This window comes from Jaculus jaculus, chromosome X, assembly GCF_020740685.1.
Source record: "Jaculus jaculus isolate mJacJac1 chromosome X, mJacJac1.mat.Y.cur, whole genome shotgun sequence".
Lineage (NCBI taxonomy): Eukaryota > Metazoa > Chordata > Mammalia > Rodentia > Dipodidae > Jaculus > Jaculus jaculus.
Window position 1 is genome coordinate 97,168,497 of NC_059125.1, and position 72,089 is coordinate 97,240,585.

The following is a 72,089-nucleotide window of genomic DNA, read 5'->3' on the forward strand; positions in this document are numbered from 1 at the left end:
GTTCCTATAGTAAGGAGGGGGCTAAGGAGAAGCCAAGTAACTAAGGGTTAGAGAACCAGGTGGTGAGGTCCTCAGGCTTGTAGCAGTCAAGCAGCTTAACAACATTTGATTTTTTAACAAAAAAATCCAATATTCTTTTCCAAGACCATACATGCCCTCCCATGTTCAGCAGTAATGAAGTCTAAGGTTAGATGGTTTTGAAGTACCACACCCGCGAGAAAGTTCAATTGTCTCTGGAGAGATTCGAGGCTATTGGCCACCAGGGGAACTCAGACAGCATCACACTGAGGCCCACCTGCAAAGCAATGAAAATTTCTTTTGGTTGGCACTGGCGGTTGGCACAGGTGGAGTTTGTAGCCAGATTTTTTTTTTGTAGAGATACACCTGTGAAGCAATCAAGACTGGGGAACAATAAGTGGGACAGGAAATATTTATGCATGGGGTGGTTACTCCTTTTGCATCAAAGGAGAGTGGGTGTCTTGATAAAACTGGTCCTAATTATGGAAATATTGAGTAGGCATTCAGCTCTGGTCAGCTTAGAGCTGCACAGGCAGAGAGACATAACTTGACCAGCATCAAAGAGGTCAAGCCCTGTCCTTTGCAGAGACAGGGATGTGGTACACACATGGAAAAAACGGTTCTTTGGACCTGGGCAAGAGATAAAATTTTTCTTGTCCATTTTACCTTCAGTGGTCCAGTCACCCTAGTTCTATCCCCCTTTATTTCTCCCTCTCATGAGAAGACACTCTAACTGGCGAAGACATCAGATCGCTTACTGTTTCCTGCTGAATAGGACACAAAGTTGTGGCTTGTGGCAGTTAGTGAGTCTCTCCCAGAGAGGGGAACTATTCCAATGAACCCCAGAGTACAGAACAATGGTCTTGGAAGAGAACATTGGGAAGAAAGAATAAAATTAAGGAGTTAATAAGAAGTGAGCACACAGAAAACTGGTCCTTTTTTGGTCAAGGGAATCCAGGTAGACAGGCTTGGATTGTCTCAGGACCATCTGAGCATGAGCTGGCTGAGATTTTTCTTCCAGAACTGTTAATCAAATGGCATAGCAGTATTCAACATGGCTTGTAAAACAGATGAGATATTAGCAGAGTTATCAGAAACATATGCCCAACATTTAACCTTGATAATAGAGAGCCACTTAGTGTCATTAAAGGCTGTAAAAATATATTTTTAGTCTCATAACTTATTTATATATCCTAGATTTGAAAATAACCCTCTTGACATCTATAGTTGTTTCTCTTTATTATAGAATTAGAACTATGGGGAAAAGAGGTCTTGAGGTCTTGTTTGTTTTCCCTCTTGGAAAGCTCTTGTATTACTTAATAGGCCATTTATATACTTAAGGTATTGTTTATCTTTGGTTATACATTTCATTCTGAGTGTTTAAGACCATGCAGATAGCCAAAATTTAATTAAGGACTAATTTTGAAGGTTACTAATAGCTTTCCAAAGAGACTTTAGGGACCCAGGAGTAGCCCTATATCTTACTGGTGTTTTTTGTCTGTTAGGATGAGTCAGGGCCATGCTGGCCAAGTAGTTTTCCCTTCTTTGGGAAGTCAGGAGGACTGATTTCTCCTCAATTGCGACTGTCCTGTTTCAGACTGTACACCAATTTTGCTTGGGTCTCCATATCTTCCCTGCTCAGGAAGACAGGTGACTTACCAGGGGGCCAGTGTAGAAGAGTTCCATCATCTCCAATGGCCTCATGACCTGGGAGCACAGGCCAAAATGTTGGTGCTTTTTCCTCCTATGATTCCAACTGGCTTTGGCTTCTACATAGGTGATTAACACACTTAGAAAGGAAGTTACACCAGCCTGAATGTATGTATATATAGAGCACATTTGATTACTGAAATAGATTTAGTTAAAGAATGGCACAAGAGCTTCTGAAATCATTTTATCCATTCTTTTAAAATTTTGTTGTCCCATGGCAGCATAAACCATATATATGAGGCATAGAAAGTATGCACATCTTACACTTTAAATATCTAAGTACAGGCAGAACCTGTTACCAGTCTTGAAAACAATACCAATTAATTTACAAACTAATTAATTTAACCCAGAAATTGTCACAAAAGGGCAAGTGAGACAGTAAAGTCTTAGCACCTGTGTTTGAAAACATCTATGACTAGTTCAAATACCTGTGTGGGTACCAACCCAGAGAACATTGAAATTATTTTTCTCAGATGAAGACCATTGTTTGAGCATGAGGTTGTACCCTAAAGTGGGAAATACATTTTAAGAGTTAATTTTGTTATAAACACTGGACTTAAAATGCCAGACAGTTACATACAATAGAGCAGAACCTGCTCATTTTTGAGCCAAAACAGCCAGCTAAATTTTAATATAACCCTTGACTTAAATTTGATAAAGCTTAAGCAAGCTATCCCCACATATTTTAGCCTGGAAATTAGTTTTTTGTTCCTTAAGAGTTTTAAAACTGGGCTGGAGAGATGGCTTAGCGGTTAAGCGCTTGCCTGTGAAGCCTAAGGACCCCGGTTCGAGGCTCGGTTCCCCAGGTCCCACGTTAGCCAAATGCACAAGGGGGCGCACGCATCTGGAGTTCGTTTGCAGAGGCTGGAAGCCCTGGCACGCCCATTCTCTCTCTCTCTCCCTCTATCTGTCTTTCTCTCTGTGTCTGTCGCTCTCAAGTAAATAAAAAAAAAAAAAAAGAGTTTTAAAACTGTTGAAAAATCTCTAACTTTGTGTCTGGTGTTTATGTTTAACCTGAAAAATCTTTTCTACACATGGCCATCTTTTTAATTAATTATTTATTTTTTGGTTTTTCAAGTTAGGGTCTCACTCTGGTCCAGGCTGACCTGGAATTAACTATGTAGTCTCAGGGTAGCCTTGAACTCTCTGTGATCCTGCTACCTCTGCCTCCTGAGTGCTGGTATTAAAGGTGTACATCACTATGCCTGGCTCACATGCACGTCTTTATCCACATACTTTAACATTTTGATCTAAGTACCACACAAAAAGCATTTTTTAGCATAAAGCCACAGAACAAGCCTTGGTTTTTATTATTTAAAAAAAAGTTTCATGGTTATTTAGCTTTCTGGCTCTGTGCTTGTGCCTTCAACACCTTCACAACGATTTTCTGCTCCACAATAAGGAAAGCTCACTTGATCCTGTCACGGACACATTTAGCACACATGGAACCACCATAGGCCTGGCTGACATTTTTTTTTTTTTTTTGGACAATCTCGTAAGGACTTTAGGTCTCACAGCACGAACCTCTCAAAGTCGGCCTGAGCACATGCCACATGCTGACTTTGGTGCTTTCCTGACCTTCTTGGTGTTCAGGTAAATAATTATATTACCAGCGGTTCAGGACAGCCTAGTTTTGTTAGAGGCTGTGTTGTAGGAAAGCCTGTGATGGTATGTCAAACGTCAGACCATTCTGAGTGCCTCTGAACACCAGCCCCAAAAGAGGAAAAGGAAGGGGTGCACTAGTTCTCAAAAAGCATTTTTAATGAGCATTCTATATCTAATATTGAAAATTTCCTTCTCCGTTCCTTCAATCAACTCATGTCGCTCCATAATTAACCATCTTTCTTATAAGACTTTTAAGATAAACTACACCAAGTTGATTAATCCACGTATTCACTGATAGGTGAGTAGAGTAGGTTAATGACAATTTTATGTCAATAACTAACACACTTGGAAATGATTTTATTAGGAAAAACTAAGGCAAATTTTGTTTCTGTCTTGAGGTAGGCTGGCCTAGAAGTCAGTTCAGTTGTCTCTCCTTTTAGGTAACAGGACATTACAATCTTTTTTATTTTAAAATACCAGACAAATTATAAGTCACCATCTCCTAGAGAATTCTGTTTTTTTAATAATCCTCTAAGTTGAAGTTGACCTAGAACATAAACTCAGTAATTATATTTATGATATCATGTAACAAAGTAGGGAATGGTTTACATAAAGCTTTAGTTCATCATAGGCTTTAATTAAATGTGACTTTTTTTTTTTCTTTCTTGCCTCTTCTTTTTTTTTTTTTTTTTTTTTTGGTTTTTCGAGGTAGGGTCTCACTCTGGTCCAGGCTTACCTGGAATTAACTATGTAGTCTCAGGGTGGCCTCGAACTCACGGTGATCCTCCTACATCTGCCTCCCGAGTGCTGAGATTAAAGGTGTGCACCACCACGCCCAGCTTCTTGCCTCTTCTTGATGCCGGTGCTGTGGTCACTTGGCGGGATCACATGCACCTTTAGATAAGCCCCACCCTGCTTCTGGGCACTCACCTGGGGTCCAGTATAGTACACATGGAAGTAATGACGGAGATGACCGCTGGCCTGCCAGCCCAAGTCCTCTGGCTACCTGAAGAGGAAAGAATGGAGGGGGTCCCTGAGGGCTGCTGGGAAAAGAGGGGGCCTCCAGGACCAACTGCCAGGAGGCTGCTGGAGAAGAAGGTGGAGACATAGCACTTGCACAGGCTGAGGCACCATTGTGTGGGCACACGTGAGCCTGCTGCCTGATCCAAGCCACTTTGGAGCGCTTGTAAAGCCGACTTGCAGTTTTACCACTTCCCTAGTGGAGAAACTTGAAAGGAGATGAAAATGGAAGCGGGGGGGATTTCCTTCATGAACTTTTTGTTTCCTACTCAGATAAGCTATGCAGATCCATGTTCCTGGACCACATGGATGCTCAGAAATCATCTAGGGGGTAACCTGGAGGACTTCTTCCCAAAAGGAGCTGGTCTCCCTCTGGGAGAGCTTAATTCTCTTAACATTCAGGAGAGCTCTTAATCCATGAATCTGTGATTTCTTTTGGTGGGAGACAATATTATTAATGATAGAAGAAGAGTGGACCAGCTACCTTCCCTATAGGCTTTTAAGAGGTCAATGTGTTACTGGCCTTTTCTGTTGGGGAGAAATAGATAGAAGGATTTTTCCAACATCTAATGGGCTGTTGGGGTCTAAGCAGAGGACAGCTGGCCTTCAGTCAATACTGAAGAGTGGCCTCGGCCAAGAGACGTCAGTTGCCAGTTTGTTGTGTCTAGTCCCCTGCAATGGGACAAACTGAAAATAAAGGAGGAAAAAGAGAAACCTGCCAGCCCTCAAAACATGGAGGCAAGGCCACATGGGCCAATGTCTCCCAGTCCCTCTGGGAGAGCACTCACCTATCCTGTCCCATATCATAGGGCCCCTGTTCAGACATCAGCTATGGGTTCCTGGCTCCTTGCTCCAGGGCCAGCTGTGGTCTCCCCGAAGTCACCCAGGCAACCGGGGTGGTGAGCACATAAAAGCAAAGACTTTCGGGAGATAGTTTTGGTGAATAGATCTCAGTTTATTGTCAGGGAAATGGATTTATAAGCATCTGAGGGCAGGAAGAGGGTCATAAGGGGATTCAATGTACAAGGTTGCTTGATGATGCTTAATTAGTATATGGAGACATTCATTTCAGCACGTAGGCAATGGTGGGGGGTGTTCAGGCGATCTAGGGTCTCAGGGGGATGGGCTGTGTGAAGGTTCTGGCTGATAAGGAGTGTCCTAGGGAACTGGCCAAAGGTCACAGGGCTATGGGCAAAGCCTAAGTTCAGGTGTGTTGGGCTTGGAGAGGGAGTGGCCTCCTATAGTCTGGGGGTCCTTAGCCATGCCTGACAGCTCAGGCCCCTCTCCTGAAGGCTCCAGCCTGTGCCTATCAGTGCCCAACACACACCCAGCATTTTACATAGGTTCTGGGGATCTGAACTCAGGTCCCATGCTTGTATAGCAAGCACGTTACCAACTGAACCATCTCATAGCCCCATTTTTTTTTATTAACAACTTCCATGATTATAAACAATATCCCATGGTAATGCCCTCCCTTCCCCACCACTTTCCCCTTTGAAACTTCATTCTCCATCATATCTCCTCCTCCTCTCAATCAGTCTCTTATTTTGATGTCATGATCATTTCCTCCTATTATGATGGTCTTGTGTAGGTAGTGTCAGGTACTGTGAGGTCATAGATATCCAGGCCATTTTGTGTCTGGAGGAGCATGTTGTAAGGAGTCCTACCCTTCCTTTGGCTCTTACATTCTTTCTGCCACCTCTTCTGCAATGGACCCTGAGTCTTGGAAAGTGTGATAGAGATATTGCAGTGCTGAGCACTCCTGTCACTTCTTCCCAGCACCACAATGCCTTCTGAGTCATCCCAAGCTCACTGCCATCTGAAAAGAGAAGGTTATCTACCGAAAGTGACAGTAGTATTAATATATAAGTATGGACATCTAGAGAAGTGCTTACTGGACAGTTTGGTGAGCATAGTATATACATTTAGCAAGACAGCAGCAGACATTACACCCCTAGGGCTCATAACTGCCCTTTAAATTTACAGTATCAGGGATGTATCCCTTCCCATGGATTGGGCCTCTAGTCCAATTAGAGGGCAGTTGGTTTCCACCATGACAGATGTGCCACTATTACACCCATTGGCTCATTTGGCCTGGCTGACAAAATATAAGGCTTGCAGTGTCCACTGCAAATAAATAAATAAAAATAAAATATTTTAAAAAAGGAAAAGAAATGTGATTGTGACAGCTAACTTGATCAGATGAGACCTCATATAAAAGACATATCTCTTTGGTATGTATGTCTGTGAGGGCATTCCCAGGAAGGATTATTTAGGGAGTATGCAGCTCTTCAAGTGGTTGGAGCAAAGAGCCTTTTTCTTAGCTGCCCATGTGTGCATCTACCCTGTTGCTGCTATCTTTTATGGACATTGGCACTCAACTACATCAGCTTCCAACATAGAATAAAGACAAGCAGCTCTTTAAGAATCTGGCCTTCAGTGCCAGATTGTAATTGCTAAGGCATCCAGCTTGTTGGACTGAGAAGCTACTGGATTATCTGACTCTGTAACCAGTGTTCAGCTATTGTAGGACTGTCTACTGCATATACTAGAGGGTAATCTAAATAATCCCCATTATAATACATATTCACCCCATTAGTTCTGTTCCTCTAGAGAACCCTGATTAATAAGGAATATATATAAGTTATATATAATATATGTCATGTGCATATTATATAATACACATTAAATAAAGTATATAATAACATTTAATAATTATATAATAAATATGATATAAGATATGAGATTATATAATATGTATATATAAAATGTATGAGATGGGAATATAATATATATGTGTATTCCTATTTCATGTGTAGAATACATATACTATATAGATACACATATATAATATACACTATACACATTATATGTGTGTGTGTATCTATACATCATATACTGTTTTCACAGTAAACAAAAGGGTGAGTATTTGGAAGGAGAAAGGGGACAAGCAGTATGAGGAAGGATCTGAATCTTTTCACTGGCCTTTCGAGGAGATGCAGTTCTCTGAACTACCAGAAAAGTCAATAATAGGTAAGTATCTAAAACTTGTATGATTACTACCTATCCAGAAGCTTTTTAAAATTTTTTTTGAGATAGGGTCATACTCTAGCCCAGGCTGACCTGGAATTCACTATATAGTCTCAAGGTGGCCTTGAACTCAAGGCAATTCTCCTACCTCTGCCTCCTGAGTGCTCGGATTAAAGGTGTGTGCCACCACGCCCAGTTCCAGAGGCTTTTTCATAAAGAACAAGTACATGCCATTCTCTCCTTATGTAGGAGTCAATAAAAAAGGGCCTTTCAATCACCAGGACCCAAAAAAAGACCCTCAGGAAAAGCTGCTTGCTTGTTCTAGAAAATTTAGAAATAATATAAACTCTGCCTAGCATGTAAATGAATGCAATAGTCCCTTTGGCCATTGTCCACTCTTGGAGCCTTGTGAGTATATGCCTCTTTACCTTGTAATAAACCCCACCTGTCTACTATACTACACTCTGAATCTCATCTAAGTTATTTTATACTTTTCAATGTATCATTTACTTATTTATGAAAGAGACAGAGAGAAAAAGACAGACAGAAAGAGAATGAGTATGGGTAGGCCAGGGACTCCTAACACTGCAAACAAACTCTAGATGCTTGTGCCACTTTATGCATCTGGCTTTACATGGGTACTGGGGAATGGAACCCAGGCCATCAGGTTTTGCAAGCAAGCATCTTTAACTGCTGAGCCATCTCTCCAACTCTTATTTGATTTTCATTCAAAAAAAAGTACAGAAGAAGATCCTAATGACAAGAGAAAACAATAAGCAAGAGAAAACAAAAATTACACATCAACATGTAGATTACTCTTTTATTAATACAGATGCAATTTTATCAAAAAAATATCACTAGCAAACTGAAACTAGCAACATAAAAAGTATACTCAATTATCAAGTGGTATATGTTACAGCAACACAAATTTGTTTACATGCACAAAAATCAATGGAAGACACCATATCAATGTAATAAAGTACTCAAAACACTCAATTATCTCAATAATATATGAAAATATCACAAAATCTTACAGTGTTATATTGGAGATTATACAAGACTGGTTGACTGGTTAGAATTTTATAACTGAGAAGAGTTGAAATGTTACCCATCCAGATCTAAGTTATCTTGGAACTGCAGGTCAGCCTGGGTTAAAGTGAGACCCTACCTCAGGAAAAAAATGGGTTGGAAAGATGGCTTAGTGGATAAGGAATTTGCCTGCAAAGCCAAAGGATCCTAGTTCAATTCTCAAGGACCCACATAAGCCAGATGCATAAGGGGGTGCATGCATCTGGAATTCGTTTGCAGTGGCTGGATGTCCCGGTGCATCCATTCTCTCTCAAATAAATAAAAATAAATATATTGAATTATCTTTGGCTATCTCTAGACCTTTTAGTAGTCATTTATTGCCCATTTTTGTGTCTGAACTAACATTATTGTTATCATATGAGAAGGCCTTTTGGGATTCATTAACTTAAGAGACCACAAGCTTCCACTAACCCAAAAGCTAAGAATGTCATCAGATATACACATACTTGATATTTCCACCAATATGGCTTTAAATGACTTGATTTATGACTTTCTTTGTTCTGTTGTATAAGTACAATAACTGTAAAACTTCATCACATTGCTACATTTGAACATGTTATTTGGGACAACCTGAATTTATGCACTCAGGCCATGGTTTACTTGTATTTAACTCAACAATAAACACTCTCATTCCCTTTGAGGTGAGAGCCATGTTGTGTACTGACACTTACATGATAACAAAACTAGGTACGCAAAGAAATCTCCTCTATTTCATTAATGACATCTATAAAAACAATCAACTTACATCATACTCAATAGTAAAAGATTAAAAGCTGTCCTCTTAAAAACAGGTAAGAGATAGTCATGTCCTGTCTCAGAGTTTCTACTCAACACTGTTCTGGAGGTTCTACATAGAGCAAGTAGGCAATAAGTAAATATTTCTATTTTCAGATAACATAATATTGCATGTATAAAATTCTATATGTAATTAAATTCATTTAAAAACAATGAGAATTGAAAGAGATACTTGGAATGTGCTTTTGCTAAAATGTACTGGCTCACACCTATCATCTTAATCTCCTACACTGAAGATATATAACATCAGATCAATTGATACAGCTAAGAATACCCAGCTAATTAGAAAATCCAAGCATTAACTTAATCCAAGATGCAAACATATATACATTATAACACAAGAAACACCAAAAGTCAAGACAATATAAATCCACCAAAAAGTATTAATGCATCAAACATGACCTCTAGTGAAAACGAGTTGGAGGAAATGCCTGAGAAAGATTTCAAAAGAATGATTGTAAATATGTTCAAAGAAGTCAAAGAACAAATCAAAGGAATCAAAGAGGAAATCAAAGGAATCAAAGAAGACGCAGGAGACCAATTTCATGAAATAAAGAAGGCAATACAAGACATAAATAAGGAAATAGAAATAATAAAGAAAAACCGGTCAGAATTACTAGCAATGAAGAACACAGTTAATGAAGTAAAAAACTATGTAGAAAATCTCACCAGTGAATGGATGAAGGAGAGGACAGAATATCTAAGCTAGAAGACCAGGTGTCAGATCTAATACAGTCCAATAAAGAGAAAGACAAACTAAGAGGAAAGTATAAATAGGAATTTCAAGATATTCGGGACACTATGAAAAGATCAAACCTAAGAATTCAAGGCATAGTAGAAGGAGAAGAATCTCACTCCAAAGGCATAGTAGGCATCCACAATAAAATCATAGAAGAAAAGATCCCCCAAATTGGGAAAGAGGTGCCAATGCAGATACAGGAAACCTTTAGAACAGCAGCCAGACAAAACCTGGAAAGAACCTCTCCTCGTCATATTATAATCAAACTACCAATCACACAATCCAAAGAAAAAATGTTGAAAGCAGTTAGAGAGAAAAATCAAGTTACCTACAAAGGCAAGCCCATTAGGATTACAGCAGATTACTCAACACAAACTTTTAAAGCCAGAAGGGCTTGAAGTGATGTATTCCAAATTCTGAAAGATAACAACTGTCAACCAAGGTTATTTTATCCTGCAAAGCTATCTATCCAAATAGACGGAGAAATAAGGACATTCCATGACAAAAGCAGACTAAAGGAGTATTTGAAGACAAAACCAGCTCTACAGAAAATGCTCGAAAGAATCCTCCATGCTGAAGAGAAGGAAAAGCACACATATAAGGAACCTGGAAAAAACAAGCAATACGTGTTCAACCATGTTTATTTCTGTTCAATTTATAATAGCTGAGAAATGGAACCAGACTAGATGTCCCTCAACTGATGAGTGGATAATGAAGATATGGCACATTTACACAATGGATTTCTACTCAGCGGTAAAGAAAAATGAAGTTATGAAATTAGAAAAATGGATGGATCTGGAAAGGATTATACTAAGTGAGGTAACCCAGGCCTAGAAAGCCAAGTGACACATGTTCTCCCTCATATGTGGATCCTAGCTACAGATGATTGGGCTTCTGTGTGAGAAGGAAAAAAACTCAGTAGCAGAGGCCAGTAAGTTAAAAAGGAGATATAAAGGGAAGAGAAAGGAAGGGAGGAGGGTACTTAATAGGTTGGTATTGTATATATGTTAGTACAATGTTTGAGATGGGGAGGGGATATGATGGAGAATGTAATTTCAAAATGGAAAGTGGTGGGAAGGGAGGGTATTATCATGGGATATTATTTATAATTATGGAAAATGTTAATTAAAATTGAGAAATAAATAAAAATAAATTTTAAAAAAATGCACTGGCTCCTTGTTTGGGGCCACATGGTAATAAAAAGGTCCCACATTAGCCAGATGCACAAGGGGGCACACGCGTCTGGAGTTCGTTTGCAGAGGCTGGAAGCCCTGGCACGCCCATTCTCTCTCCCCCTCTATCTGTCTTTCTCTCTGTGTCTGTCGCTCTCAAATAAATAAATAAATTTAAAAAAAAATCTGACATCTCTGCTTTCATCTTATGTCTCTCTGTCTTTCCTTTGGTTGAAATAGTGCAGAGATCAGTCATTTATAAGCTTTTCCTCTTTAATCACCTAGGGTACTTACACAACCTCCAAAGATAAATTCCCACAAATTAGCACAATTTTCTTTGAGAGTAAGACTGCAATCTGTGGAAGAACTAATTACCTCCCAAGAACCACCTTATCGCTGAATGCAATAAGGATTTCTTTGGACCACCTTGCAGATGAAAGCTGAGGCAATGATGCATAAGATCACACTTTGACCAGGACTACTTAGTTATGCATATTTCTTATACTTAGCTTAAATCTAAAGCTCCTGTCAGTATCCTGAAGATAGAGCCACTGGACCCCTTTACTTTTTCCTCTTCCCAACATGACCACATTATATAACTATCATTCATATTCTCTCCCTCTCTCTCTCTCTCTCTCTCTCTCTCTCTCTCTCTCTCTTTAAAATTATTTTATTTATTTGGGAAAGAGAGTGAGAAGAGAAAGAGCTAGAGAATGAGCTTTCCAGGGTTTCCAGCCACTTCAAACAAATTACAGACACATGTACTACCTTGGGCATCTGGCTTACATGGATTCTGGGGAATCGAACCTGGGTCCTTTGGCTTTGAAGGCAAATGCCTTAACAGCTAAACCATCCCTCTAGCCCTCTCTCTCCTTTTTACCATTGCTTGTCTCTTTAATTCGCATATTAAAGGCATGTAACCAAGCCTAGCTTGTTGGACTACCAGAGTCCAGGCTTTTTTTTTTTTTTCTAAAACATCTTGCTTGAGAACCACAGCATGGTGTTGGAATAAAGTGATTTCTTCTAGGTACTAGAGGATCATCATTTTTCACGGAGCAGAGGTTTCTGTGCTGACCCTACACAATGCTTGGCCCAGTGATCATGAAAACTAAATAAGCAAAACAATATGGTGAAAGCTAGTTCTGTGTTAATGGTAAGAGTAATGTTAACACTGCCTAGTAGAAGAGAGGAGTCACTGGACACTCTTCTGGAATCCCAGACATCGCTGTCTCCTGCCCTCCATCTGCAAGTGGTCTTGGTCCCAGTGGAGTATATAGGCAGGTAAAAGATAAACCAAAAACTGTAATGAAGTAATGAAACTCTTGTAAAGTCATCAGTCATGTATGACAAGATGGGACTTTTCTGTTTTTTCAGCCGCCAATGATCCTGTAAGTAACCATTCACTCATACTCCTAGATGCCCAGTAAACTTACTGGTTCACCAAACTGGACCTAGGTGAAATGATTAATTTGGTTTGTCCTCAGTATCTTATCTATGATGAATAGATGTTTGCTCACATTTCCCCAGAAGAAATAATGAACCATATGGTGAAAATAGTTACTATCATAACAAAACATTGCACATTTCAAAAATTTTTTATATATGAAATACATTCCCATTTTGTTCCTTTCTTTTCTTTTTTTATTTTTTTTAATTTATTTAAGTTATTTTTGAGAGAGAGAATGGGTGCACCAGGGTCTTCAGCTGCTGCAAACATACTCCAGAAACATGCGCCACCTTGTGCATGTCCCTAGGAATTGAACTGGGTCCTTTAGCTTTGCAGGCAAGCACCTTAACCACTAAGCCATCCCTCCAGCTTTTTTTTTTTTTTAAGTAGGGTCTCATTCTACCCCAGACTGTCCTCGAGCTCATAGCGATCCTCCTAACTCTGCTTCCAAAGTGCTGGGATTAAAGGCATGCACCACCTTGCCTAGCATTTTTCTTTTTAAAAAAATATTTTATTTATTTTCAGGCAGAGAGAGAGAGAGAGAGGCAGAGAGAGACAAAAAGAATGAGTTGCCACTACAAATGAACACTAGATGTTTGTGCTACTTTGTGCATCTGGCTTTATATGGGCACTGGGGAACTCAGGTTGTAAGACTTTTCAGGCAAGCATCTTAACTGCTGATCCATCTCTCTAATGCTTAAAATTTCTAAGAGAGTGAATTTTAGGTGTTCTCACCATAAGAAGTGATAAGCAATTGATGTGACAAATAAAGCAGCTTGACAATAATTACACAGTCATAAATGATATCACTTTTTACACCACAAATGGTTGTAAATTTCCCATTTTATAATAAAGACAATATTTTTAAACTATGAGAATATACAAGTACAACAATGTTGTAGAATATGTTAAATATGCAAAAATAGTTATGCTTCTTTCACTAGAAATTAACAATCTGAAAATGAGCATAAGAAAGTCAGTCCATTTATAATCATATCAGAAAGGAAAATATACATTGGAGTAATTTGAAAAGAGAAAAGTTAAACGTGTTAACTGAAAACTATAAAATAGTGTTGAAATATGTTAAGGAAGACCTAAATAAATGGAAATAAATTATATGTTCATAGATGATGAGGTTATTAGCTCTTGGGTTGGGTAAAACTAGTGGTCTACTAAGTTAATACATTACAAAGATATTTACTTGCTCATTGCAAAGATGTAATATTAGACAGAGATGGGCACCGAATGCCTATGAAAGTAATTTAACTTAAAGATATACAAAATTCTATGCAGCTATTCTTAGCAGCTTCATTAATAACAGCCATCAAATAGGGAAAATATTCATTAACTGGGAACAAAAATAATATTGTTATTTGGCAGAAAAGGAAGTAATACTTATTTCTGGAAGTACAAAGATGAATTTTGAAAATATTATGCTTAGTGAAAGTAAGCAACTACAAAAGAACACATATTGTTCAATTCATGATAAAGGCTATATCAGCAAGTCCTTAGAGATGAAAGTAGATTAATAGTTACATGCAGCTAGGAGAAGGGCAGAAATGGAAAATGAATATTAATCAGTGTGGGTTTTTCCTATAGAGATAATGAAAATATTCTAAAATTAGGTAATGTTGAAGTTGCTCAACTGTATTGTAAAGGAAAAGTTTCTTCCATCCTGTCAGGGTTTGTTGAAATAAACTGACCAATACATACAAATTTTATTGATGTGTAAAGTGTGGAAAACTACAGCACAGGAAAAAAAAAAAACATAGGAATGTGATTACTTTCTAGCTCAAACTTATTTAGAAATGTATATATTCTTTATTCTGTGAGGGGGTGTCAGAAGATCAGTAAATGGTTTCCACATGAACTGAGTTGGTTTGGAGAACATACAATGGCCTGAAACAAGTTTTTTGCCCAATTGTTGCAGATAATTATTTGTGAATGATTCTTGTTGGGATCAATATAGAGGATGATGTTTTGTGACAAAATTTTATTCAGATATGTTGACAGACTTCAAGCTCTTTTCCTGTGACATAAATTTATTTGACCAAACTCAGAGTCACCAGATGTAAATGTGTTCTTTCTCGGAGGTTTAGTCTTTAAGCAGGCAAGGACATATCAGACTGAGCCTCTTCTAGTACCTGCTTGCTTCTTTCTAACTTCACACAAGCTTTCTAACTTCACACAACTTCAGCACACAAGGTTCCCTATTTTAGGGAGATAATCCCTGGACTCCTTCACTATTAATATATCAATATCATATAATTATGCAATTTACATGGGTGAATTATATGACATGAATTATAGCTCATCAATGCTGCCAAGCAGAAATAATTGCATACAATAAAAATAACAATGTGTTATATGGTTCAGAATGTATGTAGAAGTCAAACGTACAATATTAATAGAAAAATGTTGAGAAAAGTAATACACTGCTATAGGTTCTTCTTATCCATGAAATACAAGGCCAGGTATAAGGTATATTTGGCACAACATTTCCATGTCATGCCTGATACATTGTCCAGGATATCAATGTTTTTCACTCATCTGTTTTTGACCTGCATGGTTGATAAGCTGCTAATATGCTTTAATAAATTAATGAATTCTGAGTTATTCTAGCAAAGTATGTAGCTTGAGGAGGTCAGCACAACTACAGAAAGAACCAAGAAAAGTGATCTAAAAATTGCAAATAAGAAATTAATACAGAAAAATCTATGAACATATTCTCATTTTCCATTCTGTGCTTTTTCACCTTAAGATCAGGAACAAGAAAAGAGTGGATGACCGCTTTACTTCTCTTTAACATGGTACTAGAGACTGTTACCAACCAGCTAACTGGGGTTCTTCTGCTCTACCAAGATAGATGCTGTGATTAGAGGAGAAGCTATTGTAGTGCCAGTCCCCTGAGAGCTCAAGCCTTGAGGCTGGATTGGCATACCCTAAGGCTTATAGCTCCAAGCCCTAAGAGCTAGTGCTCATTACTCGAGATTTATAGCTTTAGGCACTGAGATTGAAGGATTGGTTCTTTGGGCTTTAATAACAGCACATGTGCTTGGGAACTATTGTGAACCTCAGCTTCCAGAAGCAGTGAGTGGCAAGAATGAGTAGCATCTGCTAGTGACACAGCTCCTAGGCAGTCTTGAATACTGGGACCATTAGCTTCGACAGAGAATAATGTCAGGATTCTTGGTTCTTAAGGCTTAGTAACACTTCGGGACTCTTCCCATAACCAGGGTCCACACTTTCTCATCTTCAGCTCTTCATAGACATTTTTATATCTGCCTCCTCTACTGGTCATTCATTAAAAATCTTCACTCACCTTTTAAAATTTTTTTAGGGGAGGAAGGATCTGCTTTGCTCACAGTTTCAGAGGTTTCCTTGGTTCTATTGAGTCTGGGTCCACCATGAGGCAGGATGTGATGGCAAAAGCAGCAGGTAGCAAAAACTACTCACTGTATGGCAGCCAGAAGTCAGGGAGAATGCCTTGCTCTGGGCTTAATTTCCTTTTCCCCTTTTATTCCATCTGAGGTTCCCACCTATATTACCAACCTTTTAAATGCCATTGCAGCAGCTGCTACCGCTGCAGCCACTGCAACATTCACCACTGCCACTGCTTCACTGCTGCTTCCACATTCTCATTTTCATGTCACCTGTTCAGCCTGGTCTGCTAATGACAACCATCAAAAGTACACAAAAAACAATCACTAGAGGAAAGTCTTTAGTTGAGTCTAATTCTCTAACACTAGGAGGTAGCCTGGGATGTTGTCTACAGGCTGACCTGTGAACCTACAGACTGTTTATACAAACATAAAAAGGAGAGGGGGTACCCAGTACAAGAGTGTTTGCACTAATCATGACCTTCATACAAGGACTGTGTTTATACTAATTACAGACATTTTCCTTTGCCAACAAGATGGTGTTCCACCTTTAACTAAAATAAAAATGGTAGCTAGAATCCAGTGAGATTTATGATGGCAAAAGATCTTATGCAAGCTACTTGAAACAGTTGTGGCCAGAAGAGTACTTTCTGGAACCAGAGTTGTGTTTCTGTAGCAAGCAGCTGTAGTTGCAATATAGCTCCCTCAAAGCAAGTGAGGAGTATGCAAAGCAGCTTGGCCACCATAAAGGTAGCCTAGGCAGACAATCCTCCACTCAAGGCAGCTAGGCATTAAGGAAAGTTCTAATAACTAACAATTAGGAAGTCATATTGTTCAAAGCCACAAACTTTTAGCTTATTTAAAGGAAAAATAAACATTAAAGGGGATAATTATAATGAAGGCCTATCATTAACATTAACAATTCTTAACTCATACCACAGGACTGCAGGGAAAGATAGAACTTTCTTTTTTTCTGATTTGTTTTTATTTATTAGAGACCAAGGGAGGAGAGAGAGAGAGAGAGTGAGGATGGGTGCACCAGGGCCTCTAGCCACTGCAAATGAACTCCAGATGCATGTGCCACCATGTGCATCTGGCTTACGCAGGACCTAGAGAAATAAACTTGGGTTCTTAGGCTTTGCAGGAAAGCACCTTAACCACTAAGCCATCTTTCCAGCCCAAATATGAATCTTTCTGAACAGTCTCAGGTCTAGTCATGTAAATTATACAAAAAAAGAAATAAAGGCATCTATATTGGAAAGAACATAATAAAACTAACTCCATGTTTGTTCAGACTGCTATGTCAAAATGTCATAAACTGGGTAGCTGATAAACAATGTAAATATTGCTTACAGTCACTGAGGCTGGGAAAGTCACAATCAAAGTACTGGCAGATTTGGCATTAATCCCTGGTACATAGGTACTTCTATGCCCTAACATGGTGGAAGAAACAAACAAGCCCCTCTTAGACCTCTGTATAAAAAGGATTATTCTTTTATAATCCTCAATTCTAGGGGCAGAGTATATAGTGCAGTAGTAGAACACTTGGCTAGCATGTGCAAAACTCTTGGGTCAATCCCCAGAACCAAAATAATTAATAATGATGATAATATTCTTCCCTCACAACATAATAAATTCCCCAAAAAACCCTGGCTCTTAGTTCAGTCATAATGGGAATTGAGCTCCAACATATGAATTTTGAGGGGATACAGTGATGCAAGATTCACAGATGGCATGTTTTTACATAAAAAACCTAATGAAGAGCTGGAGAGATGGCTTAGCGGTTAAGCGCTTGCCTGTGAAGCCTAAGGACCCCGGTTCGAGGCTCAGTTCCCCAGGTCCCACGTTAGCCAGATGCACAAGGGGGCGCATGCGTCTGGAGTTCGTTTGCAGAGGCTGGAAGCCCTGGCGCGCCCATTCTCTCTCTCTCCCTCTACCTGTCTTTCTCTCTGTGCCTGTCGCTCTCAAATAAATAAATTTAAAAAAAAAAAAAAACCTAATGAATCCACTGAAAAACTATGAAAACTACCAAATGTGTTCAGCAAGTTGGCAGGGTATAGTCTCAATATACACAAATCAATTGTATTTCTATATATTTACAAAGAGCAATACAAATAATATGTGTTGGTAATGGTGAAGAGAAGTGGAAAACCCTCACACTACCAGTGGGAACACAAAATGGAAATTCCTCAAGCTGTTAAATACAATGTTACAAAATGGTTCAGCCATTCCATCTCTAATTACATAATCCAAATAAACTTAATTTTATTCATTTAGAAAATTATACAAGAAAGTTTACAGCAGCAATATTTATAATAATCAAAACATGAAAGTAACCCAAATGTCAACTGATAAAAAGATAAAATATGATGTATCCAGATGATGAAGTATTACCTGGTCAGGAAAATTATGTATTTATACATGCTACAGAATAAATAGACCTTACAAATGTTATCAGTGGAAGAAGCCACTCATAAAAGACCATAAATTACATGATTTGATGTGAATTATAGAGAATAGGCGCTACTGATAGGAATTAGGTGAGTGGTTAAACAGAATTAGTGATGATAGGGGATAGAGAGTCACAGCTAAAAAGTATGAGATTTCTTGTATTTGTTTGTTTATTTTTAGTGTGTGTGTGTCTGTGTTGGCTCTGTGTAGTATATGCATATGTGTGTGCAGATGCACATGCCCCCATGTGTGCATGCAGGAGCTACAAGAGACTATCTGGTGTCCCCTCATTGCCTGTGTACGTCCTGGAGACAACATATCTTCTCTGAACCTGGAGCTTCCCTTTTCATGCAAACCAATGACTCACTGCTCTCTGTTTCCCACAGGGGTAACAGGAATATGTGGCCATGCCTGTTATTTACATGGGTGAAGGGGAATTGAACTTAGATGGTCTCAGTTACTCATGCTTGCATTGCAACTGCTTTCTCCCACTGAGCCATCTCCCCAGCCTGGGATTTTTTTCTTGACATGATTGACATGTTCTAAATTTGACTTCCATAATGTTACAGATGCATATATACCTTCTATGACTGAGCAATATATTATATTAATGAAATATTTAACTACTGAGCCATCTCCCTAACCCAGATTAACAAAACTATTTTAAAAAATAAGAATGAGCTGTGCATGGTGGTGCACACTTTTAATCCTAGCACTTGGGAGGCTGAGGTAAGAGGATCACTGTGACTTCCAGGCCAGCCTGGAACTACAGAAAGAATTTCAGGTCAGCCTGAGCTAGAGAAAAACCATACCTTGAAAAACCAAAATAAATAAATAAGAATTAGGGTCTGGGGAGATGGTTCAGTTGGTTAAAGGCAAAGTCTGACAGCCTAGGTTCCCCAACATCCACGTAAAGCCAAATGCACAAGTAGTATATGAGTCTGGAGTTTGCAATGGCAAGAGCCCTGATGTGCACATTCTCTCTCTCTCTGTCTCTCTCTCGCTCTCTCTCTCTCCCTCTCTTTCTCCTCCCACCTCTTATAAATAAAACATTAAAAAAATAAAAATTAGCCAGACGTGGCGGTGCATGCCTTTAATGCCAGCACTTGGGAGACAGAGGTAGGAGGATGGCCAAGAGTTAGAGGCCAGCCTGAAACTACATAGTGAATTCCAGGTCATCCTGGGTTAGAGGGAGACCCTACCTCGTAAAAACAAAAAAAGCTGATAAAAAAAAATAAAAATTATATTTCTACTTGGTATTGTTATACACACCTGAACTCCCAACATTTGGGTGGAGGCAGAGGTATTACAAATACAAGATTATTCTCAGCTACTTAGTAAGTTTGAGGCCAGCCTGGATGAATGGGAACCTGTCTTTAAAAAGCAAAACAAAGTAGCCAGGCGTGGTGGCGCACGTCTTTAATCCCAGCACTCGGGAGGCAGAGGTAGGAGGATTGCTGTGAGTTCAAGGCCACCCTGAGACTACGTAGTGAATCCCAGGTCAGCCTGAGCTACAGTGAGACCCTACCTTGAAAAAAAAATTTAAAAAAAAGCAAAACAAAGAAACAAGGACAGAAGAGATGCATCAGTGGTTAAAGTGCTTGCCTGCAAAATCTAATGACTTGGGCTGGAGAGATGGCTTAGCGGTTAAGCGCTTGCCTGTGAAGCCTAAGGAACCCGGTTCGAGGCTCGGTTCCCCAGGTCCCACGTTAGCCAGATGTACAAGAGGGCGCACGCATCTGGAGTTCGTTTGCAGAGGCTGGAAGCCCTGACGCGCCCATTCTCTCTCTCCCTCTATCGGTCTTTCTCTCTGTGTCTGTCGCTCTCAAATAAATAAATAAATAAATAAATAAATAAATAAATAAATAAATAAAAAATCTAATGACTTGAGTTCAGTTCCCCAGTACCTACATAAAGCCAAATACACAAGGTGGCACATATGCCTGTAGTTCATTTTCAGTGGCTAGAGGCCCTGGTTTGCTCATTCTCCCGCCCCCTCTCTCTGCTTGCAAACAAATAAATAATGAAAAGGTAAAACAAAAGAAAAGAAAATGTGAGAAGATAGATAAAATGGTCAAATTCTTTGAAAGGCACAAATTATCAGGTTCACTCAAAAGAAAATAACTGAAGAGTAGTCCATAATTACCAGGTCTATAGAAAAAATAAAAACCCTGAGTCTTTGAGCATCTACTTTCCATGGTATAAGCCACAGACAATCCAAACCACCTATGTGTCATCACTGAATATGGATTTGGCAAGAGATCGTAACTATGAGTTCTCATTAGTTGGTACAAGCCAGCTCCTGCACGTCACTGCATATATCTTTAGATGAAAAACAGTTTTTAAGTTTTTTAAAACTTCTAAGAAAACTTTCAGTGCAGATTTCTTTATTAGTAAATTCTATCTTACATGTCTTAAAATACAAGATTTAAACAATTATTTCAAGATGTAAAGAAAAGGCCTCCTCCAATTACAAGCAGGTCAAAATTATCTTGATACAAACATATATAAAGTCTATAATAAAAGATTGACTTCATAAATAAAGATGCAAAACTTTTATTGTTCTTGATTTTTTATTATTGTTGCTGTTTATTTTTTTTAATTTTTTGAGACAGGGTATCACCATGTAGACCAGGCTGGTCTTGAATGCATTCTGTCACCCAGGCTGCCTACAAACTCATCATTCTCATTTCTTTGCATCAGGATTATAAGCATGCACAACTACACCTGGCTCATATGAAAAAAAGTCCATCAATTTATCAGGACAACTGAGGTTTGTTTATTCCAAAAACATGAAATTGGTTTAGCATTTCAAAGTCAATATAAAGCTGGACATAGTTTTGCATGCTTTTAGTCCTAGCATTTGGGAGACTGAGGTAGGAGGATTGCCCTGAGTTTTAGTCCAATCTGGGGCTACAGACTGAGTCCCAGGTTAACCTGGGATAGAGTGAGACCTTGCTTCAGAAAGAAAGAGAGAGAGAGGAAGAAAGACATAGAAAGAAAGAGTCAGTATAACTCCATATATTAATGTAATGAAGAACACATAACCATCTCAACAGATAACAGAAACAATAAAATCAATACTCAGGCTGGGGAGATGGTTCAGGTGTTAAAGGTGCTTGCTTGGAAAGTCTGACAGCCTGGATTTGAATCCCCATTATCCATGTAAATCCAGATGCACAAAGTTGCTCATGCATCTAGAACTTTTTGCAGTGGCAAGAAGCCCTGGTGTGCCCATTTCCTCTCTTATTCTCTCTCTCATCTCTCTGGTTGCAAATAAATACATAATTTTTGTTCAAGGTAGGGTCTCACTCTAGCCCAGGCTGCCATGGAACTCATTTTGTAGTCCCAGGTTGGCCTTGAGCTTACAGCAATCCTCCTACTTCTGCCTCCAGAGTTCTGGGGATTAAAGGTGTGTGCCACCATACCTGGCAATAAATAGATTTTAAAAAAAAAGTCAATGCTCATTGTGTTCGTATCTCTCAGGAAGCCTGTAACATAGCTCAGTGTTATAGCCCTTTATGCATTAGGCCTGTGTTTGAGCCCCAAAACACTAAATGATAGTAGTACTCTGTTGGAAACTAAGACTAGAAAGGGTATTCCTAGCCAGGTGTGGTGGTGCACGCCTTTAATCCCAGCACTCAGGAGGCAGAGGTAGAGGATCGCCATGAGTTGGAGGCCAATTGAGACTACATAGTGAATTCCACGTCAGCCTGGGCTAGAGTGAGACCTTACCTCGAAAAAGGGGGGAAAAAAAGAAAGAAAGAAGGAAGGAAGGAGGAAAGGAAGGAAGAGAATTCTTTAACCCTTTTGAAAGAGCAGATCTATGGGGAAAAAACTATAGCTTTCATGCTGCCTGATGATAAAACTATATTGCTCTTACCACTGCTGTTCAACAATGTACTAGAAATACTAGTTAGTCCCATAGGTCAAGGGAGAAAGGCATATAGAGAGGAACAAAAAAAAACATTTTTATTTGCAAGAAAATCATAAGTATACACATAGCATGCTCTAAGAACCAATACAAGATTTAGATTTAGTTCACTAAGTGAACTTAGCATGATCTCAAGATATAGGACCAACATACAAAAATCAAGTATACGTTTATATACTAGAAATAAGTAATTCAAGATGAAATTTTTATAATACTAGTTGCAATTATAATGAATGACATCAAACATAAAATTATTAGGGTTAAATTTTATGAAATATGTGAAGACTTGCACATTACAATGCTTAGTTCATTGAGAGTAATTAAGGAAGACCTAAATAAATGAAGAAGAATACCATCTTCATATGTTAACATGGTGATTCTTCCCAGATTGTTCTGCATATTCAGTTTAATTCCAATTAAGAGCCGTGTGTGTGTGTGTGTGTGTGTGTGTGTGTGTGTGTGTGTGTGTGTTCATATTCTGGGTTTGAGATCAAGGAAAACCAATTAAAAACTGTTTTTTGTGCCCTAGAATTTTATTTAACACCAGAATAAACTGGCAGGATGAGGAGAGAGACAGAGAATATTTCCGGAATGCTGGGTAAGGGGAGCAAGGGAGGGTTAATGGGGAGAGGAGGTGGGGAACTGAACTGTGAGGGAAGAACTTTGCTTGATATAACTGAAGTGGGAACTTATCTTCCTCTCATATCAGGTGTACTCAATTACCATAATAGGCAGTGGTTCAAAAATTTTAGACATAGTCTGAGCATAGCCAGGTGAGAGGAGGGAGAAAACAGAGGGGAGGGAGAAACAGCCCTTGAACTTTGTGTGTGTGTGTGTGTGTGTGTGTGTGTGTGTGTGTGTGTGTGTGTTTATAAAATGCAACAAACTGATTCTAATCTCTATAAAGAGCTGGACATATTATATCTGTCATTCTTGCTGCCCCATTTAGATATGTTATTCCTGATGTTTCATGAGCACCTGTCATGCATGGGAGTTTAGCAAGACTCAAATATAAGGCAAGCAAGTAAGAGGTTGGATTGAATGTTAATGCTCAAAAGAGGCCATCCTTTTGGTCTCCTAACTTAGAATCACAGTCTAAAAACAAATGATAAAACCAAGTTACATCCTTTCTTCTCCCTCATATTTGCTAACTACTTACATTGAAAATGATAACAAGGGGACATACATAGAAACTCATAGTTCCTTTTCTTTTCAGTCTTTCATTGAGCTTGGGATAAAGGTAGCATGTTTACCAACTATGCATATATATACCTAACAAGAAAATAAACACTGCTGAGTTGGTTTTGTATAGCATTTCTATTTTCCTGTTAAGAGGTAAATACAGGAGCTGGAGAGATGCCTCAGTGGTTAAGGTGCTTGCTTGCAAAGCCTAATGACCCTGGTTCAATTCCCCAGTACCTACGTAAGCCCAAATACACCAAGTGGCACATTCATCTGGAGTTTGTTGGCAGTAGTTAGAGGCTCTGTGTTCGAGACTACTTACTGAATTTCATGTTCCCCTGGGCTAGAGCAAGACCCTACCCCTCAAAAAGAAAATAAATAAATAACCAACTCTCATTTTATAACATAAAGATGCACTGTAAAATTCATGCCAATAATTTAACATATTATCTGTCATTTCTTAGAATGACATTAATAAAAACACCATTTTAACATCTACATCAGTACTCAAATAAATCATATTGATGGCATGTAGCCTTGACATGTGATTAAAAACAACTATTCACTTTATTATGACCTACTTCTCAATGTCCACAACTCCAGTCTCACTGTGGGAGAAACGGAAAACTTTCAATGCTGGGATTGTCTACAAAATGCTGACAAATGCAACTGTGAAGGTCATCAAGAACAAATAAAGTCTGAGCCAGGCGTGGTGGTGCACACCTTTAATCCCAGAATTTAGGAGACAGTGGTAAGAGGATTGCAGTGAGTTTGAGGCCAGTATGAGACTACATAATAAGTTCCAGGGCAGCCTGGCCTAGAGTGAGACCCTACCTTGAAAAACAACAGCAACAACAAAAGAATAAGGAAATTCTGAGAAACAGTTAAATACAAGAGAAGCCTAAAGACATACTAGTAAAAATAATATAGTGTTATAGAAGGTCTACTGGAACAGGAAAAGGAACATTCATAAAAGCAAAGGACATTTTGTAATAGAATTAACATTAGTGAGACATTAATAAGAGGAACAGTGTGTGGGTTATGTAGAAACTGTAATTTTTTTCAAGTTCTCTGTAAATCGGTAACTATTCAAAAAGGGGGGTTTACAAAAAGACGTCAAAAGAGAAACCACAGAACAAAAGCTGCATATTTTAGCGATTTTAATGACAATTTTTTTCTTGTTATTTTGAACAAAGGGCCTTGTATTGTCATTTTAAGTTGGCACCCACAAATTAGGTACTCAGCCCTGTCTCTATTAAACCTCACTCTGGGGTAGTTGTGGAAATTTGTAAGAGACTCCAAGGTGAAAACTACCTCTTGAGTTGCTGGAACTCAGCATAGGCCAAGTTCTGCTCCCTAGGCTTGTCTGGATTCCAGGAAACACAGCCATTTCTTCATTCTGGAGGATGTCTCTAACTGGTCAAGATTGGCTCCTAAGATAAACCCTTGCTCAATATGGTAGCAGTGTTGAAACAGCTTGCCACAACTGGAAGGGATCTCATTCATGCTTCTACTACAGCTTGGTCTGCCTTTTAAGGAAAAGGACAACATAAGCAGAGACAAGAAGATGACTAGGAGACTCCCATGTCTCCAGTCAGTGAATGGCCTCATGAACCCTGCCCAGCCCCCAGCCTGTTACTGTTGTCTCCTTTCAGCTCAGGTGCAGACCTGCCTTCCCTGTGGCTATGTGGTTTCAAAAGCTCGAGTTGCTACCCCACCTTTCCTCAGAGCTCCTTTTTTCCCCTCGGTGCACACTTGAATGGCTGTGCTTATGAGGGTGTGCATGCACATTTCTGTAAGTGTGTGTAGGCCTCAGTTAGAATAAGGCAGGAAGAAGAAGAAAAGAGAAGGCACTTGCCATTGTATTTCCCAGTTGGAGACTTTTTCTAGGGCAGATAGGACTTGAGGAGGAGAGCCACAGGCTGAACTGGGCCTTCTGCAGCCAACAGCTGCCAGTCTGAGTGCAAGAACTGCCATTATAATGTGCTATTAGGAAAGATGGCAGAGGAGGCAGCAGCAGCAGGAGCAGTCTGGGCTGAGGAGGGCCCAGGTAGATAGGCCCTTCCAAGTGACACCAGGGACACTCAGAGGGAGGGCAGGCTCTGATACTGCCAGTAGAACAAGCACCCCTAGCCTGGAAACCATGTTGAGCTTCCTCAGACCTCCTGGGTAAGGTTTGTGCCTGGAGACTGTTGCCATAGCAGCAGATATCCAGGGCTGACTACCCACCCCCTCCTTTCTGCATGGCTGCCCTGCCTGCTTTCTGATAACCTCCAGTTCTTTTTCCCTTATATGTCTGTGCAGCCCACATTAGCTGTGTAGGAACCTGGCTGAAATGACCCAGGAGCAGTTTTACAAAGTGGTTAAGTGCACAACCATTCATATCACACTGCCTGGGTATTGCTTGTTACTTTGTTTTATAATGCTAGTGATCCAATCCAGGGCCTCATGCATGCCAAATAAGCCCTCTACTGCTTACAGAGCTATAATTCCAGCCCTATGGTCATTTTACCTCTCATCTTTCATACTTATTATCATCCTTTATTTCCATGGGAACAATTTGTACCCTCCTAGGTCTCACTACTAAAATTAGTTTTTACTTTTTGATTCTGAAGGTTCATACGAGCCAGGAAAGTGATTCAACAGTGAGCTATATCCCCAGCTTTAAAATGGGTCTTTAGATTTATACCCTATTTAGAAATCATGATCCAAGCAATCTCACCATCACACGCTCTAAGTGATGAATATCAAATCTATCACTCTTGTTTGACAGTCCACATTCAGACCCCAACCAACACAAAGAAGTAGTTTATCACATTCCCTTCTAACAAATGGTTGTCCCTGTGGCAGAGTCACATTTACATTGTTCTTTCCACAAAAAGACCTTAACCAGCTACTGGGGGCAGGGACATAGAATCCATATGAAAACCTTGCCTTCATTCCTTCTTTCCTGCTCCATCTCATCAAATTTTGCTTATCTGACACTCATAACTTAACAACTTCTAACCAAGGAATTTTCAAAGACAATTGTGTCTTCTATTTGCAAAAGCAGAAAGCGAGCATTTCTATCAGGAGACGATGCACTTAGAGATGAGAGGAATGGAACTAGACCAGCAGGGGGGGTATTCCTAGCTACCACACAATAAGGATTTTTTTCTTCACTTGGAGTCAGAGCTCCCTGCTGAATCTCCTTAGATATTTTCTGAGCTTGATGACCCTATTATCCTGTTGGGTACTGATGGCATGCTATAAATTAATAGTTTTTAGCTAGTATACTGAATAATGGAATCTCTATTCAAACAACTAAGGAGTGAATACAACAGGACAACATTTAACCAAGAAAAACAGAAGCTTCTGTACTTACATTATGATTTAATTGATATGCAAAAGTCTATTAACAGCCAGATATATTAGACACAGTGGCATGGTTCTCAGTTAATTACAACTAAAAGTGGATTGATTTATGAGTTATAATATTCAGAAAGTCTACTATAGACTTAAGATGCACCCATAGATGTAATAGTGTCTATTCTAGAATCAATAAGTTGGTAAGATCACTCTATTCTAAACTATGCCAAATATACAATATTTCCTACATGCAAATTCAGGGGCATGTAGAATATTGAGTGCTCTTCAAATTGCATGTCATGTCAGAAATAGCTGAAATAACTGGGGATATTAACCTTTTAAGGGTGGATTCTTGGGGCTGGGAAGTGGCTCAGCATTTAAAAACACTTACTTGCAACACACAAAAAATATGCCTGCACAGGTTGTAAAGCAGGATGCAAAGTGGCACATTAATCTGTGATCCCAAAGTACCTTTTCGGAGCCAGGACAATCTGAAGCTCATGGGCCAGCTAGTCTGGCGGTTATTTATTTATTTATGAGAGAGAGAGAAAATGGGTGCACCAAGGCGTCCAGCCACAGCAAATGAATTCCAGATGCATGCACCACCTTGTGCATCTGGCTTATGTGGGTACTGGGGACTCATCCTGGGTCCTTAGGCTTTGCAGGCAAGCACCTTAAATGCTAAGCCATCTCTCCAGCCCTAGTCTGACAGTTGCAGTCTGACAATTTGTCTGCAGTGGCAAAAGTCCTTGACTCAAAAGTCAAGCATAGACAACTCAAGGTCGTCCTCTGATCTGAGGTGCACCATACACATATAAATAAGTAAACACATAGAAATCTTTGGAAAAGGGGTTCTTTGTGGGAATGCAATTGTTTAAAGAATAACAGAATGGTCCGTTGAGACTAGCTCAATATTGTTAGTGAGCCCATGTCAACTTACTCATGGTTGAGAAAGAGGTCCAATGAGTCAAGGACAAGTTGTTTGGGGTGAAAATAAAGGTTTATTGTAATGCTAGCAAGCAAACTGAGAAGATGCAAGCTACCACACTGGGTGGGTGAATCATTTTTAAGTCATTCTAGGTTTCAAACTCATTTTCTCCTTAGGAAAGAGGAAATGAATATGACCTTACATGGAGAAAAGAATTGATTAGGCTTTGAGGCATTACTCCAGTGATCTGAGTGAGGTGTTTGAAACCTGGTGGCTGGCACAGACATAAACATCCACTTGTGATGGTCCTATGAATTTAGAAAATGTTTTGTTACCTTTGTCTTGCTTGCCATCAGCAACCTAAGAAAGAAGGGGAAATTGTGGAGGTTTTGTGCATCAGTTGACATGGCCAGTTCTGGAAAAGCATTTCTTAAATGGCTAACATGACTCTAAGACTTGAGCAGATCTCTGATCCAAAAGTTAAGATAGGGCTGGAGAGATGGCTTAGCGGTTAAGCGCTTGCCTGTGAAGCCTAAGGGCCCTGGTTCGAGGCTTGGTTCCTCAGGTCCCACGTTAGCCAGATGCACAAGGGGGCGCACGCATCTGGAGTTCGTTTGCAGAGGCTGGAAGCCCTGGCGCGCCCATTCTCTCTCTCTCCCTCTATCTGTCTTTCTCTCTGTGTCTGTTGCTCTCAAATAAATAAATAAATATAAAAAAAAGTTAAGATAGCAAAGGAGACAGATACAGCCTGGCATGGTGACACAAGCCTTTAATCCCAGCACTTGAGAGACAGAGATAGGCGTTTGATACTACTTTGATACTACATAGCAAATTCCATGTTAGCCTGGGTTATAGCAAGACCCTACCTCAAAAAAACAAAACAAAACAAAAAAAGAGACAGATTCAAATTGGATACAAAAATGACAAGCGTTCTCACTATTTCAGTCACTATCACATACTTGCAGGCCCAAGTTAAGAATTAGTGCTTTCAGCAAAGGTGACCTTTATATGTCTGAAAAGTAACTTAAACAATGGTTATCATAATATCCCACACATCAGAGGTGTAATCTACAGCAAAGTTAGTGGAAGACTAAGATTATATTGTTTCTCTATGTAGCCTCCAAATATAGATATTTTTAAATTCAACCAAAACCAACTGAAGCTACTATGTTTATTTAGATTTTCCTTCACTTACAATGCATATAATAAAAGAACTAGAGTAATGTTAGTGTTATGCTACACTATTATAATTACTTCTACTGTATTATAGTTAATATGGAGAATTTCTACATACTAGGCACTATACCAGGTACTATACATAAATTGGTGCATTGACTCATTTACTTCTGTCACCAATCCCACAGTATGGCTAAGTAGTATTGTCTCCACTTTTATAGAAGAAGAAGTCAAGTCACAGAAACCTTAAGTAAAGATTGCCCATTGTGTCCCACAGATGAGAAAAACAACAAATTTAACAAAGGCTTTGGCAGTATCAAGGGTATCAAGGTCACCTATCAAGAGTAAAATGGACTTTTCTTATTTTATGCATTTTTATGCCATTCTAGGGGGCAAAGCAAGGATCACTGTGTGTAAACAATTGGGAGTCACAGTTCAACTCAAGAGAATTACAGGTAAATAAATCAAGTAATTTTAAAGCGTGGAATGATTAGAATTGTTACAATTTCAAAAGGATGCCTTATAGCTTGTGACTTGTCCATCACAAGATGTGAGGAGAATAAAAACAAATGGGGGCCTGGGGAGATGGCTTAGTGATTAAAGGTGCTTTTTTGGAAATCCTGCCAGTCTTGCTTCAATTCCCTAGCTGGCCATGTAAAATTGGATGGGCATTATTTTGCAGTAGCAAGAGACCCTGGCAAGGCACACATACATATTATTTAAAATGCAGAAATTAATAAAATTGTACATCTCTATGAAAACAGTAATACAAGTAATAAACTTTTGGTGAAAAATGGAAGATGGACTAATTAAGCTTGGTTTTAAAGACATATATGGCATGAAAGTGGAAAATCGAAAGCTTTATACAAATCATAAAAGTAAACTAGTCTTGCTACCTCAACAGAAAGTAAATTAGGTGCTGAAGAAATGCAACAGAAATTCCATTAAGTGGGATATTTCACATATGAATTTCTGTTAAGAAAAATGGCAAATGATCTAGGTTTAGACAAAATAAATTCCAGAACCCTCACAGATCTGATGGTCACTTACTAAAAGTGTCAAATAGAGAAGAAAGTTAGTTCCCCAAAAGGTCATATGCATGATAAAGTACCATTCATGCTTTTTGAATAATCAAGACCTAGACATGAAGTTGAAGATCATAAAACACTGTTAGATCCAAAAATATGTAGTACTTGCAGTGGCAACTATGTATGTATGTATGATTTTAATCCAGTTACTCAGTATGTGGTAAACAAAATTAATACATCATTTAATGGTCAATGTCTTCTTTGAATATGTGTGTGTGTGAGAAAGAGAGAGATCTTTTGGGGTCCAGCAGCCCCAGGGCCAAACTATTTATTGATTTAGTGAATGAAAATAAGCTTTTTCAGCTACAAGATATAGCTTGTTAAGGATTTAGAGTTTCAGCGAAATCTTTTTTTTTAATTAATTTATTTATTTTGAGATGGGTTGTTGTATAGCCCAACCTGACCTCAAACTAGCTATGTAGCTGATGATATCCTTGAACTTCTGATCCTCTTCCATCTACCTCTTTTATCAAGTGCTAACTTAGAGAATTGTGGCACTGGGGATCCAACTTCAGGGCTGTGTGCATTCTAGGTAAGCACTCCACCAACTCAGCTACATCCTCACCCGGAGTTCCAGTGAAATATATTCCTTCTAGTATTAACTATTGGATAAGTATATATCAAGAGGAGAGAGGAGAATTAATAATGCCATAGTGTGCACCAAGAACTCTTCCACTTCACATATGAGTTTCCTGAACTATTTTTTAGGTACATGGACAAATATGTATTTTTGCTTTTTTCGAGGTAGGGTCTCACTCTAGCCCAGGCTGTCCTGGAAATCACTATGGAGTCTCAGGGTGGCCTCGAACTCACAGCGATCCTCCTAACTCTGCCTCCCGAGTGCTGGGATTAAAGGCATGCGCCACCACGCCCAGTTCCAAATGTGTATTTTAAAAAGTTTATTTGTGTGTGTACATCAGGGTCTTTTGCAACTTTGAAAAAAAATCTGGTTTTACACAGGTGACTAGGGAGTTGAATCCTAGACCTGCAGGCATTGCAAGCAACTGAGACATCTCCCCATCCCCAAGAAATGTCCCTTTGGATTTACATACTTTATAAATTTAACTCTAACAGTCTAGAATTAAAGGATTAACAATTTAGACTGGCATTCCTTTTGTAAATTGTTTATTTATTTATGTACTTAAGAGACAGATAGCATGGATACACCAGGTCCTCCTGCCACTGCAAATAAACTCCAGATGGATGTGGCACTTTGTGCATTTGGTTTTACATGGGTACTGGGGAATTCAACCCTAGGTCATCAGGCTTTGCAAACAAGTGCCTCTAACTGCTGAGCCAGCTCAGCAGCCTTAGCTTGGCATTTCTATTTGTGACACAGTGAGGTGGGGAGAGGCTCAAAACCAAAAAGTAAAGATGTCAAACAAAATGAAAGATTATCTCCCATGGAAGTGACAGGAGGTGAAAATGTGGCACACGATGTATTGGTACTTGGGGATCTTTTTCTTTAGAGACAGGGTCTTATGTAGCCATTATGTTGCAATAGCTGGCCTGTAATGGCTATGGAAACTGGACTGGCCATCCGGTTTACAGCATTCTTCCTACCTCTTTGCCACCGGAGTGTTGGATTACAGACCTGTGCATATACGATATTGATTCACGAGGCTGAAACAATGAAATGCCAGTGTAGGATTTGAAGGGCTGGAAAGTTGAGGCCTCAGTTTCTGAGAGGGTGGGAGGTGAGTGGTAGTATTGGAAATGCTTTAGAGGAGGAAATAACCCAAGGGGCCACAGCTGGTAGCCTCTGGTAATCAGAAAAACGCAAATGGGAACAAAGAGGTGAGTGACAATGCCTGCTGTGTCTGAGGTCGGGAGATTCTGGCAGGTTGCGGGTAAATGGTTGCAATGGTAACTAGGGATCTGAGCTAGGCAGTGACGCGCGCTCCTCACGTGACCAGGAGCCTGTGTCTGCCCAAGTCCCTCTCGTCCTGGTCTTTTTTGCCTGTCCAGACACCGTCTCCCTATTACCCTTTGGTCGAGAGGCAAAACACAACGAAGTAAGTTCCTTGGATTCTTTGACATTAGTGGTTGTCGGTGCTGCCTTGTAATCCCTGGGTTCAGATCCGGATGGAAAGAATCCAGACTTTTCAATAGGCTCCAGCCCCGCCCCTCGCCCACAATTTCGCTTCAGGAAATGGTTGCCTTGGGGATGGGGTGGGACACAAAGGACGAAGCTTGATGGGGGATCTGAAGAGAAAGAGAAACCTCAAGGGGGTCGTCATGGGGGCGGCTGCTGGTACTCAAAAAAGGGGGCGTGCGTCACCCAGCCGGCCCCTCCTTCCTATTCCCGCCCCCTAACCTGTCTGGAGTCTATCCGTACGTAGACCCGCACGTTTTTAGCAGGGAACCTCAAAGTGGAGGCGACTAGGTGCACATGTGCGGGAAAAGTCCAGGTTGGGGAATGGGTTGGCAGTGGGACAGGACCGGTGTGTGCGTGTGTGTGAACGCTGAGGGTAAAAGTCTGCGGGATCCATGGCTCCGCCCCTATCACTGCGGGAGAGGCCTGTGGCAAGGCCTGCTGGGAAAAATGGTGCTCTTTCGTGAAGGAGGGGGCGCCAGAGTGGCGGCCAGGAGGCATTCTCAGCATCTCTAGATGAGCACAAGTTCAAAGTTCTGGTCCCAGTCAGGGAGTGGCAGGTGTTGGAACAAGTGGGGGTGTTTTGCCCAATCAGCCAAGTGGAGTGACCCTACTCTGCCCTTTCTTGTCTCCTAAGAGTAACTGGGGAAGAGAATTCTAAACATGGAAAAATCATGCGAAGGAAAAGAGGAACAACCACAGAGCACTCTAAACGCCAGTGACGAACAGTGTCCTGTGGAGCATCCTTCTGAAAATCAGTGTTCTGATGAGGATCAGTCCTCAGAGGATCTGTCCTCGGAGGAGCAGTCCTCGGAGGAGGACTTCTTTCCTGAAGAGCTGCTGCCAGAGATGCTGCTGGCGGAGGAGCGCCGGCCACAGGAGGGCCTCTCCAGGAAACACCTGTTCGAGGACCGCCCCCCCATGGAGCAGCCTCCTTGTGGGGTGGGCAAACACAAGCTGGAAGAGGGAAGTTTCAAAGAAAGGCTGGCCCGTTCTCGCCCACAATTTAGAGGGGACATACATGGTAGAAATTTAAGCAATGAGGAAATGATACAGGCAGCAGATGAGATGGAAGAGATGAAAAGAGTAAGAAACAAACTGCTGATAATGCATTGGAAGGCAAAACGGAGCCGTCCCTATCCTATTTAACGTGCTCCACCTTTCATTCTGTTTTGTCTGACAATAGCAGTGCCACCTGGATCCTCTGTCTGCAGCTTATTACATACTTTGTCAGCTTTCTTAGTTTTAAGTTTTTGTGCAGCTTTATTTTAGGTGTTTTGGCATAAAATTTCTTTTTTAACCCCCTAAAACTTGAGTCCCACAATTTGCATGGAAAGATCTACATTATATATTGTGAACTGAAAAAAAAAGCAACTTTCAAAAGGTATATACATAGTATCCCATTTTTGTAATATATATATATATATACATATATATATTAGTATTCAAAGAAAACTTAAAATATATACTTAAAAGTCTTAACACTTGCTATCTGTGTGGTAAGATGATTTTTAAATGTCTTTTGCTTTATCATTTTTTCAAGATGAACATATTCTATTTATGTTGCACAAGATAAAAGAAGTATGAAAAAATGTAAAGCAAGTCTTGAATAAAACTGTTACTCCACTCATAAAGACAGTGTGACCCTTAATAAATGTTTGTCAGAGCTTAAATAAAAATGAATCCGATTTTGCTTCTAAATCTCTTAAACAGATATACCAGGTATTCCTTTCAAACACAGGGATGGTACCCAAAGGAGTTCTCATTCATGCTCATCCAAAACTCCTGTGAGACTCCAGGTGAGTGCCACATTCTATTTATGTCTTCATGTAGTCTCATGCAATATTTACCTGCCAGGTTCAGCTTCCCCATCTCCTAGGTCCTGCTACTTCCTCTGTTGCTACTGATATCTTCAAAATGTGATGTTTCACGGATTATCACGCTGGTGACCCAGAGCTGCACTTTATATCATCCAGGAATATGGAGAATAGCCCTCTTCTAGCTTTGATATGACACAAAGTCACATTGCTGCTTAGACTTTTTTGGGGGGAGAGGTGTTTTTTCTAGGTAGTCTCACTTTATCCCTGGCTGACCTGTAATTCACTATGTAGTCTCAGGGTGGCCTCAAATCCAGGCGATCTTCCTACCTCTGCCTCCCAAGTGCTGGGTTTAAAGGCATGCACCACCATGCCAGGCTTTTCTGGTTTGTTTTTTTTTTTATTTTTTGCTGTTGTTGATGTTGTTTGTTCATTTGTTTGTTTGTTTGCTTAAACTTTTGATAATTTAAAAGAGTGCTTAGAACATAGGGGTCATTTCCATTGGTTTTTCCTTAAAACCTCTCTTTTCTTCCCTGAAAATGAACTCACCAAGTCCTGGGTTAGGAAGTCAAATTTTTGAGATGGATACCATGCTGTGTACTGAGAACTGAAACTTGCCTCTGAAAAACTAAGAGTAACTATAGTTTCAATTGCCTAATTTGCCTTGGGGTTAGTTATCTGTCTGGGACTTCTTAAAGGATTGCCTTATCTATTCAACTGACTTTCTAAAATCAAAAAGGAAAATAAAACTTAGATCCTGGTGTGGTGATACATGCTTGTATAGGCTGGGCTACTGAGTGAGACTATGTCTCAACAACAACAACAAAAAAGTGGAAACAAATACTCGTTACCCTCCCCGCAAAAACAGACAAAAAATATAACTTGGGTTCAACATAGGTCATTCCCATCTTCAATAACCATTAGCAATAAGATATATGCAAAAGTACTTTGCAACATATTAAACCATTATATATGATCTGAGTTATCATGAATTACCTATTAATCTACATGATAAAACCTGCAGTTATTTTATTAAATATTTTAACTTTAGAAATACAGATTGTGGTTAATGATAGTCCTCAAATCATGATCTATCATGAACTCTGAGTTTCTATTTGAATACATACATACTAGTAAGTTGGTTCACTTCTTTAAAATTATAACTTGCAATTATAAAAGGAACCCAGTGTTAAGAGGGTTTCCTCAAATTAAGCATTAAATTTATTTATATATTTTATGCGTCATTGTTTCTTTTACAAACATATGGAAGACTCTGGCTGGATAAGTGGCTTAGCCATTAAGTCACTTGCCTGCAAAAACTAAAGACTTGAGTTCGATTCCCCAGTTACCCATGTGCAGCCAGATGCACAAGGTGGCAGTTGCATTTGGAGTTAGTTTGCAGTGGCTGGAGTCCCTGACGCACCCATTCTCTCACTTTCTCTCTGTTACTCTCTACCTCCTTCTCTTACTCTCTCAAATAAATAATAAATAAATAAATAAAATATTTTTAAATGAAAAATATGTGGAAACCTGGCTGTATTCCTCCCCATACACATACTAAATCTGTTCTGTAATTTTTCAAACTAAAGTTAGAAATCTTCTGGTATTTAAACTATACTTCTGATTTTAGTAGGAATAAATTATGACTTTAAATATGAATAATTGTAACACCATTGAAATGTGGACTACCAAAGCAGTCTGGGCGGGGGGGGGGGGAGGTAAGGAAAGAGGAATTACTCTACCAGATTTCAAACTGTATTACAGAGCCACAGTAATAAGAGCTCCATGATACTAGCGCAAAACTGATATGTAGATCAATGGAACAGAGTAGAAGAGCTAATATAAATTCATGCAGCTATAGCTGCACGATTTTTGTGAAAGTTGGAAAAATATTTATTGGAGAAAAAAACTGCTTTTTGAACAAATGGTGGAAGGAAAATTGGATATCCACATGTAGAAAAATGAAACTAGATCCTTATTTCAAACCCTGCACAAAAATCCACTTAAGGGGCTGGGAAGATGTAAATGTATGGAAATGAAAAGTATTGTAGCAAGTTGTCCTAGGTCCAGGCTCAGAAATACAGACAATGTAAGTTCTCTCTTTGATCTGTGGATTTTAGCTTCAATTCTTATATATGTTTATTTCTGTGGGAGTGTGTAGACACAAGAAACTAGAAAGGAGCCCATAAGATGAGAAAAAGAAGCTTGAAGGTAAAAGGTAAAGAGGGTAATAGAAATATGTGGTATGAAAGTAAAAGGAGGGATCCTAGGAGTGGTAGGATTTCAGCAGGGGTAGGGAGATGGGCTAGAGGAGGCTTAACCAAAATTAAGTATTATAAAAATGCCATTAAAACTGACAGGATATCCAAGCATGGTGGCACATGCCTTTAATCCTGGAAATCGGAGGCAGAGGTAGAAGGATCATTGTATATTCCAGAACAGCCTGAGACTACATAGTGAATTCCAGGTCAGCTTGGTCAAGAGTGAGACCTTACTTCGGAAAAAATAAAATAAATGGCAGGATGGGCTGGAGAGATGACTCAGCAGTTAAGGTGCTTACCTGCAAAGTCTAATAAGCAGAGTTTGATTCCCCAGTACCTATGCAAAGCCAGATGCACAAGGTGGTGCATGGGTCTGGAGTTAACTTGCAGTGGCTAGAGGCCCTGGCATGCCCATTCTTACTCTCTCTCGATCTACTTCTCTCTTTCTTTCTCTCAAATACATAAATAAAAATATTTTAATGACAGAAAAATATTCAAATACCACAATGTAAATCATTGGCATTTATGTTGTATTAGTTTAGAAAAATAAAAATATATAAAACACCCCTAGAACTGTAGAAAGAGTAAATTCCAGTGATCATTAAATAGTATCTTAGTAAACATTTCTAAAAAGTAAAAACAAGATGAAAGGCTTGATCAAACATATTTTTAAGTAGCAAACTGAAAAGCAACTGCATCAATTTCATAACAAAATTTGGAATATTTCTAGTACCAAAGCAAAGTCATACATGAAATAAAAAGCAAAAACATGGCTCAATATCACAAGTGGTATTATATACTCTCTTGCAGTTATGTTTTATAATACAAGCAAAATATATCAGACTCAAAGTTCTCTTTTGGTAATCACACTAAAAAATGGTGGGAGCTCTTCACATTTATCCACCTTTCTTCAAGGTTGCAAGAACCTGTTGATGCTAATTTTGTTGGAATTGCCCCTGGAGTAACTAAGGTTTCCAGGGCTCAGGTTTCAGGTTTATAAGTAAAGGTAAGTTTCGGGGCGGGGGCGGTGCTGGAAAGGTGGCTCAACACTTGCTTGCAGAACCCTTCCCAGGTTCAATTCTCAAGGCATACATATAATGCTAGAGGGAGTGTCCACACACACACATGTATGCACACATGGGGGGGGTAAAAGAAAAAAGTAAATTTAGTCTTCTAGTCTGCTGTCACTCTATGGATGAAGGGAGTATACTCAAGTGGCTTGTGGAAGGGGTTACCAAAGCCATACTTTTCTCCAGGGTGTCAGCCTTAATTTTATCCACTCTAGCTTGTAGCAGTCAGCAAGTTCTCCAGGGCTTATGGGTGGGCTGTCATGGGTAAACTTTCTTGGAAGAAGACAAATGTTTCCATTAATGAGAAACAGAGCATGTTGCCTTTCCATCAGACTGGACAGCAGGTTTCTCACTGGGTCTATCTAAATCACTTCAGGTGGAAGCCAAAGGAAGGGGCTGACTCTTCCCTCAGCATCCAGTGAAGTAGCCTCTGGAATAACTGTGACAAAAATTAGATTAGTCAGCAGACAAGAGCTCACCCATCCCTCTCTCACCACCTTGCTCAGATTCCCAGAAGGGCTTGGGATGTGCCTTGGTCTGTTTTGGTGGCTCTGTGATAACTTAGTTCTGTGTCTGCATGATGCAGCACATCTAATCTCTGAGTGAGCTCAGGCTCAGAAGTACAGGAAGACTCCAGGGTTTAAAAAAAAAAAAAAAAAAAAAGCTTTGGTCTGGGCATGGTTGCGCACGCCTTTGATCCCAGCACTTGGGAGGCTGGAGTAGGAAGATTGCTGTGAGTTCGTGGCCACTCTGAAAGTACATAATGAATTCCAAGTCAGCCTGGGCTAGAGTGAGATCCTACCTCAAAAAAAAAAACAAAAAACAAAAAAAAAACTTGTAACAGCATGTGATACTACAACTGGGGAGGAAATATAAGTGTAACTCCTTGTTTGGAAACCTCCATACACTTTAATCTCAGCCTGTGATTTAGCAACCAACACAGACTATGAACTGGTATTAAAATGTTTTAAAGCTACTCTCAAATGCAGTAAATTATTAATCAAAACTCCCAGCATCAGAGATGAAATACCTTCCAATGACTTGTGAGGGTAGCTCAGAGGCCTCCAATACAATATAGATTATTGTCAGTGCTCTTGGTTGTGCCCACCAAAACTCGATGATCCTTATTTTTGAAGGTATCACATACTTTCAATAGCAGCGCATAGAGTAATCAAGCTGGAATTTAGCTGGGAGCTTCCTCCCTGATAGTTAACTTTTATAGTGACAGAAATTGCTATGTGAGCTGCCTGGGAGGAAAGTTTTCAACAGCCTTACCCAGCTGTAGATTCTATGTATTCCATAAGTGACCTACCAGGCAAGATATGTGCAGTGGTGCAATAGTGGCATGACTGCTATGGGGTAACCAACTGCTTTCTGATTGTATTTGAGACCTGTTTTCACAGGAAGCAAGTCATGCCTGGTACTGTAAGCCTGGTCAAAAGCCCATGGATAGGGAGGTCATAGGCCCTAGAGGGAACTAGAGGGGAAGTGACTACTGTTGTTATGCTAAATAGACAGGTTGTCAAGCTGCCTTTTAAATATCTATGTTTATACCCATACATTAGTACTACTCTCAATCTGTATAATTGAGGTTTCTTTTTACAGTGGGCAGAAGTTAATACAGAGACACGTAACTGGGTGGAAGATATTGAGAATAATTGACTATTGGGTATTCAGCTCTAAATGGGACATATAATACCCTTCAAGGCTCAGGGAACACTGAAGAAGAGAGGGCAGAAAGAATGCAATAATAGGAGGGGGAAGTGCTGTGGAATGTTGTCCTATGGCCATAACACTCATGAACTCATAGCAGCTGTGGTTTCCTGCACAAGACTGAACCTGCCAACATTCCCACATGGATGAGAGAAAGGTTCACAAGGCCTCATTACTCCCAGAATAGCTATTGGCAGTTAATTATTCTGGGGAAGGGAAGTCATGATCCTTAGTCGCATAGCCACTGGCAAGATTCCCATACTCTAGTCAATAACTCCCCATCCATGCTCATGAAAGCAACCCTAAATTTAACTCAGTGGGCCACAAAAAAAAGAATGAAAGTGGGAAGGGGATTAGCTGGGAAGAAGAATGGCAATAATGTGAGTAGGATGAGGATAAGAGAATATGATTAAAGTACATTATACACATGTTTAAAAATATCAAAAATAAAATTAAAATTTAGAAAAAGGTGCTTTTTAAGGCATTGATAATGAAGACTCAGCCATATCCAGAGCCTGGTTCTTTGGCCTCTACCATTGGTTAAATGTGTTCCTACAATTCATGTGTTGGAAGTGGGGCACAATGGGAGTGTTTAGGTTATAAGGATTCTGTCTTCAAGAATGAATCAATGTTGCCATTGAAGGGGCTTATTAGCATTACCGGTGACTGGCTTCTTTATCTTCTATTTTGCTATGTGACTACCTTCCACTTTCTAGCATGTAAGAGCACAATACGAAGACCCACATCAAATACTTACACCTTAGATGCTCACACTGCTCTGTCTCCAGAACTCTAAGCGAATAAATTTCTATTCTTTTTACAGATTATCTACTCTTATGTTATGGCTGCACAAAACTAGCATAGGCCCTCACAACCTCCCTACCTACAAAGAAAGCTTATATCACACATATTCAGGCAGCAACATTCCTGGCCAATTATATAGTATAAAGCATTGAGGGCTTGGGATTCAAGAGAGAGAACCAACTGTTACCCATGTTCCTTCTCTTCTTAGGAGACTGTGAGTTAGTGGAGGATCAAGCCTAGTGAAACAGTGCAGAACAGATCAGGCTCAGGGTCATAGCAAAATTAACAGAAAACCTCCCTACCTATTAAAAGTACTAATATAAATATAAATATATATATATATATATATATATATATATATATATATATATACACACACACACACACACACACACACACACACACACACACACAGAGAGAGAGAGAGAGAGAGAGAGAGAGACTGAGACTCAGGGGCTAGAGAGATTACTCAGTGGTTAACGGTGCTTGCTTGCAAAGCCTGATGGCATGGGTATGATGGGTATGATTCCTCAATATAAAGCCAGATGTATGGAATGGCAAATGTGTCTAGAGTTCATTTGCAGTGGCAAGATATCATGGTGTGCTAATTCCCATTCATTCTCATTCTCAGTCTCTCTCTCCTTACACATACATATATTTTTTCAATAAATTTTATAAATGAGGAAATTTGGGGTCAGATCTTGGGTTCTAACTCAGACTTGATTGCATCAAGTTCTGTTTTATTCCCATTGTATATACTGCCTCCAAATTAGATGCATGCTTTCTAGGGGTCAAAAATGAGTTAGAATTATTTGTTTCCTTGTTTTTTTGTGTGTGTTTGAATGGGTTTACACATTTTCATCTTCCTCTAGGTAATGCCTAGTAACCAGCTAGATATGTGTCAAGTCTGAGAGAGAAGATTAAAATGGTGATGGTAACTGAAGCAACCTCTGCATATTTGTGCAATTAAATGACTGAAAGAAGAATCAAGTTGTGTATGCTTTTACTGTCTTTCCTTTTCTCCTCCTTCCCCCTCTTTGCAACAGGGTTTCACTATGTAACTCAGGCAGTACTGGAACTCATTATGTAACCCAGTCTGGCCTAAACCTCCTGCCTCAGCCTCCCAAGTACTTGGCTATAAGAGTCTGCTACTATGTCTGGCCCTTCCATCCTTTTCTGCATTTTCAAATAGAAGTGGGATTCTATATAGTGTATTTGTTCATGGCCTATGTGTAAAAAAAAAAAAAAAACAATAAAATTTTTGCTCAGACCTTTTCTTTACCAAAACAAGACTTTCTCAAGAGAACATTTAATTTTATTTATTTATTTATTTATTTATTTATTTGAGAGCTCTCAAGAGAATATTTAGAAAGACAGGTAAGAACCAATAGCCCTAATTGCCAGTTGAGCATAACTAACAAGGGGGATGGAGAAAGAGAAAAGGGGAAAGTGGTACAGTCTTGATTTCCTTTGAGAAAGGAATTGTTCAGCAGACTCATACCAGAATCCCCTGAGTGTCAGGCTCTTCCAGAGCATTGAAACAAGGAGTAGCAGATGGTCAGGTCATGTTTCCTTATCAATATTAGTATGTGCATGCCTGTATGTTTATAGGTGCATACTTAAAATAAATGGTATTATGCTATTTTAATTTTTTTCTCTGAAGATGGAAGCTATATATTTCAACTAGAAAATATCTGAAAACATGAGAAATTTAAGAAGATATAAATTGCCTATTCTTCCTTAACCCAGATAAAATCATTACTTATTGATGTACATGTACTTGCAATATATCTATGATTACTTTACAAAATTATATTTGAAATTTCAGGGCATTTATATATCCATTTATATATTTGCAGTTGTATCTTATAAAGCATAAATGTTATTACTTTATTTTTATTTGTACATGCACCAAGACATTGATCTGTATAGCATTAAGCCTCTTGATGATGATGTCATTTACAAAACATAAAATTGTTCTTTTTGATCTCGGTGATCTGTGTCTCAAGGTCACATGAATGAATAGGTCTCCCAAAAGTACAATGTAAAGACTTTGTTTGGACTGGAGAAAAGAGATGAGAAATGATCAAGTGCCAAGTTTGGGCCAGCCAATGTATATATAGAATTACCTTTAATCCTTACAACCCTTTGAAGAAGGCATTATTTAATGTACATGAAGAACCTGCAACCCAGAAAGTTTAAGGGACTTACACAGGGTTCACAAAGCCAGTAAGTAAAGGAACCAGGACTTGAATTCAAATTTGTATGATTTACATGTCAGATGTTCAAACCATTATGCCTTGCTTGTCCCTAAACTTTCACACCTATTCTTTTACTTCTGAGTCTATTTTGGATTGACAGAGAAGTTTTAAATACTTACCTGTTCTCATGCCCCACTTTTGTAGTTCGACTTATTTTTTCTATAGCCACAATTTAATAATAGAAATTAATGATAAAAATATATTTTTCAAAATATTTTTGTTTATTTTGCTTTTGAAACAGGGTCTCACATGACCCAGGCTGGTCTCCAACTCAGTATGTAGCTGAGGATGATGTTGAACTCCTCATCTTCCTGTCTCTACCTCCCAAGTGCATCACCACACCTGATTTATGCAGTGCTAGGGATGGAACTCAGAGCATCATGATGGTTAGGCAAACACTCTACCAACTGCATTGTATCTTCAGCTCCTTAAAATATTTTTCAGTCTTTTGATTTGTATTTTCAGCTGACATCTGAAAATTTGATAGGGGCTGGGGTGCTAACCATTCTCCATATCTGATCTCCCCATCTTTCAAAATATTTTTGTTCTTTTTTTATTGAGGTGTTGGGGATTGATCCCAAGGCCTTATACTTCTGATCTGGTATTGTGCCACTTAGCCATCTTCTAGCTTTCTTTCAAAATCTTTAAAGTTAAAAAATGTGTTAAATGACACATGAAAACTGAAATTGGAATGGAATGTTGAAAGCATATATTACAGATTTGCAGATGTCTTTTAGAAACAAAAAACTCTGCTTACCCACTGGAAAATGTGTGAACTACATGAAGAAGGTAATTTACATGAGAAGCAACACAAACTGTGCATACATATACGTACAAATGTACACATATATACTATTTGTCATATATAAGTCAGATGACATTATGCATTTTTATAATGTACGTGTATATAAATATATATTAACAGGCTTTAAATGACATTGCATAAATCATGTCATAGCCTAGATTTCACTCAATGAAACTTTTTTTCATTCAGCAGTATATCCTGAGATAGATAGATGGATCAGCATTTAAGGTGCTTGCCTGCAAAGCCTAAGGGTCCAAGTTGGATTCCCCACATGAAGCCAGATGCACAAGATGGCAAATGTGTCTTGAGTTCATTTGAAGTGGCTAGGGGCCCTGGTGCACCCATTCTTTCTCTTTCTACATGCCTCTTTCTCTCTCACTCTCTCTAAAATAAATAAATAATATTTAAAACAGTATTTCTGTGACTCTATGTAGGTTGTTACCTATGAATCTAGTTCATAAATAACTGATGCACATACTGTATACTCTGAACATCTTCTGGGGGTACAAAATGTTTCTGGAGTTCATTTTCAGTGTCTGAAGGCTGCCTTGTGCATCTGGCTTATTTGGGACCTGGGGAATTGAACCTGAGTCCTTTGGCTTTGGAGGAAAGTACTTTAACAGCTAAGCCATTTCTCCAGAGCCGCAGTTCATTTTTTTTTAATTTATTTACTTATTTATTTATTTGAGAGCGACAGACACAGAGAGAAAGACAGATAGAGGGAGAGAGAGAATGGGCGCGCCAGGGCTTCCAGCCTCTGCAAATGAACTCCAGACGCGTGCTCCCCCTTGTGCATCTGGCTAACGTGGGACCTGGGGAACCGAGCCTCGAACTGGAGTCCTTAGGCTTCACAGGCAAGCGCTTAACCGCTAAGCCATCTCTCCAGCCCGCAGTTCATTTTTTTAAGGTTAAGCCTCCATGCCTTTGGCAAAGCTCCTTATTCCGTCTGATATGTTCTTCCCTCACATGATCACATTCAATCACCCCCAGAATATGTTCCTGACTCCTGACAATTATCAAATAATGTTAAGTGTCATTTCCTGGTACTGCTAATGTACCAAGTAAGTGACAGCTACTATTACCACCACCACTACTGGTACTATTTCTTCTTCTTCTCCTCCTTCTTCCTCTTTAAGTTATTTTTATTTATTTCTTTGAGAGGGAGAGAGATAAAGATAGAGAGAGATTGAATGGGTGACCCAAGGCCTCTAGCCACTGCAAATTAATTCCCGATGCATGTACCACCTTGTGGATCTGGCTTACGTGGGTACTGGGAACTGAACCTGGGTTCTTAGGCTTCACAGGCAAGCACCTTAATCACGAAGCCATCTCTCCAGACCTTCTTTTATTATAGTATTTAGTATTGTATGTTAAAACTATTTTAGGGGTTAAGATGCTTACCTGCAAAGCCAAAGGACCTAGGTTCGATTCCCCAGGACCCACATAAGCGAGATGCACAAGGTACCACATGTATTTGGAGTTTGCCTGCAGTGGCTGGAGGCCCTGGCATGCCCATTCTCTATGTGCCTCTCCCTTTCTATTCTTGCTACTTTCTCTCCCCCTCTCTCAAGTAAATAAATAAAATAAGATATTTTTATAAACTATCTTAGATATGCATGTCCCCTGTAAGTCAATGAACTTTTTTTAAAATTTTTTATTTATTTATTTGAGAGCGACAGACACAGAGAGAAAGACAGATAGAGGGAGAGAGAGAATGGGCGTGCCAGGGCTTCCAGCCTCTGCAAACGAACTCCAGAGGCGTGCGCCCCCTTGTGCATCTGGCTAACGTGGGACCTGGGGAACCAAGCCTCGAACCGGGGTCCTTAGGCTTCACAGGCAAGCGCTTAACCGCTAAGCCATCTCTCCAGCCCTCAATGAACTTCTTAAGGACATTTGTATATTATCCATCTTCATATACAGTACAGAAGGAAAAATAAATGCTCATTAAATATTATCTTCTTGAAGTAAATATCCAAGACTCTGAAGCTATCCCCTCCATTCCATCCTCTGATGCCCTCTCATGAGACTAGGGTTGCTCTTAGTCCTTTAGAGAGTCAATGAGGTGAAGAATAACTGTAAAATGTGTGAGTTAGTAGCAGGAAATGCCAGCATAAGAGAAGTTCATGGTAGGGGGGATTACCTGGATTCAAGGAAAGGTAGCAACAGTCACAGTATGGTGGATGTGTCACACATGTCAAATAGCATTCCTATTACCTCTCAAAAGGCTGACTCTGTTCGCCACAAGACAGAAGCCAATTAGTGGAGAGACAAGGTTGGGGAAGGGAAAATACTATGATGAGCTGGCAGAATAGAAAGTCAGTGAATGATCATCCTATGGACTACATGAACTACTAACTCCAAATTTAGGAAATTTAAGGGAGTAGAATTTTAGCCAGAGATGGGTGAGTGCCAGAATGCCTATTAGTCAGGCAGTGGTCCGTTTCTGAAGCATATTTTGATATTATCTGAAGGTCACCAGATGTACTGTAAATTTAAAGGAAAATTGCCAATTAAGAGGTCTTACAACCAATGCTTTTATTATCCCTTGTCCTAGGATAACTGACTCTAGTGATTAATAATATCTTAATTATTTAGGTTCAGCTTTTCTTCACAATTTAAAATGCTTGGGAAAAGTAAAGGAAGCAAGTTGACAAAGGAGAAGTTAATTCATTAGGCTGCTTCATTCCAAAGAGAAACTTCTCATGCTCAGTGTGGTGGCAATGAGGAGTTGTAGTATCACACAACTGGAAGGGATCCTATTCATGCTTCTACTACAGCTCTGTCTACCTTTTAAGGAAAAGGACAACATAAGCAGAGACAAGAAGATGACTAGGAGGCTCCCATGTCTCCAGTCAGTGAATGGCCTCATGAACCCTGCCCAGCCCCCAGCCTGTTACTGTTGTCTCCTTTCAGCTCAGGTGCAGACCTGCCTTCCCTGTGGCTATGTGGTTTCAAAAGCTCGAGTTGCTACCCCACCTTTCCTCAGAGCTCCTTTTTTCCCCTCGGTGCACACTTGAATGGCTGTGCTTATGAGGGTGTGCATGCACATTTCTGTAAGTGTGTGTAGGCCTCAGTTAGAATAAGGCAGGAAGAAGAAGAAAAGAGAAGGCACTTGCCATTGTATTTCCCAGTTGGAGACTTTTTCTAGGGCAGATAGGACTTGAGGAGGAGAGCCACAGGCTGAACTGGGCCTTCTGCAGCCAACAGCTGCCAGTCTGAGTACAAGAACTGCCATTATAATGTGCTATTAGGAAAGATGGCAGAGGAGGCAGCAGCAGCAGGAGCAATCTGGGCTGAGGTGGGCCCAGGCAGATAGGCCCTTCCAAGTGACACCAGGGACAGGCTCTGATAATGCGAGTAGAACAAGCACCCCTAGATCAGAAACCATGCTAAGCTTCCTCAGACCCAGAGAAGGCTCCAGGCCTGGAGACTGTTGCCATGGCAGCAGTTATCCAGGGCTGACTGTTTCCCTCCTTTCTGCATGGCTGCCCTGCCTGCCTTCTGATACTTTAGCTCTTGCTTCTCTAAAAGGTCTGTGTAGCCCATCTTAGCTGTATGGGAACTTTGCTGGGGATCACTCACTTGGAAGCCCCCAAGAGAGCAACCCTTTGTCATATTCTAGACAAAAATCTAGAAGGTGAGACATTGGGAGTAATACCTTCCTATTATAGAAGCTAATCATAGAGTATAGAAGCAATAGCCAGGAGTCCACAAACATGACTTTAAATGTTAACCTCTTCTCTGTCTTTCTAGTTGAATTTAACAATTTATTTAATCTGTATTTGTTTCTGTTGTATTACCACATAAACAATGTTAAAAACTGATTTAAAGAATTATGCCACGGGCTGGAGAGATGGCTTAGCGGTTAAGCGCTTGCCTATTAAGCCTAAGGACCCCGGTTCGAGGCTCGGTTCCCCAGGCCCCACGTTAGCCAGATGCACAAGGGGGCGCACACGTCTGGAGTTCGTTTGCAGAGGCTGGAAGCCCTGGAGCGCCCATTCTCTCTCTCTCCCTCTATCTGTCTTTCTCTCTGTGTCTCTCACTCTCAAAATAAATAAATAAAAATTAAAAAAAAAAGAATTATGCCACGGTGGAGAGATGGTTCAGCAGTTAAGGCACTTGCCCATAAAGCCTAATGACTCAAGTTTAATTCTCCTGTAGCCACATAAGCCAGATGCACAAGGTGGCACATGAGCCTGGAGTTCACTTGCAGAGGCTAGAGACCCTGGTGGACTCTCTCTCTCTCTCTCTCTCTTACTTTGTCTCTCTCTCTCTCTCTCTCTCTCTCTCTCTCTCTCTCTCTCTCTCTCTCTCTCTGTCTCTCCCTCTGTGTGTGTGTGTCTGTGTGCCAAGCATGGTGGTGGACGCCTTTAACCTCAGCACTTGAGAGGCAGAGGTATGAGGATCACTGTAACTTCGAGGCCACCCTGATAGTACATTGTGAATTCCAGGTCAGCTTGGGTAGAGTGAGGCTCTACCTTAAGAAAACCAAAATAAATAAATAATAAAAAATAAGAGGAGGAGGAAGAAAAGAAAAAGAATAGTGCCCTTGGCAAAGAATGTGCTTGCCAGCCCCTCCAAAGCAGAATTGTATGTTCATAACATAAAAAATATGCACACTGGAATTTTCAGAGTTAAGTCTGAATTCAGAGGTGTGCAAAAACAACAATTTGAACTCAGTTCAAATAGTATTAGGGTGATTAGTACTAAAGTAACAAATATGCAATGGAAAATAACACAAAGTCATTGTGTGACTTATGTGTCACTATGGTATAGTCAGAACTCAATGAGCTCAGTAGTCTCTGTAACACGAGAGGCTCAAGAGGTCAGAGGAACTTGAGAATTGCAGGGTAACTGCCTTTATATTTTATGCTGGAGATTGAATCCAGGACTAGTCCCAGGTTTACTGCTTTTTAAAACTCAGTCCTGTCAGGTCTCAGAAAGAACTCAAGTATACCCTACAAGGCAATAGATCTGCTATTCATTAAGCCATTTAACCAGTGTCTTATGTCCAGGATCATGGCCTGAACTTTCTTTCTGGGACGGGGATTAGAATATCTTTCTTTCTCTGGGTTTGCTTTACAGGAAGAAGTTTTCAATGCATACCACCTTAGGGGCTTTTGTGAGCAAGTTAGCTATAATCTATTTCAGTGGGAGCACAATTTTTCCATCTGTGCTCAGTCTAATAGGGAAAATGTTTTAGGGATTTTTTTTTTCAACGTGATTAGAAAGGAATTGAGACACATAGCTAAGAATGCATGACAGAATGGGCGAAGAGGTCAAAATGTTCCAACTGGAGGGGAGCTCTATGTACTCTTGCAATGATAAAACCAGATAACACACATCAAGCAAAGGGTCCAGAGTGTTCTTTTGTTCATTATCCTGTCCAAAACTATCTGGTTCCTCCAGAAACATCCTGGTGGAAAGCCAGTACTGTCACAGAACTAGCTGCTAATGGCTCTCTACATGTGTGGTCTATTTTAATGCTTCTAAAATATCCCAAGGAACAAAACATTAATGTGATGTTAACCTTTATAGTGCCAGGCTTGGGAGACTTGAGTTACTCATTTTAGAGTCAAGAGCAAAGAAGGTAAGTGAATAAAGTATGTTTGAGTCACATTGATTGGGTGGTCTCTTTTGACTGGAGCAGAGGAAAATGAATAACAATGCTTAGAATCTTTTTAAAAATTATTTGTATTTATTTATTTGAGAGTGACAGAGAGAGAGAGAAAGAGGGAAGGAGAGAGAGAGAGAGAGAATGGGCGCACCAGGACCTCCAGCCACTGCAAATGAACTCCAGACGCGTGCACCCCCTTGTGCATCTGGCTAACGTGGGTCCTGGGGAATCGAGCCTTGAACTGGGATTCTTAGGCTTCACAGGCAAGTGCTTAAGCACTAAGCCATCTCTCCAGCCCCTAGAATCTTTTAAAAAATATTTTATTTATTTATTTATTTAAAAGAGAAAGAGGTAGATAGAGAGAAAGAGAGAATTGGCACACCAGGGCCGCGATCCACTGCAAGTGAACTCCAGATGCATGTGCTATCTTGTGCATCTGGCTTATGTGGGTCCTGGAGAATCAAACCTGGGGCCTTAGGCTTTGCAGGCAAGCACCTTATCTGCTAAGTCATCTCTCCAGCCCTGCTTAGAATCTTTGAGCACAGAAAAAAAGCAGGATGAAATCAGAAATATAAAGTACAGGGTCGGAGACATTGCTTAGTGGTTTAAGGCATTTGCCTGCCTAGTTTTTATTCCCCAGTACCCACATAAAAGCCAGATGCACAAAGTGGTACGTGCATCTGGAGTTAATTTACAGTGGCTAGACGCCCTGACATGCGCATTCTCTCTATCTCTTTCCCTCTCTCTCTTCTCTCTCTGTGCTTGCAAATCAATAAATAAAATTCTAAAATAAATATAAAGTATTTTAGTTATTTATGCTTTTTAACTTTTCTCTAATAATTCTAGTCTACATTAGAATGAACACTACCTTTTCTGAATTCCCATTGACCTAGTAACAATCTGTATTCTACAGATTGGTGCAGAGGGCTGATGTTGGATAGCCCCATGCCTACATAAAACAGCTAACCCCATGCATGTCACATGGCAAGCACTCAGTGATGGTGAGGCTCCCAGAGGTCTCTAGAGAACATGTACTCTCTCATTTCGGTTGGCTTTTGTATCTCCAGTGAACACATTAGAAATTATTATGAAGGTGTTTTACTGAATATTCAAAAGATGAAGGTCTATCAGGCCCAGTATAGGTTAATGCTAAAAACCTTAGCAGCAAAAGCAGGATATGTCAAGGTGTAGCTTAGTTGGAGCACTTGCTTAGCATGTGCAAGGGCTCTGGGTTCTATTCCCAGCACGACAAAATCAGTATTTATCGATTGATCATATAACTTCTCTTAAAATTGTAAGGAAAAGCTAACCCATGGTTATATATAAGTGATATTTGGGAATTCATTAGCAGAATATATATACAGGAGAAGTGAAAATGGTTGAGAGTTATGGAGATGTGAACTCAACTTGAAGCTAATGAAGCTTAAACTTCAGAGTCCCTTGATTTGTACAGGTGCCAGGTAAGTCCTCTACAAAGGATTGCAGAAGGCAAAATTCAGAGATGGTATCCAATGCACTTCACACTCATAATTCGATTTCCTTGATAATGGGTAGAGCTGTGAATATAATTATCTAGAACACCCATGACTGTTATTTAGAAAGAGAGTCATCATGGGCTAAAGTGAGACCCTACCTCAAAAAAGAGAGAGATTTTGCAGATATAATCAAGGTTCCAGATCATTAAGTTAATAAAAGGGCAACTACTATATGGGCTTGACATGATCTGGTTATCTCTTAAAGGGACTGCCCCTACCTTAAGTCAGAGTTATTTTAAACATGAAAGGAATTCAATATGAGAGGAATTTTCCACTGCTGGCTTTGAAGTGGAAGGGGACCATATGTCAAAGGATGTAAATGATGTCTAGTAGCTGTGAATAATCCCTGCTAGACAACCAAGAGGGAAAGCAGGACTTCAGTTTTCTCCACATGGAAGTGAATTGTACCACAAATGTCCAAGTATGGAAAAGCACTCCAAGCTCCAGATGTAGCCTGACACATTGACTTCAACTTTATAACAGTAACCAAGACACATCGTACCTGGATTTTTAAATAGAATTCTATTTATTTATTCTTATTAGCACACAAAGAATTGAGTTTCATTATGGTGTTTTTCAAATAAATTTTGTGGTTTTGTTTCCCTTTCCCTCCCCTTTCCCCATCCTCTTCCCATACTGTGCCCTCCCAACTGTCAGCCAAGTAAGTAGGTGTTATTTTAAGTCTCCAAGTGTGGTATTTTGTTACACATAAGTAGAAGATGAGCCTGTAGTCTATAATTGTTTCTCATGTTTTGTATAGTTAACAAAGCTTTACAAATGACTGTGGATAAATGGCTAGGAGGAAAATATGACCTCAGCTTTATCCACATGGAACTGAATTCTACAATAATCACATAGACTAGTGCCTAGAATTTATCTCTACTCTAACTTTCTTTTATGCTGTTGTTGGTGTCATGGACACAGACATACCGGGGTAAAAGGACATTTATTTGGAATTACATTTAGTTTAGGTTTAGTTAGATAATTCATCTGTTTCTCATTCCATTCTATGTATAATTAAGTAATTAGAACTATGAGTAATTACAGAGTAGTTAAGTGGAAGTCTTAGAATCCAAACTATGGTTATCTAATTCGGTCTTGCCTTACTGTACCTCACTATTGGTTTTCATAGACTTATTAATCAATAACCAATCTTATACCAAAATTTAAAAGTATAGAGGTCTATCATCAGCTTCTTACCAGTATTTTATAGGAGTTTTCACGTCCATACCTAATGCTAAAAAACCTTTTAATTTTTAGCTTCTATTGCTGCCTAGTAATTATTACATGGTTTATCAAAAATGGTGAGCTCTTGGCCACATGTTGTGCCAAATGTAACTATAACTTTTCCCAATCTCTTCTACACAGGTTTAGATTTATTTCTTGGTGATTTGACATGAAATATTGTTACTGGCCAAGATTTTATAAGCGCAAAATGCACTACAATAATAAGGACATTGATGTCAAGCTGGATTGTGTATATTAAGAATATTTAGACTTAGGGCTGGAGAGATGGTTTAGTGGTTAAGGTGCTTGCCTGAGAAACCTAAAGACTCAGGTTCAGTTCCCAGTACCCACATAAGCCAGATGCACAAGGTAGCACATGTGTCTGGGTTCGTTTGCAGTGGCTGGAGACCCTGATGCACCCATTGTCTCTCTCTCTCTCTCCAATAAATAAATAAATTAAATACGTTTATAGAAAAAGAATGTTTAGATTTATGGCTGGAGCTATTGCTTAGTGGTAGATCATGTGCTTAGCCTACACAAGGCCTTGGGTTCCATTCTGAGTAACACACAAATATACAAATACACAGTTGGTATAAAAAGTTGCACAAGAAGGGCTGGAGAGATGGCCTAGCGGTTAAGCGCTTGCCTGTGAAGCCTAAGGGCCCCGGTTCGAGGCTCGGTTCCCCAGGTCCCACGTTAGCCAGATGCACAAGGGGGCGCACGCGTCTGGAGTTCGTTTGCAGAGGCTGGAAGCCCTGGCGCGCCCATTCTCTCTCTCTCCCTCTATCTGTCTTTCTCTCTGTGTCTGTCGTTCTCAAATAAATAAATAATTTAAAAAAAAAGTTGCACAAGAAAACTTGAGATGCTTTGAAATCTTAAACATATATAAAAAAGAAACTTGAAACAGACTGAAAGTGGTTTCTTCAGACAATAAAAAATTGACAATACTAAAATAATAAAGAATACTTATCATCAATACCGAGCTACACTTAATATCAATAGTGAGCTATATATCTTGAACTTTTAAAAATCATTGAGAAGCTCCCACTAGTTTTTGGCTAAAAGAGACGCCCATCAAAATCTCTCTAAATTAAAAATGCTCCTATAAATTAACAATGCTTATTTCCTTTAACATCGGCTGACCTCACTCTACATTGGAGAATCTGTTTTTCTTTTTCAGAAGGCAACAAGAACTGAGGACAACCAAAACCTGTCAATAAAACAAGAAAAGAGATCTGAATCCCTGGCAGGAGATGAACTACCCCTCACACATCAGCTAGGGTCCAGGTGAAACAACAGAGGAACTGGCGAGATGAGCAAGAGTGCTGCTTCCATGGCAAGCCTGACAACCTGTGCCAAGGTGATGGAGACAGACACTGAGGATACCCAAAACGTAACAAATCAGGAATCCAGAAGGTGCTGAGAGCTCAACACTAAAGTAGACTTAAAACACACCCACCACAGCTCAGGGAATTTCATGGAAGAGGGAGTGGAAAGATTATAAGAGCTTACAGAGTGGGAGGGAATATCCAGAGACAATTCCCCCACAATGAATGACTGTTGCTTTCACAGTTCATAATGCACAATCCCATGGAGAATAGCAGCAATCCCACTGAGGGGGGCTCTCAGCAGAATGAGGACAAGGAGGAAGGAAATGATAGGACCGTCAAATGATATGTCCGTACAAAGTTTCTAATTAAAAAACTAATAATGAACAATTGATTAAATATGCCAAAGGACATGATGAATTATCTCTTAATTTTCACTAGGGAGAGTGCAATTACAAAGGTGTCATGTGAAGAGAGGATCTAAGAGTTGGTAGCCAAAAGTTGTAGGGGAACAAATCATTTTAGAGATGTGCTATACAGCTAGTTAAGAAACTATCATTTTTTTTCTTGAAACTGGAATGTCTTGCATGTGAAAACTGTCTAAAATATTTAATGTTATTTCTCATTGTAAACAAATACTAACATAGATACCTACTTATCTCGTTGCCCGGGCTTTTAAAAATCCTTTTGCTTAAAGATAATCCCTTAAATTATACATTGGAAACTGTTTAACTTGGATCTATCCAAAAGGTGGTAAGGAGTAGAGGGTTTTGATTGCACTTGAAAAGTTTTAATAGGGACATGGATGAAGTAGAGTGGTGGGAAATAAAACAAGTTTAGAAGCTGAAGGAAACGTTTTGAAGTCCATGATTTTGTAGCAAGCTTTTGAGAAATCTGGAAACCTAAATACTCTGTAGAGTGGGATTATGTGGTCACAATAGCTGACTTCATGGAAAAAACTGTCTCACACACAGAGACTCCTTATAAGGGAAGCTCCAGCTGCTCTGTGCATTTCAAACTTCCAAAGTAGTGGCTGCTCACACGATCTATATTTGTATTATCACTGAGCAGCAAAAACAGGTGGCTGAGTTATTTATTTACTCACATGAACTCTTGTATCTACCTCTTGCTTCCCAAATGAAAATAGCTCTTTTCTATTTCCTAGTGACAAACAGGATGTAGACTGACAATAACAACATAATAATAATAATAATAATAATAATAATAACTATAAGAAACAGAACAGGTGAATACTGCAATGAAGTAGCAAGTATGTCTTACTCTCATTTCCAGCCTCATTGCCTAAACTGTATTTCAGTGTCTGGATAGGATTCCAAGAGAAATGGTAGACCTTAAGGTCTCAGAGGGTGTAGGGAGATGGAGAGTCTAGGGAATTAAAGACATAAAAGGAGACATGGTATATTCATACCAAGAGGCTGATCCTCTCCAAGAATGAACTTTTAGTATCTTCTGCAAATACAAAAAAGATTAACAGTGTTGAGTAGGAGGTTGGGAGGGAGACCATGATCCTGTGGGAATGCTGGTGGGTTGAGAACCCAAGCTTGCTATAACAAGGACTTCATTCAAGGGCTGACATAAATTTAGGTCACTCTGTTGTCTGAGTCTTCTTTTTGGACCCAAGCATCACTTCCCTATTGCCTTGGAGGCAGACTGGCACGCTTCTTGGTGTGAAACAGGAAAGGAACCTTCTGCCTGCTCTGGATGTAAAAGAGGTTTGAAAAAGCAGACACTATATCTTAAGGCAGCTAAAGGCTAGGATGAAGACCATAGTGGGTCTGGGATTGCCTAAATCACTTTTCTGCCCCATTTTCAGGGCAAAATTAAATTAAATTGAAACATTTAAGTCACTAAAGTGAAAAGTAGTACTTGGAGGAGAGATCTGGGAAAGGTATGGCAGTCAGGTAGCAGTGACCAGCTCTTGTTGCATTGAAGGCAAGCTGGCTTATGGCCCAGGAAAAAAGGATGAAGTGAAATGCCTTAGATTCTTTTTGTTGTTGTTTCTCATTTTTTATTTATTTATTTCAGGGTGACTGAGAGAGAAAGAGGCAGATAGAGAGAAAGAGAGAATGGGTGTGCCAGGGCTTCCAGCCACTGCAAACAAACTCTAGATGCATGTGTCCCTTTATGCATCTGGCTAACATGGGTCCTGGAGAATTGAGCCTCGAACCAGGGTCCTTAGGCTTCACACGCAGGCACTTAACCACTAAGCCATCTCTCCATCCCTACCCTGGCTTCTTACAGGTCAGGGTAAGTGTGGGAACCACCTGCAAGCCTTGGAATGGAAAAGGTAGGTAATTAGAGGCTACTGCCAATCGTACTGTTCTGCAGTTCTCACATCATAGTCCCAGCCTCTGTCAGTTTTGGTTCTGAACAGGGTGGGCAAGGAGGAACACTGAGGAGGTGCACTGAATACTGTGTGGATACCAGCTTCCTTTTTATCAAGTATGTGGTGATGTAGAGCACAAGAAAGAGAAAGAGGAAAGTATTGTGGATCCCTGTAAGTTGGTATGAGAGTGGCTGGTTGGTGCCTGTAGCTCCAGGTGGAGGATACCATAGGTGATCTTGTCCTAGACTGCATCCCCTACAGTCCTGCCCTTCCTTCTCATTCTTTTTGGGAAACAAACAAACAAAAAAAAAAAAAAAACCCAGCAGCTTAGAGAAAAGGGCTATTTCAAGCTCTCAATAAGTGTCCAACATGTTAGTGAAGGTCAGAGGTGAATGAGTTCTGCTCCCTATTATCTCTTAGGGACTCAGAATAACTGAGGTCCACAACCTATAGTACTACTAGTCACTGTGGCAATAGGAGACAGACATGAAAATTGTTCAGCCACTATACAATAGTCTAGTGATACCATGTTACTGCTACACACAGAAAAATAGCTAAAAACTAAACAAACACCTTCACCTAATACTAAGGTTTGGGGCTAATGAATGAAAAAATATAGTTTTGTATATAGAGAGGTTAACTATTAATTGAGAAAAAGAAAGTAATGAAAATTCACAATAATTCAAAGGGAAATACTTTTCCAAAGCCATGTTTAGTGCTTTAGAAAAAAATAAACAACAAAAAAATTAAAATCCCCAAAGAACTAGTAACAAATGTCATATTACAGAATTAAGTTTTTCTGAAACAAAACAAGAATATACCCTTTATGCTCACTCTCTTTAATGTCATTTTAGGAGCTCTTTGTATCTCTATAAATTTCTTCAAAGTTGTGAGAGCCTGGTGGATGCTGGCAGGGCTAGAAACTCCACTACACTGAGGTAAGGTTCCAGAGGCTCACTATGCCAGTTTGATAATAAAGGAAAAATCCAGCCCCTTGGTACTCAGAAGGGGCATTCAGGCAGAAGGTGGAGGGGCTTGCCCAAGCCACACTCCTCTGTGAGATGGGTCTGACTTTTGATTTCTCTGTTCCAGCTTGCAGCAGGCACTAGGTCCTCCAGGTCTGATGACTGTGCTATCTTGGATATTCTTACCTGGAGAAGGGCTACTGTCCTCCTTGCAGATCAGAGCATGTTTCCCTGTCCTCCATTGCCCTTTCTCGTTGCAGAATCTTCTGTAAGGGCAAAGTATATAGCCCCAAAGCTTCCTCACTGGAAACACTCATCCGGATGGTCTTTGAGCAAGCAGGTGTCTCATTGGGTCTATCCAGATCATTTGGGGTTGAAGCATAAGGAACGGGCTGACTCTTTCCTCAGCAACCAGTAAAAAAGCCTCTGGAATAACTGTGGCAAAAATGAAGTTAGCCAGGTAAGACCTTGCTTGTCTTTCTCTCACTGCCTTGCTCAGATTCCAAGAAGGGCCTGATGCATGCCCTAGCCTGCTGTAGCAGTTCTGTGATGATTTAGTTCTGTGTCTGCCTATAATGAGGTATCCAACTCTGAGCCAGTCCAGGACCAGAGGTAAAACAGACCCTAGGTAAAAGGAGCTTGAAAAGACATATGATCCTACAACTCAGAGGGGAAATAAAGGGTTCACTCCTTGTTTGAAAACCTCCATATACTTCAGTCTCAACCTCTGACTTAAGGACCAAGACAAGTTAGAAAATGAGTTAGTGTTAAGATGCTGTTAAGGCATTGATGGTAAAGTGCCATCAGCATTCTTCCAGATCCTTATTCTCTGGACCCCTCACCACATCCCTGCCCACAAAGAAAGTTGATATCTCATTCACATGTCTAAGCAGTGACTTTGCTGTCCAAGTACTGAACAAAAATTATTGAGGGTCCAGAATCCTATAAAGAAAAAGGGAAAGCTGTTAACGATGAGACCCCTACCCTTGGGAGATGGTACATAAGAGAGGAAGCCCCTATGATGAGGCAGCATGATACAGCTTCTAGCACATGTTGAGGCGTTGATTAGCAGACAGTATGTGGATGACTGCAAGGAAATGGTCACAGTAACTAGTCTTATTCTTTGTGATTCATGATAAGTCCACATTCACTAAATTGGTTCCAAAAACATGACTAAGCACAACTGGATTGCTAGAACCAGGCCTTTACTCCATGAGGAGGAAATTCTGTAATCTTTGCTTATACTCTCATTAGCACATTACTGATTCTCACTAATGCACTTTAGTCTGGGACTCTTTCTATCTAATTCGTCTCCCTGCCCTTTCATAAGTGTGAGATGTCTAATACGGTCTGAAAGCTCTTCTCATCTTCTCTTGCTCCCTTCTTCTTTATCTATTGAAGATATTTTCCCAAGAAATCTTTGATGTTGAAAAATATCTTGGCATATGCTTCTTAGGAGGATCTGAACTGATGTAAGGTAGGGGTACTTTATCGATGAGATCTCAGGAGCCACATTTTTCAATAGCTATAGAAGTTTTTGGAGGCTGGACAGCATAGTAATTAAAAGTAGCTAAGAAGAGTCATTAACTAGATTCAAGTCCTAGACCTGTCACTCTTAGCTGTGTGTTATTGACCTCTGAGCTGCCTGCTCCTTTAGTGCTGAGGATTGAACCCAAAACTTGGTTCATACTAAGCACATGCTCTACCACTGAGCATACTCCCAACTGCCTTATGGTACTTTTGTAAAATGCAAATAATTATGTTGCTACCCCTTAGGGTTGCTGTGGCAGTTACAAGAATTACTAGGTACCAGGCGTGTATTCCTTCCCATAGAGCAGATCTTCAGTCCAACTAGAGAGCAGTTGGTTTCACACAGAGCAGAGATGCCACTATTGCTCTTCTTCAGTCATTTGGCCTGTCTGGAAATACCTGAGGCTTCCAGTGTCTGTGTTTTCACCAGTGATGACTTCTGTCTCCCATAAGGCTGCATACAGTGAAGATTTTTCCAGCTTTCAGTTGGCTGGGCTACAGGGAGAATGTTTTCTGCTCAGCACCAACTTGTTAAAAATATTTATTTATTTGCAAGCAGAGATAGAAGAGAGAAAGAAAGGGCGCACAAGGGCCTCTAGCCACTACAAGCAAACTCCAGGTGTATGTACCTCTTTGTGCATGTGGCTTTTTGTGTATACTGGGGAACTGAACCCCAGTCATTAGGCTTTGCAGGTAAGTGCCTTAACTCTAGCCCCTATTCTGTGTTTTAAATACTCCCTAAACTTTAGATAGAGGACATTCAAGGACAGATGAGTGGTTGATTTCAATTTTCTTGACAAAATATCAAATTGGAAATTTCATCTTAGGTATCAAGATAGGAATATATAAGCTTATATGGATGGAAATGATGTGGAATTAATGATATGAAATTAAATCCAGATTTTCAATAACAGCCAAACAGCTTTAAGACCCATAAGCAGGACTAAAAGGGCCAAGAGCAGAGCCAGGAAGAGGGATTTTTCTTTTTCACTTTATTTGGAGGAGATATTGATTGGTAGGGATGAAATTCTAGGTCTTATGAATGTTAGTCCAGTGTTCTATTATAAAATCCATCTCTAGCTTTACTTTCCCCCCAATTAAAAGGATATACCTCTTTGGATTTGAGAGATTGCTTAGTGGTTAAGTTGCTTGTCTGTGAAGCCTAAGGACCCAGGTTCAATTCCCCAGTAACTATGTAAGCCAGATGCACGAGGTGGTGCATGCATCTGGAGTCCATATGTAGTGGCCAGATGCCCTGGTATGCCTATTCTCTCTCTCTCTTTCCCTCTTTCTCTTTCAAATTAATTTATTAATTAAACTAAATTAGTATACCTCTTCTTACTCTCTCTCTTCAATACAACCCAAGGAAGGTCTGAGTCAAAATTAGTAAGATGGGAAAGGAGGGTGAACAGAGAAGAAACTTAGCACATCCCATCCTGGAATTTAGAAGGTCACCTGAAATAGGTGCTAGCTGATCAGAGATGGTTTAACTTTAAATCAAGTTCAGAGCCCTTTCTTATTTGGTACCTGGCATTCTAATCACTTAATTGAGGCACAATTTAAAAGTGATTATAGCCCCCTCATGACTGACTGCTGCTCTCACAATTCATAACCCACAACTCCATGGTGAATACCAGCAATCACACTAAGGGGGGGTGCTCAGTGGAGTGGGGGCAGGGTAGAAGGGAATGATGGTACCAATACTTGATATATCCATACACAGTTTTAATTTAATAAAAAATAAATTTAAGGGCTGGAAAGATGGCTTAACAGTTAAGCGCTTGCCTGTGAAGCCTAAGGACCCTGGTTCGAGGCTCGATTCCCCAGGACCCTCGTTAGCCAGATGCACAAGGGAGCGCACACATCTGGAGTTCGTTTGCAGTGGCTGGAGGCCCTGGCACGCCCATTCTCTCTCTCTCCCTCTCCCTCTTACTCTCTGTCACTCTCAAATAGATAAATAAAAATAAACAAAAAAATTTAAAAAATAAATTTAAAAATAGATAAATAAGAGCCTAAAAAGTGATTTTAGGACTCTTTAGAGTGGTACCAAAGCCATGGACCCAAGAAAAAACTTAAGATTGAAGGTACAATATTAGACTTTAGTTAAAGTTGCATTTTGATGATATCTCACCTGGTTGTTACATGCCATGCTTCTATGTATATGTACTACTAGTGCTTTTTTTTTGTTGCTACTTTTTATTGTACCAGCTCCATTCTGCTTATTATTTGCCAGATGGTATATATTTTTCCATCTTATTTTTTTTGTGGTGCTAAGGATTAAACCCAAGGCCTTGCACATGTTATGCAAATGCTCTAACATTGAGTTTCACTTCCATCTCCTTTCTATCCTTTCATTTTGAACTTTTTTGAATACGTTAAATGTGTCTTTGATTTAACAAAGCATGGATATGAGATCTTTCCTATGTAAAATAATCCAAATCTTGAGTTCTTTGTGTAGTATGTGGGTTTAATTCATATATATTTGTCACTATATCTTACAGATCTATTTCCACTTTCATAGTTCTTTGTGTTTCCTAGTTACCACGTATTTTGTCTGTATCTTTTGTGTGTATATATGCATGTTCATATATGTGCACACATGTGTATGTAAAGGGCACATGCATACGGGTGAAGGCTACATGTTGATATTGGGTGTCTTCTTCAATCACTTCCAACCTTATTTTTTAATTTTATTTTATATATAACAGGATATACATTTTTATCCCCTCACCCCTACTCCTGTTTCCCTGGGGACTCTCCTCAGTGGGGTTATGTTATTCACTGTAGGGTCATGAAGGCCTCAATAAAACCCTGTGGGGTAGTGGAGAGACTATGCCTCAGGGTATTCCTACCAACGCTATGGCTCTTACAATCTTTCTGACTCCTCTCCCACAATGTTCCCTGGGACATCATAGGCCTGTTAGCTGTCTGATTTAGTGTTGAGTTCTCCCTAGCCTCTGGATTTTTTTTTTGTTTTTTTTTAAGTTTTTATTTATTCATTGAGAGCAACAGACAGATAGAGAGAGAAAGAGGCAGATAGATAGAGAGAGAATGGGCATGCCAGGGCCTATAGCCACTGCAAACAAACTCCATATGCATGCGCCCCCTTGTGCAACTGGCTTACGTGGGTACTGGGGAATCAAACAGGAATTCTTTGGCTTTGCAGGCAGATGCCTTAACCGCTAAGCCATCTCTCCCGCCCCCCTTTAGTAGGTTTTTATTGACCACAGTGTGTATCACCACTTCTCTGGAGCTGCCAACCTTATTTTTTGAGACAGAATATCTCACTTCAACCCATGAAGCACTGATTCAGCTAGTTTAGCTTGCCAAGTTACCCCAAAGGGGTCCTGTGTCTCCATCTCCCAAGTGCTGTGATTACAGGCAGGTTGTCATGCCCATCTGCATTAACATGGATTTTGGGGATTTGAACTTCAATCTCTAGCTCAGGAATTCACTATATAGTCTTAGGGTGGCCTCAAACTCATGGCAAGCTCCTAGCTCTGCCTCCTGAGTGCTGGGATTAAAGGTATGCACCACCATGCCTAGATTCATTGAAGTTTTCTGTCCCCTCTTTTTCCTGCTTGCTATTGGACCAATGGAGTTTTATTTGAAATTTTGAAGTATACCAAAATCTATAATAAATATCTAAAAATATTCTTAATCTTTTAGCAATTACTGTATTAATTTTCTAAGTTGTTTATCTAACTTTATATTTTTGAACAAACTACAGACTATTTTCCTATTCTGTACTCTTTTTTGTATAGACTTTTTCATTATATATTGCCAAAAATTATATATATATATATATATATATATATATATATATAATTTATATATATATGACATTTCTATAAGAAAGTAAACTACTAATCACTGTCATAATTTTAGTCATTAATAATGTCCCTTAGACTATATTTTCTCATTTCATTGTAATAAATTCTAAATCTTACCATAAAATCAATCAGAAAGATAAAAATGAGGAAGATTTAAAAACTATGATATTTTTGAGATAGAAGCTGGCCTTGAACTCATAATCCTCCAGCCTCAGCCTCCCAAGTGCTGTGACTAGAGGTATGTATCACCTTACTTGGAATTCTCTGTATTTTTTTTAAATTTTATTTAACATTTTATTTATTTATGTCATGTTTACCATCAGAAGCATACCTGTGGTGTGAGCACAACATAATGCTATGCAATGAGAATTGTCAGCATAAATATACAGAAGAACAACAGTATCATGTAAACTAATGACCTCATCTATAAACTGTATAATTTTGGCAAAAAAAATCCTAGCTTATGCCATAAGAACTGGATATACTTACTATGCTGCTCCTTCTGTGAAGCTTTTTATATTATATTTCATTCCATTCCAGGATAAGAAACATTGGTATCTAAATCTGGAATGCCTGCCAACACAGACCTGTCATATTTAATATGCTCTGGCCACTGAGATCTAAAATATTCTCTTAAAGAAATAAAGTGTTCTTGCAGTCTCTGTATTTTTGAGACAGGGTTTCACATAGGTTAGGCTGGCCTTGAACTCCCTATGTAGCTGAGGATGACCTGGAACTTCTGTTTCTCTTTCTGTGCCTCTCAAGTGCTGAAATTACAGGCGTGTGCTACCACATCTGGTATGTTTTCCCCAATTATTTACTATTTGTTCATTTACTATTTGTGTGTTCATGAACATGTGTGCTGTGTGGAGGTAGGAGAACAACTCTGAGGGGTCTGTGCTCATATTTTTTTTTAGAATGGGTCTCTTGCTGTTTCCAATCAAATGCTAGGCTGCAATGAACATCAGACTAACTGGCCTGTGAACTTTGGATTCTCCTGGCTCAGACTCTCATTGTTGGAGGCCTTGGGATCACAGAAGCATGTCTCACTTTCCAACCAGCTATCTTTGGGTCATGAGTAATTGAACATGGGCTAGCAGGCTTCTCAAGCAAGTGCCTTTAACCACTGAGATATGTCCATAGCCCACTCTATTTAAAAAAATATATTTTTATTTATTTGTGAAGAGAAAGAGTGCATGGGTATGTCAGAGCCTCTTGTCACTGCAAACAAATTTCAGATGCATAATCCACTTTGTACATCTGAATTTAGGTGGGTAATGGGCAATCAAACCTGGGCTGGAAGGCTTTACAAGCAAGCACCTTTAACCACTGAACCATCCCCCAGCCCCACCATCCAATTCTTTTTTGTTGTGTTGTTGTTGGTTTGTTTGTTTGTTTGTTGTACTTTTTTTTTGTGTTTGGTTTTTCGAGGTAGGGTCTCACTCTGGTCCAGGCTGACCTGGAATTAACTCTGTCATCTCAGGGTGGCCTTGAACTTATGGAAATCCTCCTACCTCTGCCTCCCGAGTGCTGGGATTAAAGGCGTGCACCACCACTTCCAGCTCTTATGAGAATTTTTTTTTTAATTTTATTTATTTGAGAGCGACAGACATAGAGAGAAAGACAGATAGAGGGAGAGAATGAGAATGGGCGCGCCAGGGCTTCCAGCCACTGCAAACGAACTCCAGACGCGTGCGCCCCCTTGTGCATCTGGCTAACGTGGGACCTGGGGAACCGAGCCTCGAACCGGCGTCCTTAGGCTTCACAGGCAAGCGCTTAACTGCTAAGCCATCTCTCCAGCCCTCTTATGAGAATTTTTAAAGCCTGTAGTCTGGAGATTTCAGGTTGAGAACTACAGATTTTTTGATTTTTATGTTTATATCTTTATGTGTGTATGATGATGATGGTGGTGGTGGTGGTGTGTGTGTGTGTGTGTATGTCTACAACTTCTAGGTATTAGTCCTTGCATTTCACCTAATTTTGAGGCAGGGGCTCTCATTCTCATGTTGTTTATTGCTGTGTTCACCAGGCTAGCTGGTCTGCAAGCTTCTGGGAAATTCTCCTGTCTCCATCTCCCAAGCTGCTGTCAGTGGTTTCTGGGTTTTACGGGTTTTACATGGGATCTGGGGATCTGAACTCGAGCTTGAGTGGCAAATGCTGTATCTACTGAGCCAAGCTATCTTCTCAGCCCAAGAGCTACAGATTTTAGGAATATATTTGTTACTGTTACTTTTTTTCAGGAAGGAAAGAAAGAGAATCTGAATGCTAGGTTCCCAGCTGATGGAAATTTGGGAATTAGCACCTCCTGGAAGGAGTGTATTGCTGGGGATGGGCTTATGGGTGTTATAGCCAGTTTCTCCTTGCCAGTGTTTGGTACACTGTCCTATTGCTCTGGTCCACCTTATGTTGGTGAGAGGGTAATGTCCACCCTCTGCTCATGTCGTTGTTTTCCCTGCCATCATGGAGCTTCCCCCTCGAGCCTGTAAGCCAAAATAAACCTCTTTTTCCCACAATCTGGTCTTGGTTGGGTGATTTCTACCAGCAATGCGAACCAGACTGTAACAGTAAAGGGGTACCGAGGAGTGGGGTTGCTGCTAGACACCTGACTGTGTGGCTTTGGCCTTCTGGAACTGATTTTCAAGAGGAATGTGGAAGGATTTGAAACCTTGCCCTAAGAGATGCCTTGCTCTGCTATAAGTACAGGTTGATGGTCAGAGTGGAAAGACCTGAATGCAGTAAGAACTATGAATGGTGAGGTTTGGCTTATGAGGGTGCGAAAGAGCTTTGCTTGGACTGGGCTAGCAGTTTGTGTGAGAAGCTTGCTGTTATGCCCATGTTCTGAGAAGTTGTGCAGGGTTGCTTTATGCAGAAATGAACTGGTGTGAGCAGAGGGATATGGCACAGGGGGAAAAAAAAAATCTGTGGTGAACTTCTGCCCATTTAGCTGCAATGAGAAATTACAACCTTTGAGATTGGGCCAGCTGACCTGCATTGGGGCAACAGGAAGAAGTTTTACTCTTTTGAAGGGGCCTGAGTGCTCAAGGAGTGTCCTGTTCTTCATAGTCTGCTTTATTCCCCCATGGATTAACAAATTGACACCCTACCTGGTATTGTGGAGTACAAGAAATGCAGGAAAGAGAGAAGGTCATTGAATTTGCAACACGTTCTTTTGCTTTGGAAATGGCCATGGGCAGTGTGAAGCAGGTTTGCTGGATTCCTGCATGGAAACCCCATGGTGCCATGAGGATGAACCGTAGATTGCAGTGGAGACCTACTGGCGATGCCAGGACCATGAGACGGCTGCTAAGGAAAGCTGTCACCCCGGATGAATTTCTCCAGGACTGTGAGTAGCTTAGCTGGAGGGGCATAATTGGAATACCAGAGACTTGTTGCTGGTCAGAATTAGAGATTTATCACTGGCTGGGGTTGTCAGACTTGAAGCTACAGAGTTTGATGTTGCCCTGGTGGTTTTAAATCTTATATTGGCTGAATATTTCTTTGCTATGCCCAATGTAATCTTTGCAATGTGAGTATTTAGTCTGTGTCATTATGTTTTTTTGGCATTATGGCTCAGTCTTGGACTGTGGGGATGTTTGAACATCATTGGGATTGATAAAAACTATGGGGATTTTTAAAGTCAGACTGAATGCATTGTATTTTGTATCATGTATGGATATCAGTTTATGGGGACCAGTGATGGAATGTGGTGGTTTGATTCAGGTGTCCCCCATAAACAATTATCCTGAATGCTAGGTTCCCAGCTGATGGAGATTTGGGAATTAACACCTCCTGGAGGAAGTGTATTGTTAGGAGTGGGCTTATGGGTATTACAACCTGTTTTCCCTGGCTAGTGTTTGGCACACTCTCCTGTTGCTATGGTCCACATTATGTCATCATTTTCCTTGCCATTATGGAGCTTCCCCCTCAAGCCTGTAAGCCAAAATAACCCTATTTTTTCCCACAAGCTGTTGTGGGTTGGGTGATTTCTACCAGCAATGCGAACCTGACTGCAACAAAAATTAATCATTTTCGTACCACTCATATTTTAATAGGTATCTTCTTTCTTCCTTAAAAAAGTAGTTTTATTTATTTATTGGAAAAACAGAGAAAGAGAATAAATGAATATGAATGTGTATGTCAGGAAATTTTCTGCTGTAATAGAACTCCACATATTGTGCCACTTCCAGTCTGGCTTTTCATAGGTACTAAGGAATCAAACTTGGGCCAGCAGGCTTTGCAAGAAAGTGCCTTTAACTGCTGAGCCATTTCCTGAGTCTCCTATTATGTCTTGTGAATTACTTCACAACATGTCTCTGTGCTAATATATATACATTCACCTAAATGGAAAACAGGGTAGTGTTGCTGATGATATTGCTGACAATAATGAATAATAATACCTATTTATTATGGGAATATCATGTTGCTTATGTGCTAAATGTCATAAAAGTAAATGGCTTCTTTTTCTTACTATATTTTATTTATTTGTTTGTTTGTTTATTTGAGAGAGAGGAAAAGGCAGAGAGAAAGTATGGGCATGCCAGGGCTTTCAGCCACTGCAAAAAAAAAAAAAAAAACTCCAGATGTATGCCCCTCCTTGGGCATCTGGCTTATGTGGGTCCTGGGGAATCGATCTGGGGTCTTTTGGCTTTGCAGGCAAATGCCTGAACTGCCAAGACATCTTCTCCAGCTCATAAATGGCTTCTTAAAACTACTCTTCGTCAAGTGTGATGGCACACACCTTTAATCCCAGCACTCGGGAGGCAGAAGTAGGTGGATCACTATGAGTTCAAAGCCACCCTGAAACTACATAGTGAATTCCAGGTCAGCCTGGGCTAGAGAGCAAGACCCTTCCTCAAAAAAAAAAAAAAAACACTACTCTTCATATTTAGGAGAAGCCATCTGGCTAGATGACACTACATTATGTATGAAATTTCAATACAGAGAAACTTTCTAAATTGAGCTTCAGGTGAGAATCAAGGCCCATGTTTTAGGATTGGAATAGGGTGCTCTGAAAAACTGCAGAAGTCAGGATTTGTAAGTCCTTTCAGTAGCAGATGCATGTGCATTTCTGTATCTGAGGTCCAAAGGAACTCTACATGACGGACCTCAGGAAGCTGACTATGCTCTATTTTTTATGCCCTACTTTTTTTTAAAATTATTTTTACAAAGATTCCTCTATTCAGAGGGTTGGATGTAAGCAAAAGGGCCAAAGGATCTAAAGTTATATCATTTTAGAAAATAAGCAATGTATCCCTAACTCTTGTAGATAAACATCTGAGTACAGAATGCTTTTGTGCCCAATAAGATCACAGGATGTCTGTACAACTAGTAGAAATGGGGAGTCAACCCATGATAAGAAAGTTATTTCTCAGCATCATGCTATTACTGAATATCAGGGTCATATTTTTATTTCTTAAAGGCAATTTGAATAATGTAGTATGTCTTACAGGCTTAAGCAGGTGAGCTAAAAGACCCGTAACTATTTGGTAGTCCTTTCATTCAAAGTTTCAATAACAAATCCTTGTCATTCTTTGGGTGTCTCATGAGTATCCATCATGGAGTATCCCCTGAGTTGGATGAATCCTTCTTAAGAACTCATCTGATTTTTCCAGCACTAGATCCCATACAGTTACCCATCAACCACCAATATTGAATTTGAATAACTTAAACCATCTGACCTGAGGAATTAACTTACCTAAATGAAGTATCCACTAAGATAGAAGTACTGTATTCATTTGACACACATTTGGGTAACTTCTTTGTATTAAGCACCAGATTAGAGAGTGAAAATTAGGTACTGGTAATCAGTTAGATGCTTAGAATTATCAACAAAATCCCATTCTTCTCTGTACTGTTCCTGTTGGCACCCCTCCCCTGTCTTCTCTGTACTGCTCCCATTGGCACTCCTCCCCTGCCTACCTCTTAACCAAAAAAAAAAAAAAGGATCAGAATTTTAGGAGGAATAATTAAAACATGATGGGTCTAGTAATTACATAATAGTCACAATGCACCTGGGTTCTATTACTGTCAGACAAATATACTAACTAGGCACCTAAAAATATGTTCAGGCAAGTAACTAGTGCCCATTAAAAATAGAGTGACAGATCATGGAAAATGTTAATAAAAATTTAAAAAAAAATAGAGTGACAGTTGTTGTAGGAAATATTTTATTATTTTAATTTTTAAGCACTTATGTCTAGGGTAAATGAATGTATTGTATTGATTCTTGTAATGCATATTTCTTTCTTATTTTATTTTTATTTATTTGAGAAAGAAAGAGGCAAAGAGAGTGGGAAAGGGAATGGGCATGGCAAGGCCTCCAGCCACTGTCAACTTGATGCATGTGTCACTTTGTGAATCTGGCTTAAATGGGTCCTGGGGAATCAAACAGGGGTCCTTAATTTTACAGGCAAGTGCCGTCACCACTAAGCCATCTCTCCAAGCCATGTTTCTTTTTCTTTCTTTCTTTTTTTTTTTTTTTTTACTTTTCAAGGTAGGTTCTCACTCTAGCCCAGGTTGACCTGGAATTCACTATGTAGTCTCAGGGTAGCCTCAAACTCATAGTGATCCTCCTACCTCTGCCTCCCAAGTGCTGGGATTAAAGGCATGCACCAGCATACCCAGCTTCCATGTTTCTTTTTTAAATTAGATTGTTTGTATCCCTAGCTTTATTTTCATAGTCTCCTAAATTGTAGAAAAAATATTATAGGCCGGGCGTGGTGGCGCATGCCTTTAATCCCAGCACTTGGGAGGCAGAGGTAGGAGGATCGCTGTGAGTTCAAGGCCACTCTGAGACACCATAGTGAATTCCAGGTCAGCCTGGGCTAGAGTGAGACCCTACCTCGAAAAACCAAAATAGAAAAAAAAAAGAAAAAATATTATAGAACTGAGATAGCACAGTGGAAAAAGTGATTGCACTGCAAGGATAAGGACCTGAGTAGAAACCCCTAGCATCCACATAAATGACAGGCATGGTGGTATGCATCTGTAATCCCAGGGCTGGGGAGGTGGAAATAGGGAATCCCTGGGGTTTACAGGCTAGCCAGTCTAACCAAATGGGTGAGTTCTAGGTTCAGCAGGAAACCTTGGAAGAAATTATTCAGGTTGACCATCCTCTAGCCTCTCCAGAAATGTGCACACACACCATATTCAAAAGGCAAAAAGAGCTGGGCATGGTGACACACACCTTTAATCCCAGCACTTGGGAGGCAGAGGTAGGAGGACTGCCGTGAGTTCAAAGCCAGTCTGAGACTACATAGTGACTTCAAGGTTGGCCTGGGCTAGAGTGAGATCCTACCTCAAAAAGAAAAAAAAAAGCAAAAAGAAAATTCTAAGAATATCAACTATTTAACTATTTGTCTTTTGTGATATGTGTGTGTGTGTTTCATGTATCACAAGTTTAATAATGTCATGGTGTTTTCATAATAAAGTTATTTAAATATATATGTATTTAAATAAACTCAATTTGGTAAGACCCTATTGCTGAAGAGTGCATGCTTGGGCTGCAGATCACTGAGAAATCAAGCTGGAACTGAGCTAGAAAGCCTCCTCCTTGTTGACTAGCTGTCAGAATGCTACAAAGAGCTATTCAGCATACAATCTGATGGGAGAGAGAACTCATCAACAGGCTTAACCAGCAATGGACCCTGCAAGCCATACAGCTAACCAGCCTGGCCAAATGTGCCAACTGGTGCAATAGTGACTGGCATGTCTGTTATGTAGGAAACAAGCTACTCTCTGATTGGATTGGATTGGATTCTCTGACTGCACATGAATTCCACAGGAGGGAATTCATGCCTGGCACTGAAAACCTTGTCAAAAGCCTATCCCTAGGAAGGTCATAAACCCTAAGGGATTAGTGACTACTATTTTCAGGCTAAATGAACATACTATACCCACAAATCAGCCTTCTAATGCACTGATGTTTATGATCATATATTAAAGCTACACTCACTTTTTTTTAATATTTTTTTTTAAATTTATTTATTTGAGAGCTACAGACACAGAGAGAAAGACAGATAGAGGGAGAGAGAGAGATGGGCGCACCAGGGCTTCCAGCCTCTGCAAACGAACTCCAGACGCGTGCGCCCCCTTGTGCATCTGGCTAACGTGGGACCTGGGGAACCGAGCCTCGAACCGGGGTCCTTAGGCTTCACAGGCAAGCGCTTAACCGCTAAGCCATCTCTCCAGCCCTACACTCACTTTTTAAAGAGAAGCTTCTCTTTTCAGATGGTGGTGACCACTGAGGTGACTCAAAACTCACCATACTACTGAGAAGTCACAATGGAGTGTTCAGCACTGAGATATTTCTAACATACCCTCCAAGGTTCAGGATCCAATGTAGAAGAGGGGGCAGAAAGAATTTAAGAGCCAAGGGAGGGTAGCACTGATTACAGTGCCATCTTCCAGACACTAAGTGACCTTGATATTCATGACCTCACAGTGCCTGACACTACCTACACAAGACCTTCATAACAGAAGAGGAAAATTGATGTTATCACAATAGAAGAGGGACTGATTGGAAAGAAGGGATTCAAAGGAGGGAGGATTGGGAGGGAAAAATGGGAGTGGTGGGAGGGAAATATCATGATTTACTGATTATACTTAGTAAGTTGTCAATAAAAAATAAAAGATTATTTCAAAATAAATAAATAGAGCCAGGCATGGTGGTACATGCCTTTAATCCCAGCACTTGGGAGGCTGAGTTAGTAGGACTGCCATGAATTCAAGGCCATCCTGAGACCACAGTGAATCCCAGGTGAGCCTAGGCTAGAGCAAGACTTTACCTCAAAAACCCAAAACAAAGAAATAATCTCATTTCCTATGGTTACCTTACCAAGAATATAATATTTAGAAAGGCTATTCCAGAATCAATATTATAATATCTCCACATTTTAGGGAGACATCCTTGAGTTTTACTTATGCTTTTTTAATCTTTTTAATGATTTTATTTGACACAGAAAGAGAATGTTTGTGAATATGGGAATGTCAGGGCCTCCTACCACATTGCAAACAAGCTCCAGGTAAATATACCACTTTGTGCATCTGGCTTTTACATGGGTACAGAGGAATCTACTGCTGTTTCTCTATTTTTGCACCCTGTTTCATAGTGATATTTGTTAGGCGGGACTGTGCTCAGAACAAAGGATCTAACATGATGGCCATGCCCTCCAATAACCTCATCACCCACATTCCTGAGCATGGCCAGGACCAGCAGTTTCAAGACTCCCCTGCTAGCCAATGGTTGCCCCTACCCCCACAGATGGAACCTTATTAGGAGACCTCTGCTTTCTCCCATCCTTGAAATATTTTCCTCAGCCTGCCCCTGGTTCCTAGCTAGCTTGTCATCTCCCCCAGCCCTCCCCTTCAAAAGACCTGCACCTTAGGTCCTGGATGTGACTTTTCTGGCCTCACATCTTGGGACCAGTGAACCTCACCTGAGAGCTATGCCAATAAACCTGAACTAGCTTTACTGATCTGGTCTGACCTGGTTTCTCACATCGGTCAAGCCTTTCAATATTCTATGCTGAATTTTACTATGTGATAACTCTTCTCCTCGTTTTCTCTTTTTTCATTTTCACACTCTAATGGTTTTAATTAGGAGTCCCCTACAAACCCATGTGTTCTGAATGCCAGGTACCCAGCTGGTGGCAATTTGGGAATTGGAGCCTTGCTGGAGGAGGTGTGTTGTTGGGGGGTGGGCTTATGGGTGTTATAGCCAGTTTCCTCTTGTCAGTGTTTGGCACACTCTTGCTGCTCTTGTCCACCTGATGTTGGCCAGGTGATATCCACCCTCTGCTCATGCCATCACTTTCCCCTGCCATCATGGAGTATGCCCTCAAGTCTATAAGCCAAAATAAACCCTTTCTTCCCATAAGCTGCTTTTGGTCTGGTGCTTTGTGCCAGCAATGATAAGGTAACTGCAACACATACTTTATTAAGTCACTTAAAGTGCTTTTCTAAAGCCGGGCATGATGGTGCACACCTTTAATTCCACAACCTGGGAAGCAAAGGTAGGAGGATTAATGTGAGGTTGAGGCCAGACTGTAACTAGAGTGAGTTTTATATCAGTCTGGGTTAAAATGAAACCCTAGCCTTGAAAAAAATCAAAATAAAAAAAAAATGCTTTCCTTGGGACTGGGGAGAAGGCTCAGCAATTTTAAAGATGCTCACTTGTAAAGCACACTGGCCCAGGTTCAATTCCCCAGTACCAAAGTAAATCCAGACACACAAAGTGGTGCATGCATCTGAAATTCATTTGCAGTGGCAGGAGGCCCTGGTACACTCATACTCTCTACTTCTTTCTCTCAAATAAAAAAAAAATTATTTTTTATTTACTTTTTTGGTTTTTGAAGGTAGGGTCTCACTCTAGCCCAGGGTGACCTGGAATTCACTATGTATTCTCAGGGTGGCCTTGAACTCATGGTGATCCTTCTACCTCTCCCTCCCAAGTGCTGGGATTAAAGGCATGCACCACCACAGCTGGCTTTTTAAAAATATATATTTAAAATGCTTTCCTGTTCCCATCAATTTGGTGAGAAAAATACAGATCCATAGACAAACTGACAGGAGTCACAGCATGTGCCATTAATCCCAGCACTCAAGTGGCTGAGGTGGGAAGATTGCTAGGATTTGAAGGCCAGCCTGGACCAGAGTGAATTCCAGATCAGCCAGGACTAGACTGAGTCCTTGCCTCAAAACAAACAAAAACTGTACATGTAGGGCTGGAGAGATTGCTCAGTGGTTAAGGCACTTGCCTGCAAAGCCTA

The 72,089-nt window shown here is 40.0% G+C and overlaps 1 protein-coding gene and 1 pseudogene across 1 annotated transcript; one reads left to right on the forward strand and one right to left on the reverse strand.

Annotated features, from left to right (window-relative positions):
- Nucleotides 1–3,061: 3,061 nt before the first annotated feature.
- LOC123456734 lies at nucleotides 3,062–3,428 on the reverse strand (annotated as a pseudogene).
- A 28,591-nt stretch (nucleotides 3,429–32,019) lies between these two features.
- Nucleotides 32,020–33,625, forward strand: Tceal1 (transcription elongation factor A like 1). The gene is made up of 2 exons (XM_004658971.2): nucleotides 32,020–32,127; nucleotides 32,845–33,625. Exon 2 carries the CDS (start codon nucleotides 32,871–32,873, stop codon nucleotides 33,354–33,356), a length of 486 nt encoding a protein of 161 aa, XP_004659028.1. The 5' UTR covers nucleotides 32,020–32,127; nucleotides 32,845–32,870; the 3' UTR covers nucleotides 33,357–33,625.
- Nucleotides 33,626–72,089: the final 38,464 nt, after the last annotated feature.

What these genes read in the sequence shown, in the direction of transcription:
- Tceal1 (XM_004658971.2), top strand. Translation starts at nt 32,871, where the DNA reads ATGGAAAAATCATGCGAAGGAAAAGAGGAACAACCACAGAGCACTCTA.